Raw genomic sequence first — 72,089 nt, forward strand, 5'->3', positions numbered from 1 at the left:
GCCACATGTAACCCTTCTAGAAGTTCTAGAATCTACCACAACAACCATTCCTTGTCCTCCCTAGAATCTGATTGAAAGTGTCCTTGTTCTTTGGTGATTTGGAGTCCTAATTCCCCTCTTTTTCAACCCAATTTTGTGCCTTCCCTTCTCCCTATAAATACATGATGCCGCAGCACTCATAAGACACCACCCTCTACCACAATTTCACACCACACCATCCACCACACCTCAAAAGCCTAAATTCAGAAAATTCCCTCTAGTGGCACAACTTTGCAAGGAGAAAGGAGAGGAGAACTTTAGCTGTGCCATCACATTCAAGTTTGGATTGCTGGAACGTCCTAGATGTATTCTATCTTTTGCTTTCAATGTTTAATTTATCTTTGTTCAAGTGCGAACATGAGGAGCTAAACTCGTTTTAGCTAGAGATGGATTCAAAGCCATGAATATACATATGTGATATGAATTGATTTCTTCCAGTTATTGTTTCGTAAAACATGAATGCGATTTGCTTATTTGTTTGATTGATAACTTATTCTTGTATGTTGATTAAGGGTGCACACCTAGTTTGCATGCATGAATTTGATGCTAGAATATAAGGGAATTTCACCTAATAGTTATGAACTTATATTTATAAGCAGTGGAGGTTGCTAGTCATAATCGTGTTAAGTAAATCCATGGTAGGAGTATCATGCAGTTCATAGTTACAAATGTCATGTCAATGCTTATGATTTTCACAAAGCTTAATGATCTTTGATTGTATCTCTATTATGCTATTCATGTAGGGAACTTGATAAGAATAATTTGGTTGTCGATGCATATTCCATCCAATTCAATGAATTTAGGAAAATCTGAAAGTTAATTTGTGTTTTTCACGATTAATATAGGGCATTGTCATTCATGGTTTAAAGGAATAATAACTGGAAATCGATTTGTATGCATGTGTCATGTGTGGAGATGAACCCTCTAGCTAGCCATTCACCCATATTTCACCCAATTTCGTCCAAGTTGTTTAGAGTCTTTAAAATCTATTTGTTTTTACCTTAATTTCGTCCAAAATCCAATCCCCCTTTACTTTGTTGTGTCAAATTAGTTAGAATCTGTCCAAACTTGTGTTTTTAAGTGTTTTGAGTCAAGTTAAAAGTAATTTTCGTCCAAATGATCCTTTATTGTCTAGTTTGAGTCTATTTGATTATTTTGTGCTGTTTTGAGTTTGTTTAGTTTGTTTTGAGTCATAAGAGTCTAGTTTTCTATTTTTTAGTCTAGTTTTGTGTTTTAGAGTTTAATTTGAGTAGATTAGCATCCCTTCTAATCCCCGGCCTAGAACGATCCCTACTTACACATACTACAATTATAGGGTTTAATTTGAGTGTTAGAATATATCACACCAAATTTTGGCGCCATTGCCAAGGGATTAGTAAAATTGCTAATCCCTCTGTTTGTTTGTTTATTTTTCTTTTCATATTTGATTTAGTTTTATTTCCTTGATTTCAGGTACTAGAGAAGCAAGACATGGCAATTGTTAATCTTCAAGCTCAAATAGCGAATCTTACTTCTTAGTTGTCACAGTATGCCGATGGGTCCACATTGCAAAGTGTCCCTACATTTGGTACTTCTTATAGGCAAGAATATCAAGCAAATCAACGTCCACAAAGAGGTTGGGAGAACGTCAATTCCTGGGGTTATAAAGATCATAATCAATCAGGGAACAATTTGTTTTCCAACATGTACAATTCAGATTGGAGTGATCATTCGAACTCTATGTGGTGGGAATCTCAACAAGTTCAACACGAAGGATATTGGCAGCTATAGGAAAAGTTCTATTCAAGACTTGTGCAGCCACCACAACCTCATATACAATATGCCCAACCAAACTCAGGTTCGTTATTAGATTGTGATCAAATTCTTGATGAATTAGTTTCTTTGGTGCAAGGCTCGCAAAATCAAGCCAAGGAGGCTCAACAAGGAGAATATTGGCAGCCATATGAGTAGTTCTATACAACGCCTATACAGCCACCACAGTCTGACCTGCAACAATTCTAACCGAATTCAAGTTCGTCAATAGATTGTGCTCAAATTCTTAATGTACTAACTTATTTGACGCAGGAATTACAAAATCAAGCCCAAGTGATGAATGAATTGAAGAATCAAATGGGAAAGATCGCAGAATTCATGGGGCAAATGCAAGAACAAAGTGAACTATCCGACTCAACTGTTGAAATTGCTGAAGCTATCACCTTGGAAAGTGGCATGGAGGTTGGAGATGAACCCAAGACGTCCAAACTAAGCCAAAACATGGATGAACAGCTACTGCGCCACCGCAAGGGAAGAACCACCCTTGTCGCAGCCCCACATACCCTCTATGTTGTCCACTACAACCAAGGTAAGCCCCAATTCAATTTGTCTTGACCCCATTCCACCAAATGTCCCTATTCCTTGCAGGATCATGCAATCCAAGGAAGAAAATCGTGAGAAAGGCATCTTCGAAACCTTTTCAAAGAATTAAGAGCAAGAAGTGGCTGGGGAATGTCTAGAATTTATCAAAGAGGATATACTTGAGAGAACAATTCCCAAAGAAACTGGATTTTATGACACGGGACAAGTCATAACTCTCAAAACACCAAATTTGGCTGAATTTCCTAGTCCTACAACTTTCGAAGGGGTGCTTATTCTTGAGTTCATGTCGGAGCACACAGGTAAGCCACCTCCTCCAATTTCACTTTCGTTTTCTGATAGGAGCATATTCGTGCGACTTAAATGGCTTGTTCTCATACATTTACGTTATGTTTCTTTAGTTATTTTAGTCCTTTATGCTTCTTTTGTGTGTTTTCAGGATAATAAGACGTGTTTGACGAAAGGATGCATTGTGGAGTGTTTTGGAGCACTATTGGGCTAAGGATGGATAGCTTATGCTTGGAGCCCAAGTGTTGGATCAAAGCCTCAATGCAATTACCAAGGAGAAGATGGAATTTACACTCCATAACCAGATTTGCGTCCTTAAACTCTTCTCTTTGTTAGTTACATTCTGCCATGTTTAGTATGTTTAGTTGCTTTTTGTGTGTTTACTTATGTTTTGTGTGAATCTATGCTTAAAACATTGAGGACAATGTTTGATTTAAGTGTGGGGGGGGGGGGGGGTAACTAAGTTTATTTGATGCAAATTCGTGGGATTTTATCACCCATAACTTCAAATGTTGTTTCTTACTGTTTTAAGGTGTTTTTAAGTTGTTTTAGAGTGTTTTAGTATGTTTTGTTTTTATAACTCCGAAAATCACATAAAAATTTGAAAAACATGTTTTGAAAGAGCCTAAAAAAAGTGTTTTGAGTCGTTTTTGTGTGTTTGTTGATAGGAGCATATTCATGCGACTTAAATGGCTTGTTCTCGTGCATTTACGTTATGTTTCTTTAGTTATTTTAGTACTTTAAGCTATTTTCGTGTGTTTGTAGGCCAAAAGGGCTAAAGGAGCAAAAAGATGCATTTTGGAGACGTTTGGAGCACTTTTGGGCTAAGGATGGAAAGCTTATGCTTGGAGCCAAAGTGTTGGACGAAATTGAAAACCTAATTGAAGACCAAAGTGTTGGAACCTTGTTCCCTTTAGTTTTAGGATATTTAAACCTTTCCTATATCCTTAGTCGTGCATAACATTCCAACATTCCACTCCTTCATTTATTACTTATCATATCATTCATTCATCTACATATCAATAACCACTTATCATTCATTTATTACTTATCATATCATTCATTCATCTACATATCAATAACCACTTATCATTCATTTATTACTTATCATATCATTCATTCATCTACATATCAATAACCACTTATCTTATCACTCAACATATCATTCATTTATCACTCAACATATCATTCACTTATCACTTATCTTATCATTCACTTACCACTCAACATATCACTCAACATATCATACACTTATCACTCATCACACTTCATCATTATACCACCATTCATTCTTTAAAACACATGCACATTCACACACACTTCACACAAACAACATTCACATGCAAACACAAGCTTTAACCAACAAACAAAACATACACACACATGCACTTACTCCTTCATCATTACACCACCTTCTCCATCTTTATTCCACATGCATTCATCATAATTCACCCTAGCTACCACCATTCACACACACATGCACTTATTCTTTCATCATTGCACCACCATTCACCATTCACACACACATGCACTTACTCCTTCATCATTACACCACCTTCTCCATCTTTATTCCACATGCATTCATCATAATTCACCCTAGCTACCACCATTCACACACACATGCACTTATTCTTTCATCATTGCACCACCATTCACCATTCACACACACATGCACTTACTCTTTCATCATTGCACCACCATTCACACACACATGCACTTACTCTTTCATCATTGCACCACCAATTCAACACATGCATTCACACACCAACAACCTAGCTCTTTTTCCATCATTATTTCATCCACATGCACTCTCAATCATAACAACCACATTCACTCTTAAACAATCACCCACATATTCTCCCATTCCCCCTATAAAAACCCATGCATTCATACACAAAAATCACATCTCATTTCATACACAACACACCACAAACACTTCCATTCCTTCTCTTTGCCGTGAGTCCCCTTAGAATCCAAAACCATCTTTCCATTTCCATCACTCCTCACTCCATTCCACATTTCCATAATCCCCCAAACCTCACCTTAGACCTTGTGCTACAACAACGAGGAAGAGAAGAGGACCTAAACGTTCATACAATTCAAGTTTGAGTTGTTGGAATGTTTAGGTGATTCTTTGATTTCAATGTTTCATTTTAATTCTCTTTGTTTTGTACGTATAAGGAATGGAAGAGAAGAGTGCCTAAACGTTCATACAATTCAAGTTTGAGTTGTTGGAATGTTTAGGTGTTTCTTTGATTTCAACGTAATGAGGAACTAAAACCCCCTTTAGCTAGGGGGTGATTCGAAATAAATGTTTATGCTTGCATTTTGATTTGATTACTTCTAATTGCGTTTCATAAGTTGTGGTTCAATTTGTTTAACCGTTTGATTGATAACTTATTTATGTATGTTTATTGAGAGTGTACACTTAATTTTCATGCATGAATATGACGCTAGAATGTAAGTGAGTTTCACCTAATAGTTACGAACTTATATTCACAAGTAGTGGAGGTTGCTTATAAACAATCGCGTTAAATGAATTCTTGGCATAAGTTTCATGCGTATTCCATAGTAACGAATGCCTCGTCAACACTTAAAGTTTTCATGATGCTTAATGATTTTTGATTGTATCTTTATTGTGCTTTTCACGTAAAGGACTTTTGGAGAATGTTGTGAATTGCGTTGCGCTAACCCATCCAATTCATTAACTTAAGGAAAACTTGACGGTTAATTTAAGCGGACCTAATTGACCCGGGGCGTTGAGAATTAATGATTTGTTGAAATGCAATTGGAAATCTTTTTATTATGCAAGTGTAACATGTATGGAGATGAACCCCTTAGCTATTCTATCATCCATTCATTCCATTTCATCAATTCCATATTTACATTCTGTTTTAATTTGTTCATTTAATTTAATTTCGTATAAACTTAAATCCCCCTTTACTTTAATGTCAATTTAGTTAGAAATCATTTTAGTTTGTGTTTTTTTTTTAAAGCATTTTGAGTTTTTGGTTTGTCTTAGTGTTTTAAACTTTAATTTTGCATTCTTTGAGTCTAGTTTAGTGTTTTAAACTTTATTTTACGTTTTTGAGTCAGTTTTCAAGAGATTTGCATTCCCTCCTAATCCCCGGTCCAGAACGATCCCTACTTATACATATACTACAATTGATAAAAAGAGGGTTTAATTTGTGTGCGTATAAATCTCGCATCAAATTTTGGCGCCGTTGCCGGGGATTAGCAACTTTGCTAATCCCTTGGTTCTTTTCTTTTTTTTGGTTTAGTTGTTTTCGTTTTAGTTTCTAACTTAGTGTTGTTTTCTTTGTTTGTTGTTACTTTTGATTTTTGATTTAGTTCTCTTTCTTTGATTTTAGGTACTAGAGAAGTAAGATATGGATTTTGCTAGCATTCAAGCTCAATTGGCAAATCTTACTTCTAAATTGTCGCCGTATGCCGAAAGGACCACAATGCAGAGTGTCCCTACATTTGGTGCTTCATATAGGCAAGGATTTCAAGCCAATCAATGTCCACAAAGAGATTGGAGGGATCATTCAAACTCTATATGGTGGGAAGATCAACAAGTTCAACGTGAAGCATATTGGCAACCATATGAGGAGTTCTATTCAAGACCTATGCAGCCACCACAACTTCATATGCAATATGCTCAATTAAATTCAAGTTCGCCAGTAGATTATATTCAAATTCTTAATGAAATAAATTCTTTGGCGCAGGGGTCACAAAATCAAGCCAAGGAGGCTCAACAAGAAGCATATTGGCAACCATATGAGGAGTTCAATACAACACCTATGCAGCCACCACAACCTCCCCCACAACATTTCCAATCAAGTTCAAGTATGTCCATGGATAATGATAAAAATTTTCAATTACTAACCTCTTTGACGCAGGACGAACAAAATCAAGACAAGAAGTTGGGTAAATTGGACGAGCAATTTGGGCAGATTATGGAGTTCATGAAACAAATTCAAGAGCAAAGTGAACTTTCCAACTCAACTATTGAAAACTTGAAGGAAGATTTTGAAATCCATAATGCTATCACTTTGGGAAGTGCTATGGAGGTTGGAGCTGACCTAAAAATGTCCAAACATAGCCTAGAAGTGGATGAAGAGCTGCTAATTGAGGAGGAGGAAGAAGACATGCACACGGCAAGGGTAGAACAACCCTTGCCGCAGCCCCCTAAGCCCTCTAAACCACCCACCACCAGTAAGGACGTCCCAATTCCATGTTATTCTGATGTTATTCCACCCAATGTCCCTTTTCCTAGTAGGTTTTTGATTCCCAACCAAGAAGAGAGTAAAAAGGACATCGTGGAAGCCTTCCCAAAGGTGCAAAATGTTATTCCAATTCTTGGTGCAACACAGCAAGTTTTAGATGGTGTTGAATTCTTCAAAGGACTTTGTACACCAAGAAGAATGATTCAAGAGAAGGTAGTGGCTGGAGAAGATGTAGAAGGCATCAAAGAGGACAAATTTGAAACCACAATTCCCAAGGAAGTTGGATTTTATGACACGGGACAAGTCATAACTTTCGAAGGGGTGTTTATTCTGGAGTTCATTTTGGAGCACACAGGTAAGCCGCCTCCCCGAATTTCAATTTTCTTTTATACTAACATGTGGTTAATGATTCAGGCACCCAATCTGGAATTTAAACTATTACCGGATCATTTCAAGTATCACCGCCCATTCAAAGATAAATTCCATGCCGTTTGATTTTATTTATGTTAATAAAAAAAAATAAAAAATAAAAAAAAATAAAAAATAAAAAAAAAGAAAAAGAAAGAAAGATACTAAACATAGAGAAAAGTTTGATTTACTCTTGGTTTATGCTTAGTTATGGTTATAATGTATGACTTCACATGCAATCATAAAAGAAAAATTCGTTTTTGTAACATGCTTGAAGGAAGGAACTCAAACAAACGCTACAACCCTGTGAGACTCGAGCCATTACCTTCTTTGGAGAGTTATTTTCTGTGATTCTTTGTTTTCTAAAAGTTGTTGCATGATCTCATTATTCCTTGCTTGGCTGCTACTTAGAATGCAATTGTATCATGATAGAACTAAATGCTAGAACTTATATCCATTTCATTCAAAGCATGACATTGAATTGCATAACATATATCAAGATGAAGTTGTGTAGTTGCCACCATAGCCAAATAGCGTTACTTCCCATATTTCGTATATGTTGTAAGTTTTACCCCCGTTGAGCCTTGTTTAGCCTTTATTCTTTGTTTACCCACATTATCCTCACCTAGCCTAGTGTAGGACAGTCCACACCCTTGTTCTTAATTGATAGTGAGCATGACTAAAATGAATTCCTTTTGAGTACATTATGCAAGAAAATGAGTGTGGGGGAGTAAAAGTTTGTTCTTACGTTTATATGTATGTTTTGAGATTCAAAAGAAAAAGAAGAAAAAAAAAAAGAAAAAAAAAAAAAAAGGAGTGAAAATAAGTAAGAATGAACTCACGAGCGTTGATGGTTGAAGAAAGGGTCCAAAAAAGTTGAATATGGCCCTAAGTTTTGTGTGACTTTCCCTTGGGTGTTCAAAGTTGACTTCTGCGTTCTTAAGGGAATTCTAAGTACCTAATTCAATACTTTGCTCACTATTGCTTTAAGAATGTTTGTTTATCCTTCACCTTTCATTGTTAGCCAACACCTTTAGCCCCGTTACACCCCTTTGACTTCTATCTTGATCGTTATGTGTTCAATAATGTGGAGTTTGAAATTGATATGAGCTTATGGAATCACTGGTTCTCATTCTAAGTAGTAGCATTCCATTCATGAGATCATATTCATGTCATTATCGTAAATCCAGAAAATGCTTTCCTTGTTATAACATATGTGAGTGTTCGTCTACATGTTTACATCAATCTTCTCACATATAACTAGTGTAGGGTGTGTAGTCAGAAAATCTGTGTGAAAAACGAGTGCATATCTTGTAAGGATTTGAGCAATTTCTCTAAGGCATGTTACTGCATTCGAAATGTGTTTTAAATGTTTAATTGTGAACTAGTATGTGGTGACTATGATTAAGAATGTACTTAAGTGTAATAATGGCTAAAATCTGTGGGAATAATGATTTTTAACTTGTCATGTGCTTTGGAAATCCCTGAGACGTTTGTTGGAAGGTTTAGGTTGTGTTTTACTTGTTCGTTTTGTTTTGTTTCTGGTTTCTTTTGTTTTGTTTTGCTCGAGGACTAGCAAAAGATAAGTGTGGGGGTATTTGATAGGAGCATATTCATGCGACTTAAATGGCTTGTTCTCGTGCATTTACGTTATGTTTCTTTAGTTATTTTAGTACTTTAAGCTATTTTCGTGTGTTTATAGGCCAAAAGGGCTAAAGGAGCAAAAAGATGCATTTTGGAGACGTTTGGAGCACTTTTGGGCTAAGGATGGAAAGCTTATGCTTGGAGCCAAAGTGTTGGACGAAATTGAAAACCTAATTGAAGACCAAAGTGTTGGAACCTTGTTCCCTTTAGTTTTAGGATATTTAAACCTTTCCTATATCCTTAGTCGTGCATAACATTCCAACATTCCACTCCTTCATTTATTACTTATCATATCATTCATTCATCTACATATCAATAACCACTTATCATTCATTTATTACTTATCATATCATTCATTCATCTACATATCAATAACCACTTATCATTCATTTATTACTTATCATATCATTCATTCATCTACATATCAATAACCACTTATCTTATCACTCAACATATCATTCATTTATCACTCAACATATCATTCACTTATCACTTATCTTATCATTCACTTACCACTCAACATATCACTCAACATATCATACACTTATCACTCATCACACTTCATCATTATACCACCATTCATTCTTTAAAACACATGCACATTCACACACACTTCACACAAACAACATTCACATGCAAACACAAGCTTTAACCAACAAACAAAACATACACACACATGCACTTACTCCTTCATCATTGCACCACCATTCACACACACATGCACTTACTCTTTCATCATTGCACCACCAATTCAACACATGCATTCACACACCAACAACCTAGCTCTTTTTCCATCATTATTTCATCCACATGCACTCTCAATCATAACAACCACATTCACTCTTAAACAATCACCCACATATTCTCCCATTCCCCCTATAAAAACCCATGCATTCATACACAAAAATCACATCTCATTTCATACACAACACACCACAAACACTTCCATTCCTTCTCTTTGCCGTGAGTCCCCTTAGAATCCAAAACCATCTTTCCATTTCCATCACTCCTCACTCCATTCCACATTTCCATAATCCCCCAAACCTCACCTTAGACCTTGTGCTACAACAACGAGGAAGAGAAGAGGACCTAAACGTTCATACAATTCAAGTTTGAGTTGTTGGAATGTTTAGGTGATTCTTTGATTTCAATGTTTCATTTTAATTCTCTTTGTTTTGTACGTATAAGGAATGGAAGAGAAGAGTGCCTAAACGTTCATACAATTCAAGTTTGAGTTGTTGGAATGTTTAGGTGTTTCTTTGATTTCAACGTAATGAGGAACTAAAACCCCCTTTAGCTAGGGGGTGATTCGAAATAAATGTTTATGCTTGCATTTTGATTTGATTACTTCTAATTGCGTTTCATAAGTTGTGGTTCAATTTGTTTAACCGTTTGATTGATAACTTATTTATGTATGTTTATTGAGAGTGTACACTTAATTTTCATGCATGAATATGACGCTAGAATATAAGTGAGTTTCACCTAATAGTTACGAACTTATATTCACAAGTAGTGGAGGTTGCTTATAAACAATCGCGTTAAATGAATTCTTGGCATAAGTTTCATGCGTATTCCATAGTAACGAATGCCTCGTCAACACTTAAAGTTTTCATGATGCTTAATGATTTTTGATTGTATCTTTATTGTGCTTTTCACGTAAAGGACTTTTGGAGAATGTTGTGAATTGCGTTGCGCTAACCCATCCAATTCATTAACTTAAGGAAAACTTGACGGTTAATTTAAGCAGACCTAATTGACCCGGGGCGTTGAGAATTAATGATTTGTTGAAATGCAATTGGAAATCTTTTTATTATGCAAGTGTAACATGTATGGAGATGAACCCCTTAGCTATTCTATCATCCATTCATTCCATTTCATCAATTCCATATTTACATTCTGTTTTAATTTGTTCATTTAATTTAATTTCGTATAAACTTAAATCCCCCTTTACTTTAATGTCAATTTAGTTAGAAATCATTTTAGTTTGTGTTTTTTTTAAAGCATTTTGAGTTTTTGGTTTGTCTTAGTGTTTTAAACTTTAATTTTGCATTCTTTGAGTCTAGTTTAGTGTTTTAAACTTTATTTTACGTTTTTGAGTCAGTTTTCAAGAGATTTGCATTCCCTCCTAATCCCCGGTCCAGAACGATCCCTACTTATACATATACTACAATTGATAAAAAGAGGGTTTAATTTGTGTGCGTATAAATCTCGCATCATTTGTGTCTTAGGGTACTTTCCAACACAATGATAAGGATTTGGTTTGTAATTGCATGACTGTTAAAAAGAGTTATAAACATAGAGAAAAGTTTGATTTACTCTTGGTATATGCTTGGTTATGGTTATAATGTATGACTTCACATACAATCATAAAAGAAAAATTCGTTTTTGTAACATGCTTGAAGGAAGGAACTCAAACAAACGCTACAACCCTGTGAGACTCGAGCCATTACTTTCTTTGGAGAGTTATTTTTCTGTGATTCTTTGTTTTCTAAAGTTGTTGCATGATCTCATTATTCCTTGCTTGGTTGCTACTTAGAATGCAATTGTATCATGATAGAACTAAATGCTAGAACTTATATCCGTTTCATTCAAAGCATGACATTGGAATTGCATAACATATATCAAGATGAAGTTGTGTAGTTGCCACCATAGCCAAATAGCCTTACTTCCCATATTCCGTATTTGTTGTAAGTTTTAACCCCTTTGAGCCTTATTCAGCCTATTTTCTTTGTTAACCACATCACCCCTTACCTAGCTTAGAGTAGGACTTTCCCATACCCTTGTTCTTGAGTATAGTGGAGCATGACTTAGAAGGAATTCTTTTTGAGTGACATTATTGCAGAAAACAAGTGTGGGGGAAGGGATTTTTGTGTGTATGTATGTGCCTAAGTCTTAAAGAAGGCACGGGAAAAAGAAAAAAAAATGTGAGAAAAAGAAGAAGAAAAGAAAGAAAAAGAGTGAAAATAAGTGAGAATGGACTCACAAGTGTGATTGTTGAAGAAAGGGCCCAAAAAGTTTGAATATGGCCCTAAGTTTTGTGTGACTTCCCCTTGGGTGTTCAAAGTTGACTTATGCGTTCTAAGGGAATTCTAAGTGCCTAATTCAATACTTTGCTCACTATTGCTTTAAGAATGTTTGTTTATCCTTCACCTTTCATTGTTAGCCAATACCCTAGCCCCGTTACAACCCTTTGACTTCTATCTTGATTGTTATGTGTTTCAATATGTGGAGTTTAAAGTGGGTTTGAGCTTATGGTATCACTGGTTCTCGCATCTAAGTAGTAGCATTCCATTCATGAGATCATACCTAAACATGCTTATTAACTCCAGAAATTGCTCTCCTTATGATACATATATGTGAGTGTTCGTTTTTATGCTTACAACAATCTTCTCACATATAACTAGATTAGGGTGTGTAGTCAGAAAATCTGAGTGAAAATTGAGTGCATATTTTGTAAGGAATTGAGCAAATTCTCTAAGGCATGTTACTACATTCAAAACATGGTTTTAAATGCTTAATTGTGAACTAATATGTGGTGACTATGATTAAGTATGTACTTAAGTGTCAAGATAAACAAAATCTGTGGGAATGATGATTTTTGACATGTCATGTGCATTGGAAATCCCTGAGGCAAAGTTGGAAGGTTTAAAATTGTCTTTGGTTTGTTTCGTTTCGTTTTGTTTTGTTTTTCTATTTTGCTCGAGGACTAGCAAAAGCTAAGTGTGGGGGTATTTGATAGGAGCATATTCGTGCGACTTAAATGGCTTGTTCTCGTACATTTACGTTATGTTTCTTTAGTTATTTTAGTCCTTTATGCTTCTTTTGTGTGTTTTCAGGATAATAAGACGTGTTTGACGAAAGGATGCATTGTGGAATGTTTTGGAGCACTATTGGGCTAAGGATGGATAGCTTATGCTTGGAGCCCAAGTGTTGGATGAAATTGAAGGCCTTGTATGCACTTGAGGACACAAAACAATGGCCCTAACCCAATTACATAACACCTTGCCATGGGCTTAACACAAACACCATTCATTGCCATGCAAGGGGGAGCAATTTGGGTCCATTTTATGCACTTAAACCCTAGCCCAATTACACACCATTGCAGCCAAATCCATTCTTTGCCATGCACATTCACCACCAATTCAACCACATGCACTTATTCCTTCATCATTACACAACATTGCAGCCATATGCACCAAAATCCATCCATGCCGTGCACTTCCCTTGCCATTTTCAGCCATCACACTTCATCATTGCAGCCACCATTCATCCTAGTTGTCAATCACATACTTTCCCATTGTATAATCCATCCACATGCATCTTTAACCAACAAACAAATCAGCCACAACACACAAAAACAACCCATGCCGTGGCCACCCTTGCAATTCCAGCATTCCACCAAGTTTCCTAGCTGTTTTTCACATACATCCCTTCACTCTTTAATCATTTCCAACCTAGCAACCCCTTTAATCATTCATCCTAGCTGCCATTAACATGTTCTCCCCTCCATTCTCTCCCTATAAAACCATGTAATGCATTCATACAATTCATTCCATTCACAACACTTCACACCAACACAAACACAACCTTTGTGCCGTGCCTTCCCTATTAATCCAAACACCATCCCCCTTCCATTTTCACCACTCCCCAAACCATTCACACCATCAAACTATCCTTAGACCTTGTGCTACAACGAAGAGGAAGATAAGAGGGCCTAAACGTTCATACAATTCAAGTTTGAGTTGTTGGAATGTTTAGGTGTTTCTTTGATTTCAATGTTTAATTTCAATACTCTTTGTTTTGTACGAATGAGGAATGGAAGATAAGAGGGCCTAAACGTTCATACAATTCAAGTTTGAGTTGTTGGAATGTTTAGGTGTTTCTTTGATTCCAATGTTTAAATTCAACTAAACCCCCCTTGGCTAGGGGGGGGATTCGAAATATATGTTTATGCTTGCATTTTGATTTGATTACTTCTAATTGCGTTTCATAAGTTGTGAATTCAATTTGTTGAACTGTTTGATTGATAACTTATTTATGTATGTTTATTGAGAGTGCACGCTTAATTTTCATGCATGAATATGACGCTAGAATATAAGTGAGTTTCACCTAATAGTTACGAACTTATATTCACAAGTAGTGGAGGTTGCTTATAAACAATCGCGTTAAACGAATTCTTGGCATAAGTTTCATGCAATCATAGTAACGAATGGCTCGTCAACACTTATAATTTTCTTAGAGCGTAATGATTCTTGCTTGTATCTCTATTATGCAATCATGTAGAGGACTTGTGGGGAATGTTGTGAATTGCGTTGCGCAAACCCATCCAATTCATTAACTTAAGGAGAACTTGACGGTTAATTTAAGCGGACCTAATTAACTCGGAGTGTTGAGTTTCATGGTTTATTGAAATGCAAATGGAAATCGTTTTATTATGCAAGTGTAACATGTGTGGAGATGAACCCCTTAGCTAGGTTCCCATCCATTAAATTCCATCACATTCATATTTACATTCTGCTTTAATTTAATCTCGTCAAATCAAAACCCCCCTTTACTTTCTTGTTCTTTAGTGCTTAGAATCTGTTTAGTTTATGTTTTAAAATGTTTTGAATCAAGCCATAATCTTAAATTCGTCCAAAATTGGGTTTAAGGTCATAAACTGCCTAGTTAGTGTTTTTAGGCAGTTTTGAGTCTTTTGAACTTGTTTTGAGTCTTTTGGTTTGTCTTAGTGTTTTAAAGTTTAATTTTGCATTTTTTGAGTCTAGTATAGTGTTTTATATTGTGTTTTTACGTTTTTGAGTCGAATCCAAGTGATTAACAATCCCTCCTAATCCCCGGTCCAGAACGATCCCTACTTACATACTTACTACAATTGTCAAAAAGAGGGTTTAATTTGTGTGCGTATAAATCTCGCATCATTTTCTACTAATATATTGTTAATAATTCAAGCACCCACTCTAGAATTAAACCATTACTGGATCATTTCAAGTATCACCTCCCATTCAAAGATCAATTCCAAGCCATGGGACCTAGGGGAGCTTAAAAGGAGGTATCGTCCGGCTGCAAGACGTTAAAGCAAGCGCTTCTTTGGAGGCAACCCATGTATTCGAATAAAGAAGACTTAGGAATCTCTGGCTCCTACAACCAGATTTGCTTTCTTTTACCTACTCTTTATTGCTTTTACTTTGCCATAATTGTCATGTTTATTAGTAGTGTGTTTGATTGTTTGCTTGTGAGTCTATGTTTGAAACACTGAGGACAATGTTTGGTTTAAGTGTTGGGGGGGGGGTGGGGTAAACAAATGATTTTGCATTGATTTTTGATGCTCAAATTAAAACCCTATGATTGTAGTATATGAAAGTAGGGATCGTTTTAGGCCGGGGATTAGAAAGGATGCTAATCTACTCTAAACTGACTTAAAAACACAAAACAAAACTTAAAAACACTTAACTAGACTTATATGAATCAAAACAAATTAAAAAGACTCAAAACACACAAACTAATCAAAAAGACTCAAACTAGACTCTAAAGGTGATTTGGACGAATTTTAGACTATTAAGACTCAAAACACTAAATTGGACTGATTTGAACACGTTTCTAACTACTCTAACACACTTAATTAAAGGGGAGATTGATTTGGACGAAATTAAAGTAAAAACAAACAGATTTCAAGACTTAAACAACTTTGGATGAAATTAGGGAAAAATATGGGTGATAAGCTAGCTAGAGTCCACACATGACACATATGCATGCAAATCGATTTCCAGTTATTATTCCTTTAAACCATGAATGGCAATGCCCCAAGTTAATTGCATTGCACAACCAACCATCAGATTTTCCTTATTTCATTAAATTGAATGAATACGCATTACAACCAAATTATCTTTCTCAAGCTCCCTATATGAAACGCATGATAGAGATACATATAAAAAATCTTTAAATTCTATGAAAATCATATGCATTGACAAGGCATTCATCACTATGAAACGCACGAGACCCCAGCCAAGGATTCACTTAACACAATCATGACTAGTGACTTCCACTACTTGTGAGTATAAGTGAATAACTATTACGTGAAACTCCCTTATATTCTAGCATCAAATTCATGCATGCAAACTAAGTAGGCCTCCTTAATCAACATACAAGAATAAGTTATCAATCAAACAAATAAGTAAATCGCATTCATGATTTATGAAACAATAATTGGATGAAATCAATTCATATCACATATATGTTCATGGCTTTGAATTCACCTCTAACTAAAACGAATTTAGTTCCTCATGTTCGCAAAACAAAGATAATTAAATTTAAACATTGAAAACAAAGATAGAATACACCTAGAAACACTCCAGGTGGCTCCTCCTTCCTTCCTTGCTGCCCACAATAGGGATTTGTGTGAATTTAGGCTCTTAAGGTGTGGTGGATGGTGTGGTGTGAAATTGTGGTAGAGGGTGGTTGAATGTATGAATGAATGAATGAGTGAATGGATGCTTTGAATGGTGCGGCAAACACTTGCATTTATAGGGCTTAAACCTTAGGGAAATCAGATTAGGGTGTGGTATAAATTAGGTGGGAAAAGGTTTGCACAATCCTAGGGTAAAAGGACTAGGATTCCATGGCAAAGACCAAGGAAGAAAGGGAAAAAGATTGCAGATTCTAGAGCTTCTAGAAAAGGGGGAGGCGCCACTTTTGTAGGGTTTCTAGAAACAATGTGTTTTGTGGCAGAAATTGGACTTTTAAAAGGGATAAAGGGTGCGGCACCTATTTAGGAGGAGATAGGGTCTTCTAGAACCATATATTTAGGTGTTCTAATGTCAAATTAAGTCCTTTTTGCAGCAGGAATTAAGGTAGCAAAAGATTAGGATAGGATAAGATGAGATAAGGTTGGATAAGATAAGATTGGATAGGATAAGGTTGGATAATGTTCCTTATTTCTTGCTCGTTCCTTATCCTCTTTGTTTTTGAACTTCTTTCTCCAGATTTGTAACCTTTCCTAGCCTCTCTTGACTTCAATTTCGTCCATCCACTTTGCTCCATAGTTAAGCTATCCAATCCATGCCCAAAACTGCTTTAAATAGCTCCAAAATGCACTTTCTTGCCCCTTTTGCCATTAGGACCTAAAAACATACAAAAATAGCTCAAAAGACTAAAATAAATAGTAATTAACTAACTAAATGCAAGGAAACAACATAACTAAGTAGCATAAATATGCTCCTATCAATTTTCGTGGGATTTTATCACCTATCACTTCTAAAGTTGTTTCTCACTGTTTTTAAGTGTTTTTAGTGTGTTTGGAAGTGTTTTTATATGTCTTAAATGGAAAATCCAAAATTTGAAAAAGAAAAAAAAATCGAAACAAGTGTTTAAAAAAAAGAAAACCAAAAAGAGTCGTTTTTAGCGTCGTTTTTGTTTTTATGTTTGTTTGTGTCTTAGGATACCTTCCAACACAATGATGAGGATTTGGTTTTTAATTGCATGACTATTAACGAAAGTTACAAACATGGATGGAAGTTTGATTTACTCGTTGGTTTATGCATAGTTGTAGTTGTCGTTTACAAATTCACATGTAATCACAAAAGAAAAAAAAAATTCAGTTTTTATAACATGTTTGAAGGATGAAACTCAAACTAACGCTACAACCTTGAAAGACATGAGCCAAAACTTTATTTGGAGAGTTATTAATCTGAGATATTTTTGTTTTCTAAAGTCGTTGCATGATCTCATTATTTCTTTGCTTGGTTGTTACTTAGAATGCGTTTCATCACTATAGTTCCAAATACTAGAACTCATGCCCATTTCATTCAAAGCATCAAATTGAGTGCATAACATAAAACAAGATGAAGTTGTTTAGTTAAAACCAGAGCCAAAAAGCCCTACCCTTTGCATATGTATTGTAGGTTTAACCCTTTGAGCCTTAGTTAACTTATTTTCTTTGTTAGCCATATTATCCTTACCTAGCCTAGAATAGGACTATCCATACCCTTGTTCTTAAAGTAGTGGAGCATGATTTAGAGGGAACCCCTTTTGATCTACAATTTGTAGAAAAACAAGTGTCGGGTAAGATAGGGATAAGAACACACGGCATAGGTGTAGGATATGAACTACAACTCCCAAACTTTAAAGGAATGGTGTCTATGCGGCATACAAAGGGATGAGGCTTTTAGAATCTGAATTATGTGTTTAACTGTACATCTAATCCCTTCTAAATAGCTAGAACTATGGCACAAAATAATTTGGATAATATACGATAAGATAGGATAAGGTTGGTTAAGATAAGGTAAGATAAGGTTGGATAAGGTTCCTTATTTCTTGCTATTTCCTTATCTTCTTTGCATTTGAACTTCTTTCCTTAGATTTGTAGCCTTTCCTAGCCTCTCTTGACTTTAATTTTGTCCATCCACTTTGCCCCATAGTTAAGCTACCCAATCTATGCCCAAAATTGCTCCAAATGGCTCCAAAATGCACTTTCTTGCTCCTTTTGCCATTAGGACCTACAAACATACGAAAATAGCTTAAAAGACTATAATAAGTAGTAATTAACTAACTAAATGCAAGGAAACAACATAACTAAGTAGCATAAATATGCTCCTATCACCTATGAAGCAAATAAAAGAATAGCAAAATAATTAATAAGAATTGTTGATTTTGATTTTACTTTGTTTAGTGATCATTGCTCCAACTGTCTTTGGAATTATAGTGAATCTAGTTATCCCGATAAACACTGTTTAGTAAACGAAAATTTTATAATTTGACAAATCCTTAAATATAAGAAGGCAACTATGTTTTAAATGAATACTACTAGAAAGAATAAATTTGTAGACAAAATTTATAAGCTAAATCATGTGTTACCAATAAGATTAAGGACGTTTATCATCGTCTCAGGAATAATCTGATCATTAACTTGCAGGTCATTTAATTTACGAAATTTTGTCTACAAATTTAGTCTCGTGCTACTCTTTCTGAATTACAAAATGAACCCGATTTCAGTCTTCGCAACCGAAACAGTTCCTTCCAAGACTGTTAATGGACTAAAACGAAAAAGAACACTTCGGGTGCTTTGATCAACTTCACCTGACGAGAAGACAGAATCTTACAACTAAAATACGACTAGATCTGAATCAATGGGCATACAATCAATCATCCACATGTCCTCGGCACCATCTTCCCTAAAGATATTGCAGTTCACTCCTCCAAAAATCAGTGTGTACAAAGAAGGCATAACAAATTGCCCGAACGAGACCACCTCGATCTCTCTTGACAAATATATCAAAAGTAAGCTGCTAAAATCAGCATATCCATGATCAATGTTGACAGAATGCATATTTCAGTCTAAACTAATATGACTTCAAACTTTGCACAGGGGTTGCTTCCAACGTGTCTTCTAAAATCAGCATCCCCATTAAATCTGAAGGTATACAACGCTTGCCTCTGCGTCATGCCAACAGGATATATTCTATATATTTTAAATTCGTCTCCTCCTCTTATGCTTTCAGGTCTTTCTGGTTTCCAAATGGGCACATGTTTCTGGGACTTTAATTTCGCGAGCACCATAGACTCAAAAGCTCCAAGAGTCAAATTGCCAGACCTGTCACAGAAAAAGATATTGGGGGACAAAAATTTATTTAATTTTTCATCATGCAATGACACTACAAGTTTTATTTTTCCCTCTTCTAGAAATATAAAATAAACTTAGACGGAAATCTTCAGCATGATGAAACTCGTAAGGATGTAAACAATGTGCAGAGACAGATCCCATTCCCGGCAGTCTTGGCTGCTAGTGTAGTAATTGGTGTTAGGGAAATGAAATTACCTTAAGAAAATAGATTCCATATTGAACCTCCCTCTTTCTCTTACATATAAATGATAGACGACTCCTTCGCCTCTGGTGCACTTGCAGGGTCTGTTTTTGACCCTTTGGTTCATTTCTTCTTTCTCGCGAATCATTGTTGCCAGGTGAATGCAAAGACGGCATGATGAATGTACTGCTGCCATGTCCACAAGGGCCTTGAAAGAATTCGATGGACCCTCATACTTCCACCTAATCATTAAACATCATTCAATCTTCATACAGAAACAATACTGAAACATAGAAAAAGAAAAGTATTTGACATGTTACAGAAAAGAAGAAAATGAGAAGAAACAAACAACTAATGATTTACCTCAATGACTGATTATATGCTTCAGGATTATCTGCAAGAAATTTCATTCTCTTGGCAACTGATTCAATATCGGTTAGCTCCTTAATATGTAAAATTGAACCAGGAGCAGGAGCATATTCTTCAATATTTGGAGCACCAACAACCACAGGTATAGATCCTGGAACAATAAAATATCAACGTCCATACCCAACATCTTTCTTGAATTTCAGTACATAGATGACAATTTTGCTTTTGGAATCTGAAATGCAATTTTTTCCCTCATGTTGAATGCGAAAATGTAATCCATTAGATCTTATAGATGTTAAAAGGCAAAACACTGCAATTTCAAAGATGAATGCCCACACTTATAGTTTTCCATCCATACTAAATCTCTTAAATTTGTTTATGAACTATTACCAAGATTTTTTACATATATTCAAACAACATTTATCTGGGTTAAAAGAATCCTGGTTGCCCCTAAATTCTGAATTTTTCCTCCACAAGAAGTTTTCATATTATGCATCACAACTACATAATCAACACACCAGGGAGGAGAGGGGGAGGGGGAGAGAGAGAGTAGTTTCATACCAGCAACAAGCGATTGGAAGTATTTCTCGGTAACATAATCCTCCTCGTTGGAATTCTCAAATGCCAAACTGAATTTATAGCGCTTCAGAGTTTCAACTTTGTCAACTGCCAGATTCATTTAAAACAGAAGCAAATTATTAAACAATTACAGGTTATGTATATCTTATAACTATAGAATACAAGCCATAATATATCTTAGTAGTGTATTATATGTGTTTATTTGGTTCAAATACTGGATTTGGTTCAAGATGCCAACTATTTAGCCAATAATGAAACATCCAGTCCCTCTCTGATTGCACAACCAGAAGTCTAGAACTGATAGACATGATCGGAAAAAATAATAATAATTCCAAGCACATGCAGCTTGTTTAAGTGATATCATAATCAACTAAGGTCTGACTTACCTTGCCCATTAGATCAAAAACAATTTCTTACAATTCAAACTTCCAAATTCTATATCCTTATTGTGACATCCCGTCCCGGAAATATCGAAACGTACATTTGAAATTACAATTTTACCCCTAGTTCGTTACATTTACGTGTAGTGTTGTGTTGTGTAGTGTTGTAGGACCACACACACACTCACACACTCTCTTTCTCTCCCGTGATTCCCTCTCCCTCTGTCTCTTTTCTGTCACTTCTCTCTCTCTCTCTCCCAAGCTCCGTTCTTCCTCCTTCTTTCTTCAAAAACGTACGGACAACACACAAATCACCCAAACCTTGATGGATCGAAGAAACTAAGGACACCATCGAACTCGTGAAGCTCGTACGAGTGCAACCATACCATTTTCAGGTGAGAAATCCTTCGTTTTCGTGTCGATTCGAGGTATTCCGATTTCGAGTACTGTTCATGAAAGATTAATCTAGTTAGTTTTTGGACTTTTGAAGCTTGTAGATGTGTTAGTGAGGTCCCAAGGAGCCTCGGAGTACTTCGTTGGAGAAGTTTGGACGTCGGGATCGTCGTGTTCAAAGTTGGCCGGAGCTGTCGGGGCTTTTTCCGGCGAAACCACGGCGAGTTAGGGGTCGAGATAGGTATGGATGTGTTCGTCTCGTCAATACCTTCATTTTGATATATAGTACGTTGAAAATGGTTAAGAAATGAAGAAGTTATGACACTTTGAAATTTACCCAGAAATTCCGGCAAAACACTATTTCCGGCGAAACCAGTCCGGCGACGCGAGGAAGAAGACGCGCGCGTGGGCAGCGCGTGAACAGTGCGCGTGGGGGCGCGTGAGAGCTCCAAATTGAGTTCTGAAAATTGTCACGCGTTCGTGACGTCGTGTAGATCACCGTGGTATATTCATACACCCAAATTGAGTAACGTATGAGAAAGTTATGGACGAATGTTTGGTGTATGCGCGTTAAATAACGTCAATTTGGTTACTTTTTGTATAGGTGAAAATTATACAGAGGAAGAATGTAACCAATCTAGGGGAGGCTCAGGGACCTACGAGACGTCGATGTGATATGTGAGTGGGCAGTTATTTTTCAGTATATATATATATACGTATGCTTGACGTATTTCCCAGAAAACGTATTTTAAAAGAAATACGAATTAATTAACCTGTCATATATGCATCATATTTTAATATGTGCATTACCATAATTATGCATACTGTTGCATGGTGCTGAGGAGGCCCAGGTAAGCTACGATTGAAATACTATCATCACATGCATTAGTAGTGGCATATATTTATATATGTGTATTTGGTGCTGTGGACGCACAGGTAAGTGCCAGGTAAGTGGTATTCATGTTGTTATGCAGTAGTAGTTTGAGATGTTAGAGAGCTCATAATCTGCACCCCGGTGTTAGTGCTCCCGCCCAGGGCCAGGGCACAGTCCTTCACGTGATGTTCACCAGCACCACACGCTCGCCTTGGATCCAAGTAGGTGCAAGCCTTGTCGTACAGACCACATTAGGTGGTTCCGACTCGTAGGTGACCCGCGATTATTCGCACAGTCTTCACGTGATCGTAGCACTAGAGCGTATATATTACACCCAGTCTTGTCGTACAGACCACGTTAGGTGGTTCCGACTCGTGTGCAGATTCAGATATTGAGTTGAGATTGGAGCTCTATCTGCAGCCGTACAGGTCACGTTAGGTGACTCCCGGCTGCCAGATTATATGTTATTGATGTGAATTACGCTTGAGCACTTACATTTGATTATGAGTTTCCGTTGTGGCATATTCTCGAGCATGAATGGCATATTTATGAGCATGAATGATATATCTTTGAGCATGACTGGCATATCTATACATACGTATATATGTTATTTTCTGGGAAACTATACTTGTTTTACAGCGAGGGGTTAGTATATGCAAAAGAGAAAAGAAGGTTTTGAATACGTTCGTTTTGCTGACCCACTCAATTTTGTTTTGCGCCCCTCCAGGTTTAAGGAAATGCAAAGGTGTGGTGACTACGAGGAAATTCAACGGTGTTCTGACAGAATGGCCAAAAATTAGGACTCACCTTTGGGTGTTTCATCTTAGAAATTGTATCTTTAAAGCTTCCGTACTGTGTAAATGGTTACGTCACTCTCACGTGACGGCCAGCATGCCCTCCTTCGGGACGGGGTGTGTCAAGTTGGTATCAGAGCCTAAGTTTCAATCTTGGACATCTTGAGAAGTTCTAGTGAATTCTGTCAGAACTACACCGCCTCGTAGCAAACCACGTAGTTAGAGGAACTTAGTCTCCCTGATTTAGCTGTTGGGGGAAATTATTATTTTGGTGATTCAGTATATTATCAAAAAGGGACATTTTAAGATGGGTTATGAGTTGAATTTGAATCACCTTATGAAATGATGAACCTGAGGGAGCAAAGTGATGGATTAACCAATTGGAAAATATGTTTTAGATTATGCAAGTCAAAGGAATCTTCCTTTTGACAGAAGGGTTGAGACGACTACCTGGTTTGAGTTATGAACTTGTATCCGGGTGGAAACAGGAGTATAATTCGTTGTCACCTGAGGAAACAGCCGATTGAGAATTGTTTAAGGACTTGTTTAAAGAAAAGAATTATTTCCTTTGGCATCTTATGATGGTAGAAAGCAAGAGTTTGCAAATGTGAGACAAGGAAAGCTGACGATCAATGAGTATTATAAAAAGTTCTCAGACTTGCCTTGTCCCATTCGAATATTGCCGCTATTTTGATTGAAGTGTTATATTGTTTTAGGCTGGGTGGCATAAGGCAATGGTATTTTGGGTGACCACTATCCATTGTAATTCTTACCAGGAGTATACAAGATGTTGTTGAGCCTTAAGGACTCTGAGATTATGTTCAGCGAGAGTAAAGAAGAATGATAAAAGAATGGGAATCAAAAGAGGACGATAAAGTTAATGATTCGTCATATCAAGAATATAGAAAGATTCAGAACTTCAAAAGAAGTGAAGCTAATTCTAGTTCTTTTGGCAAAGGTTTTAATGCCATTGACCAGAAGCGAAGTGATAGATGTATTGGTAATCCCAGATCTCAGAGACAAGGTGATTTTGGTAAAGGAAATGTACCTTTGGGCTGTAGGTACAATAATGGACACCTTTAAGAATGTAGGCAAGAAAGCATTGGACGCTTTACAAGTGGATAGATGGGACATAGAACTGCAAATTATGTCCAAAGCCAACAAAAGCCTTAGCAGTCTTCTTTGCCATAACTGGCGCCGATCCAGCAAGTTCCTGGATCTATTAATTATGGTCAGTTAGGCCGTGGTGTACACGAGCAAAGTATTTACACTAATAGAGGTTGTGGGAGACAACAACAAGCCCAGGGATGTGTTAACCACACATCACTGCAAGATACTCAGAATTATTTGGATTTGATTAGGAGTACGATAATTATTCTTAATGACTTAGTTAAAGTCTATTTGTTGTTAATGTAGAAATTTTATGTTATTAATGTTATTGCCTTGAAAGTAGTAAATAAACGCGGTTGAGACGTGTGTATGTATTTCCTAATGAGTGGCAAAATAGTAATATTACACCCTCAAGAGTTGTTGCTTACTTATCGAGACAACGATGATTTATCAGTATTGCGGGCTGCAGACCGTAATATTAATAACTTATTCGTGGATTCGTTAAGCAAGTAAACCGATAGGTTATCCTATGTTAGTATCGTACTTATTCAGAGTGCTCAGTATTAGTAGAGTATGTATTGTTGCTAGCTACTTTTGTTCCATTAGATTGTAGATTTCGATGTTATTCTAGAGCATATTATGTTATATACAGTGATGAGTTATATATGCAGCCGAGGGCTGAGTTAATTAGAATGAAAGAGTATGAGCTATGTATATAGCCGAATGTTAAATTGATTATATGTTATTTTCCATCGGTCTGGATGACTAGAGATTACTTTTGTAAGTATGCAAAGTGAAGTGAGGCAGACCGTTAATTATGCTGTGAGAGCAAAGAGATTATTATCAAAAGGCTGCCAAGGATACTTATCTCATGTAGTGTTAAGAGATGTCACTTCTAGTAGTGTGGGAGAAGTGGGAGTAGTCAAACATTTACCTGACATTTTCCCTGAGAATTTACCTGGATTGCCGCCAGTTAAAGATGTAGAGTTCACTATGGATTTGTCTCCAGGTACAAACCATATATTATAGAATGTTGCCTTTTGAACTAAGAGAATTGGAAATTGGTTGATAAAGGTTTTTATTCAACCTAGTACATTACGTTGGGGGAACACCAGTTTATTGGTGAGAAAGAAAATGGACGTTAAGGCTGTGCTTTGATTATAAGCAGTAGAATCGAGTAACAATTGAAAACCGTTATTCGTAACCTCACATTGATGGTTGTTTGATCAGCTTTTAGGTGGTTGTATATTTTCTAAGTTTGACTTGAGGATGCCCTTATGATAACTTTCAGGACTCGTTAAGGTCATTTCAAGTTTTGGTGATGCCATTCGGAGTGACGAATGCATCTACTACTTTATGAATTTGATGAATGAAGTATTCCAATGATATCTAGACCGATTTGTTGTTGTTGCTATTGAAAAGATTGATAAGACTAGAGCAAAGTATGCTAAACATCTTAAATTGGTATTGTAAAGATCGAGGGAACGTCGATGGTATGCTAAGTTTAGCAAATACTAAAGTTAAATGAATCAATTGGCATTCTAAGATTTGCTATATCTGCTGAAGGTATTCAAGTGAATCCTTAAAAGGCAGCAGGAATTGAGAATTTAGAACAACCACGAATCGTGATTGGGATTCGGAGTTATCCTAGCTTAACAAGCTATCATGGAAGGTTTGTGAAAGATTTTTCAGTCATTGCTTTGTCATTGACGAGATTGTTGAGAAAAGAGGTTATGTATGAGTGGGAAGGAAATTGTGAGCAAATGATTCAACAACTGAAGCATTTCCTCACTCATGCACGTATTTTAGTATTCCCAGAAGATAGTGGTAATCATAAATTTTTAGTGATATTTCTTGAATGGTATTGGATGCATGTTGATGCAAATGTTAGGGTGATTACATACATTTCACGACAAAAGGAACCTCATGAAATGAATTACCCTACTGGTGATTTGGAAGTCATGATTACCATTCTTGCTGTGAAGTTATGAAGACATTATATTTGGTAAGAATGCAAGATTTTTACGAATCCAAAAAGTCTCCAATATCCATTACTTGGAAGGATTTTGATATGAGACAGCGAAGATGGATTGAATTGTTTAATGAACATAATTGTACGACCAGGGTGATCGTAAAATTGTTCTAGCTGATGCACTTGGTGAAAAGACTGTGGTAGGAGTTGATGTCTGGCACGCTTGCCAAGATTATCTTCTTGTGGATTGGAAATCAACTGAAGTAAAGTTGAGAATGGAAGTTTGAGAAGAAGTTGTAATTGCTAATTTTCAAGTTAAGTCTTTTTAGTAAGGTCGTACTCAAGACTCAAATGGTTAACAAAGAAAATTAAGAATTAACCAAGGTAAAGAAAGAAGGGAAAAAGAAAGATTGCTGAATTTGAGAATAGGATGGTTATGATTGAACTTGAAGTGATAATTGATCAATGTACCAAGTTAGTACATTTACTCCAGTGTTGAGTAACAACCACAGTGCAACAGTACTTATATGTTTTATGGAGAAGAGATTTGGGTTACGGAATTGCTGAGTTTCTTAAGTATGTTAGTTGCGCAGTTTCCGAAGTAACGCCATAAGGACCATGAAATGTGTCGATTTTTGTTGATTTGTGGAAGAAATGCTTCTGGATAGAGAAGATTCGATCACGAAAGAGTTTTGGTAGGCCCTGAAACTATGGATGAGTCTTCTCAAAGTATTCAGGTAATTAAGTTTAACCAGAGAGTAGCCAGGAATGGCAAAAGAGATTAATAGTTGAACATGTCACTAATCGAGTGTTTAACGTAGATGATCTTATAATTTTGAAGTTTTCACTTTAGAAAAGTATGATTCGGCTGGGAAAGGAAAGCAAATTAAGTCCTAAGTACATCGGACTTTATGTGATCATCGAAGAGTAAGTGAAGTTGCTTGAATTACTTCCAGAGTTATTGTAAGAGCATGATGTGTTTCATGATTCAACATTTTTAGAAATTTCATCACGAAAAGAAATAGTGAGATTTGGAAAGGAGACAAAATAAGTCTTAAACACATCAGACCATTTTTGACCACTAAAGGAATCGATGAAGTTGCATACAAGTGGTGATGTCTTCAGAATTGGCTAAGGTGCATAATGTATTATATTTCGATGTGTTGTCACTAGGTGGCAGATTCGTCACATGGAGTTCCGGTGCAACTATTGAGAATTAATCCGGATTAGACTGGTTGAGGAACCAAGGACGACCTTGGATTGGAAAAAGAATGTATTGAGAATTAAGACAGTGTAATTGGTAAAGAATTTGTGGAGAAATCAGTCAGTCGAGGAAGCTACATGGGAGACAGAAGATCAGACGAGGAATTTGTATTCTAGATTGTTCTTTGACCACTAGGGGTTGTTGATTGGTTGTTTTGAATTTCGGGACGAAATTCTATTAAGGAGGGTAGGTTGTGACATCCCGTCCCGGAAATATCGAAACGTACATTTGAAATTACAATTTTACCCCTAGTTCGTTACATTTACGTGTAGTGTTGTGTTGTGTAGTGTTGTAGGACCACACACACACTCACACACTCTCTTTCTCTCCCGTGATTCCCTCTCCCTCTGTCTCTTTTCTGTCACTTCTCTCTCTCTCTCTCCCAAGCTCCGTTCTTCCTCCTTCTTTCTTCAAAAACGTACGGACAACACACAAATCACCCAAACCTTGATGGATCGAAGAAACTAAGGACACCATCGAACTCGTGAAGCTCGTACGAGTGCAACCATACCATTTTCAGGTGAGAAATCCTTCGTTTTCGTGTCGATTCGAGGTATTCCGATTTCGAGTACTGTTCATGAAAGATTAATCTAGTTAGTTTTTGGACTTTTGAAGCTTGTAGATGTGTTAGTGAGGTCCCAAGGAGCCTCGGAGTACTTCGTTGGAGAAGTTTGGACGTCGGGATCGTCGTGTTCAAAGTTGGCCGGAGCTGTCGGGGCTTTTTCCGGCGAAACCACGGCGAGTTAGGGGTCGAGATAGGTATGGATGTGTTCGTCTCGTCAATACCTTCATTTTGATATATAGTACGTTGAAAATGGTTAAGAAATGAAGAAGTTATGACACTTTGAAATTTACCCAGAAATTCCGGCAAAACACTATTTCCGGCGAAACCAGTCCGGCGACGCGAGGAAGAAGACGCGCGCGTGGGCAGCGCGTGAACAGTGCGCGTGGGGGCGCGTGAGAGCTCCAAATTGAGTTCTGAAAATTGTCACGCGTTCGTGACGTCGTGTAGATCACCGTGGTATATTCATACACCCAAATTGAGTAACGTATGAGAAAGTTATGGACGAATGTTTGGTGTATGCGCGTTAAATAACGTCAATTTGGTTACTTTTTGTATAGGTGAAAATTATACAGAGGAAGAATGTAACCAATCTAGGGGAGGCTCAGGGACCTACGAGACGTCGATGTGATATGTGAGTGGGCAGTTATTTTTCAGTATATATATATATACGTATGCTTGACGTATTTCCCAGAAAACGTATTTTAAAAGAAATACGAATTAATTAACCTGTCATATATGCATCATATTTTAATATGTGCATTACCATAATTATGCATACTGTTGCATGGTGCTGAGGAGGCCCAGGTAAGCTACGATTGAAATACTATCATCACATGCATTAGTAGTGGCATATATTTATATATGTGTATTTGGTGCTGTGGACGCACAGGTAAGTGCCAGGTAAGTGGTATTCATGTTGTTATGCAGTAGTAGTTTGAGATGTTAGAGAGCTCATAATCTGCACCCCGGTGTTAGTGCTCCCGCCCAGGGCCAGGGCACAGTCCTTCACGTGATGTTCACCAGCACCACACGCTCGCCTTGGATCCAAGTAGGTGCAAGCCTTGTCGTACAGACCACATTAGGTGGTTCCGACTCGTAGGTGACCCGCGATTATTCGCACAGTCTTCACGTGATCGTAGCACTAGAGCGTATATATTACACCCAGTCTTGTCGTACAGACCACGTTAGGTGGTTCCGACTCGTGTGCAGATTCAGATATTGAGTTGAGATTGGAGCTCTATCTGCAGCCGTACAGGTCACGTTAGGTGACTCCCGGCTGCCAGATTATATGTTATTGATGTGAATTACGCTTGAGCACTTACATTTGATTATGAGTTTCCGTTGTGGCATATTCTCGAGCATGAATGGCATATTTATGAGCATGAATGATATATCTTTGAGCATGACTGGCATATCTATACATACGTATATATGTTATTTTCTGGGAAACTATACTTGTTTTACAGCGAGGGGTTAGTATATGCAAAAGAGAAAAGAAGGTTTTGAATACGTTCGTTTTGCTGACCCACTCAATTTTGTTTTGCGCCCCTCCAGGTTTAAGGAAATGCAAAGGTGTGGTGACTACGAGGAAATTCAACGGTGTTCTGACAGAATGGCCAAAAATTAGGACTCACCTTTGGGTGTTTCATCTTAGAAATTGTATCTTTAAAGCTTCCGTACTGTGTAAATGGTTACGTCACTCTCACGTGACGGCCAGCATGCCCTCCTTCGGGACGGGGTGTGTCACTTATAGCCAGGGAAAGTAACTTATAAACGAAAAAATGGCAAGGGAGAAAGAAAAATTTTATGCGCCTGTGAATCTATTTCAGACCAAACAATACAACATTAGGCAAGATTAAACCTACCGTCAAAATCCAACAAATTGAATTACCTACAAGACACTATAGAGCCAACCAGTGTTTTAAAAGGCTCGCCTTGGAGCGCGCCTAGGCGGTCTCGAAGGCTGGGTGAGTAGCTTGCCGCCTCTGTTTTCCAGGTGTGGCGTAAGGCATCGCTGGAGCAAGCCTAGACGGCAAAGGTGCGCCTCAGGGTGTCCAAGCGTTCTTTTTATTCCCATTTTTTGCTTTTTGTTTTTTTGGTAAAAATACCCAAACCAAAGCCGTGCCTAGTGACGAAGCTGAGTTGCAAAACCGTACCAGGGAAGATGAAGAAGACAGATGGCGATGGCTATCTTTTCTCCTGACTTTTCATTTTTCTATATTTTTTTCTCCTTAAAATTTTAATAGTCCCCACATTTATTATTGCACTATCTTTTTTTTATTCACTTTTATTTTTTATATTATTTATTAGATAGATAGATAAGTATCTTTATGTGTTTATTATTTATAGATAAGCATATTTTTATGGATATTCTCGTAACATTCCAACAAAATTCAGCCTTTATTCCCTATAATTGCTCCACTCAACCTTTATTTCCTTTAAATTGCGTATAATTGCAAAATTCAGCCTTTATTTTCATTGAAATTCCCTATAATTGTGGCCACTCAATCTTATTTCTCTTGAAGTTCTCTATAATTGCTTACAGTAAAATAAAATAATTAAAACATTTTAAGACTATGACATAGTTTCTAAGTACAAGTAGACTTAATAATGAAGAAGATGTTATTATATTTGATTTAGTTATAATTATATTTGTTTTACAAAGTATTCTATTTTATAAATATAAATTATATAATAAAATTTTAGGTACCGTGAGGCTTTGCCTCATGCCTCACGCTTGGGCAGGGCTATCCATGGGACGCCTCACCTATGCCATCACCTTTCAATACATTGAAGCCAACACAGAATATTTTCAACCAAAAACAAAATAAAGGCCACAAACTGAACCCCAGTTTGTTGCAAACCTCATACGGCACGCTAAGAAAGCATGCAAGAGAGTCACAACTCCCAATTGTAATGCCTTGAACCAGAAAATTAGCAAAATATCATTATTATTACTTTAAAAAAGCATCTAAATGTCACACCTCTTCCATCACGATTTCTATGGCAACCGCCATAAGAGTCTATCTTGAGGTTAGCACTTTCAAGTGCTTCAAGAGCTTGCAAGCGGAAGTTGCGGGCACCACAGTTGGAAATAAATGCAGCTGCAAGTGCAGTCTCAGTCTTTGGCTGTACGGGCGCCATGATGTCGTACTCAGCCCAAGAAAAATATCCAACAGGAACATCCGATGAGAGACTAGTTGTCATAACAATATCATATCCCCTCCTAGTACAAATGAAAGCAGTTAAAACTATTAGTTATGACAAACAAGTTTTAGAACAGATGAAGTTTGCATTCTGAGGGTTTCCCCCCAAAGGAAAAGAAGAACACCATCCGTCAGGAATGCGATTGAGAAATGATTATATTAAGTAATTCCAATTGACTGCATGAATGATTGGTATGCCCCACCAGAACACTTAGGCTTATAGTTAATAGACACAATTCAAAGTAGTACTATGCAATATGCAGCACAGCATATGAGATATTCTAAACCATGTTAAAAAGATAAAATAATTTGTTTTCAGCTCTTCAAATTTGTGGGTACCATTTTTTCAAGAAAATAAGCCTTAAAAAATCTTAAAACCTTACTCAATACTTGTACGAGATTGCAATTCCTATGATAAAGGGATAACATGTCCACAAACAACATTAAATGAAAAAGAGAAAATCTTCAAAAACTGCAATTAAGCCATCTTCAAAAACTGCAATTAAGCCATATTTGTATGTGCTTACCCACCGTCGTGCATGAGCAAGATTGTTCTCAGCATAGTATTGAGCTGATTCCATGGATCGGAGAACACTGGCTGTCCCAGATTGGTGAGCTAAACCAAAAGCAGCATCAGGTGTTTTTGCAGGATTGTATCCAAACTGGCATCCCACAGAACAAGATTTCCATTCCTATGTGGAAGACAAGACAAAAATAATTATGAACAAATGCAAGACGTGACAAAAGTGAAATGTGTCAGTTATATCCCAAAACTCCATGTTTAAGTCCCTAGAGAGTATCGTAAAAGTAGGGTAAGAAATGGGACTATCCAATTCAAGTTACTTCCAATTACAAATCATTCTTGTTCATTTAACTCAACAAGATTTAGAAGATGGAACTTAAGGGTCCTCCACCGCCGCTAGACTACATTCTACCAAGACTAACATAATGCAGACTAAAATTGAACAATAAAAAACATAATGCAGCCAAAAGCATCAAACTTCCTAACCAGCTTCAGATGTCAAGGATCAATTGCTCAAATAGTGACTAACACAAGGCAGTCGAAAAGCGAATATCAAATTTCACATCCTGCTTTCAAGGACAAGAATCAACAGCTTAAGCAGTGTAAACATCTTACAAAAATTCTCGCTTGCACTATTTTCCTCACTCGTGTCATGACATTATTGTCACGTACAATCACAATTCAATTTTAAACTAAAACCCAATAAAAAAAAAATATATATATATATATATATATATGAGTGTGTGTATTAGAAAACTACACAGTATTAAGAACACAATTGAAACTAATAAAAAGCTGCAAATTACCTTCTCATCACCAGAAACCAAAACCGGTTCTTTGTCAAAATCCCTGGAGTACTCTATAGCATCCTCTCTCTCCAACCACTCCTCGCAACTCAGCAACTCCAAATCACCACTCTCCGCCGCCGGCACCGCCACTTCATGAGTCAACGGCGTCCGGGCGAACAAGTCGGCCCACGAGTCTACTAAACCTGCGTTATTTCCGATGTCGAGCTTACCCAGAAACGCGATCTCTGCTATCACAACAAGGGCAACAAAAAAAGGAATCAGATTGGACCATTTTCTCTTGGGGGCCGCCGCCGAACCCGCCCCAAGAGAGACCGGTAAGCCACCTTCGTGGGTCGCCGCTGGTCTCGAGCCTCTCTGAGTGGAAATCACGCCCATCAAACTAACCAGAATTGGTCGCTCTGTTTTTTCTGGGGATATTCTGACTTTCCCGAGAAAGTGATAGAAAAGTCGGGACTTGTAACAAGGTTTTCAACGGAGGAACATGATGGGGGTTTTGTGCGGGCTTCGATGGGAATCACGAAATGGGTTTAATCATGACGATGGTCTCACCGAGAGGTTGATTTTTCTTTAGTTGCAAGTCAAACAACCACAAAGGGTGAAGAGTCCCGTAACATTTCACGGTTATCTACACATTTATTTATAATTTTTTATATCTTTTTAATTATGACTGTTAGAATGAATTGAAAAAAAAAAAAAATAAAAGGACAGAAATTAATAAAATATGTGTAAAAATAAAAATAAAAATAAAAATGTGAATAACACCACTTATGAAGAATATTCAATTTGTTTTTGGAGTAGCAATCAGGCATACAAAATGCATTGTCTGTCATGCGCAAACACTAAAATCTTGTAGCAAATAAAAGAAGTACAAAATAAATGTTTTGTGTAAATGAGTTTAGGGTTACAATCTCTTTACAACTTTGAATCCTCTGATGATGTATCTCGATGCAAATTTCTGTTGTCTCTAGCTTTGACGAAAATACACCTACAAAACAATCAACATCTTTGATCAAAGACCTAAGCCTCAAGCAGCCACAAGGTTGGGGGAGGGGGGGGTTAGGCCAATGAATCTCCGATGCATAAGTTAGTTTCTCTAAGAAGAGTAAGGTGTTTAGGGCTTTTAGGGGTAGCAAAAGCTTATGAAATTTGGTAGAATATGGGGTATATATAGGAGGGGAGGGCTAGCCATAGTGTTAGGGTTTTACCCTACACATGGCGGCATCCTATCGGCCAATGTTTATGGAGAAATATTCTCAAAATATTAAATAGGAAATAATATCTAGAGATAATGGAGTAATTATCCCTAATTGATTTAAATTGGGATTATTTACTTGATTGAAGTCAATCTTCAATTGGGGAATGTATTAAAGATAGGATTTGGGTAATTAATACTTATCTTTAATGCTTTGACTTTTTCTTGCCAAAGGTTGGTGAGTTATGGGCAGTCGTATTCAACTATTGAGACCTTCAGGGTTGTGAGCTACGCATGGGAGTATCTAAGGAGCCTACCCATTTATTGAGGGCAATCTTGTTTTCTTTTGGCAAAAGTCCACATGTCACCTCTAGAATTTTTGAGATTATTTTAGGCTCCACAAATGCCACCACACCTACCGGGCTGCACGCAGAAAAAAGGCAGTAGGTGTGGAAATCCCAAGCTGCATGGGCTTGTAGAATTATTCCCCAATTTGAACTTGATCTCCTTCTTTGATTTGGAGATAGACTTCTTCAAGGAAAAGGAAACCAATTGCCCCCAATACCTATTTAATTCTGCCGTAAGCAGGGGATTAAATAAATTTGGAGAACAATCATCATTCCAGCAAGGAAAAGAGAAGTTAGAGGAAATTTTTTTCCCTCCCCTAGATTTCTTCTTCTCTTACCCTTGCAAAGAGTTATCTCTCGTTGTTGTTCTTCTTCTCCATGCTACACCAAGGCAAGAAAAAATTTGAATTTTCTTCTTCTTGATTTTTTGGGAATCTTGGGGCTTGAAAAATTGGCTTGGTGGAGGTGGAGGATGTGTGAAACACGTGGCAAAGGTGCCATAGGGACACGGGGGTCGGCTGGCGTGGGCTAGGTGCTTGGCTCGGCTTGGGCTGAGGCGACAGGTGCGCTGGGCGTGGGGAGGCCAGCTTGGGCTAGGTCTCCATGGCTACTGGGCATTGGCCTGTGCATGTGAGAGGAGAGAGAGTAGGAGAGACCAGCATGGGCCAGCTTTTAGGTCCTGATGGCCTGGGCTAAGAGGCATGGGCCTTGCTAGAGCACGCTGGGTACGAATGAGGAGAAAGGAAGGAGGTTAAGGCCTCCTCCCTTTCTGGGCTGCGTGGCAGAGGCCACATGCATAAAGGACCAGAGGCATTTGGGCTGTGCTGCGTGAGAAAGAAAGCTGATCTCTCTAACTACTCCTCCCGGGATGCAAAATCTGATCTTCTGATACTGGATCGAGGTCACCGCTCTAATCTTTGATAGGAGCATATTTATGCGACTTAGTTAGCTTGTTTTCTTGCATTTACATAGCTAATTTCTACTTGTTATAGAGTTTTAAGCTATTTTAGTGTGTTTTCAGGTTCAATTGACAAAGTTGGCAAGAAAGTGCAATTTGGAGCATTTTAGAGCAGTTTTGGGCTTGGAATGGATTGCACATGCATGGAGCAAGGTGGATGGATGAATTTGAAGATCAAGAAAGGCTAGGAATGTGATTAACATCTGGAAGAATTAAATTGAAGACTTGGAAGATAAGGAATCAGCTACAAAGAAGGAATATTATCCAAATTTCCTTATCTTATCCAAACCTTATCCAACCTTATCTTATCTTATCCTATCCTAATCTTTTCCTACCTTAATTCCAGCTTCAAAGAGGACTCCTTTTCACATTAAATCACCTAAATATCAGGTTCTAGAAGCCCTATTTTTGTGTCCTAAGTTTGTGCCACATGTAACCCTTCTAGAAGTTCTAGAATCTGCCACAAGGACCATTCCTTGTCCTCATTGGAATCTGATTGAAAGTGTCATTGTTCTTTGGTGATTTGGAGTCCTAATTCCTCTCCTTTTCAGCCCAATTCCGTGCCTTCCCTTCACCCTATAAATACATGATGCTGCAACACTCATAAACCACCACCCTCTACCATAATTTCACACCACACCATCCACCACACCTCAAGAGCCTAAATTCACACAAATCCCCATTGTGCGCAGCAAGGAAGGAAGGAGGAGCCACCTGGAGTGTTTATAGGTGTATTCTATCTTTGTTTTTAATGTTTAAGTTTAATTATCTTTGTTTTGCGAACATGAGGAGCTAAACTTGTTTTAGCTAGAGGGGACTTTGAAACCATGATTATATTTGCAATATGAATTGATTACTTTCAGTTGTGATTTCATAAATTGTGAATACAATTTACTTAACTGTTTGATTAAGAACTTATTCTTGTGTGTTGATTAAGAGGGCCCGCTTAGTTTGCATGCATGAATTTGATGCTAGAATATAAGGGACTTTCACCTAATCGTTATGAACTTATACTTATAAGTAGTGAAGGTTGCTAGTCACGATCATGTTAAGTAAATTCCTAGCAAGAGTATCATGGTTTTCAATAGTTACGAATGCCTTGTCAATGCTTATGATTTTCACAAAGCTTAATGATCTTTGATTGTATCTCTATTATGCTATTCATGTAGGGAACTATTGAAGAATAATTTGGTTGCTGATGCGTATTCCATCCAATTCAATGACTTACGGAAAATCTAAGGGTTAATTAGTGCTGTTCACGGTTAATCTGGGGTGTTGAGGTTCATGGTTTATTGGAAAAGCAACTAGAAATCAATTTATATGCAAGTGTGTCATGTGTGGAGAAGGACCCTCTAGCTAGCTTATCACCATATTTTTCGCTAATTTCATCCAAAGTTATTTAAGTCTTCAAATCTGTTTGTTTTTACCTTAACTTCGTCCAAAATCCAATCCCCCTTTACTTGGTTGTGTCTTTTAGTTAGAATTTGTCCAAACTTGTATTTTTAAGTGTTTTGGGTCAAGTTAAAAGTAATTTTCGTCCAAATCATCCTTTAGTGTCTAGTTTAAGTCTATTTGATTATTTTGTGCTGTTTTGAGTCTTTTTAGTTTGTTTTGAGTTGTTAGAGTCTAGTTTTCTGTTTTTGAGTCTAGTTTAGTGTTTTAGAGTTTAATTTGAGTAGATTAGCATCCCTTCTAATCCCCGGCCTAAAACAATCCCTACTTTCATATACTACAATCATAGGGTTTTAATTTGAGTGTTAGAATATTTCACATCAAATTTAGGCGCCGTTGTCGGGGACTAGTAAAATTGTTAATCCTTCTGTTTGTTTGTTATTTTTCTTTTGATATTTGATTTAGTTTTATTTATTTGATTTCATGTACTAGAGAAGCAAGACATGGCAATTGCTAATCTTCAAGCTCAAATAGCGAATCTTACTTCTCAGTTGTCACAGTATGCCGAAGGGTCCACAATGCAAAGTGTCCCTACATTTGGTGTTTCTTATAGGCAAGCATATCAAGCAAATCAATGTCCACAAAGAGATTGGAGTGATCATTCAAACTCTATGTGGTGGGAATCTCAACAAGTTCAACACAAAGGATATTGGCAGCCATATAAGGAGTTCTATTCAACACCTATGCAGCCACCATAACATCATATACAATATGCCCAACCAAACTCAGGTTCGTCAATAGATTATGATCAAATTCTTGTTGAATTAATTTCTTTGGTGTAGGGCTCACAAAACTAAGCCAATGAGGCTCAACAAGGAGAATATTGGCAGCCATATGAGGAGTTCTATACAACGCCTATGCAACTACCACAACCTCCCCCACAACAATACTAACCAAATTCAGGCTCGTCATTGGATTATGATAAAATTCTTCCAGTACTAACTTCTTTGGCACAAGAAGTACAAAATCAAACAAAGAAATTCCAAATCAAGCCCAAGTGATGAGCGAATTGAAGAATCAAATGGGAGAGATTGCGGAATTTATGGGGCAAATGCAAGAACAAAGTGAACTATCCGACTGAACTGTTAAAATTGCTGAAGCTATCACCTTGGAAAGTGGCATGGAGGTTAAAGATAAACCCAAGACATCCAAACCAAGCTAAAAGATGGATGAACAGTTGCTGCTTGATGAAGAAGAGGATAACAAGGCCACGGCAAAGGAAGAAACACCCTTGCCGTAGCCACATATGCCTTCTATGCCGTCCACTACAACAAAGGTAAGCCCAAATTCAATTTGTCTTGACCTCGTTCCACCAAATGTCCCTATTCCTTGCAGGATCATGCAATCCAAGGAAGAAGAGGGTGAGAAAGGCATCTTCGAAACCTTCCCAAAGAATCAAGAGCAAGAAGTGGCTAGGGAATGTCTAGAATTCATTAAAAAGGATATACTTGAGACAATAATTCCCAAAGAAGTTGGATTTTATGACACGAGACAAGTGATAACTCTCAAAACACCAAATTTGGTTGAATTTTCTAGTCCTACAACTTTTGAAGGGGTGTTTATTCTTAAGTTCATGTCGGAGCACACAGAATTTAAACTAAGGCTTGTCCATCTTGGAGGTCTCCCCCCTCATAGGTTGCAGCATTTTGAACCAATGTTTGTCCTTAAGTTCGCGAATAATCTAGTTGATCAGGAGTGAGAACTTGGTGTATGTTTTGGGCACCGTGCCTCCTTTTGTCGAGGATCGGTCCCTTTAACTGCTTCCTGGTTTACTTTTGTTATTGAGTGGTTTATCGCCCGCCTTCTTCTGAGTTGGCTTTGCCTTTTTGCACGGCTGCTCAGGCTGCTTCTGGAAGCGTTTAGCCTCATCTCAAAGGGAGTACTTTTCTGCCAAAGCATAAGAATCAGCTAGGGTCAAGTTCTCATCTATGATCAGCTCTTCAAAAAATGGGTGATCTGTTGGGAACCCTTTTCGGAAGGTTGAGCTTACAATGTTGTCATTACATCCAACGATCTTTGCCTTCTCCATCTTGAACCTGTTGATGTATGCACAGAGTGACTCTTTCGGGTCTTTCTTCATGTTGAATAGGTGGTCAAACTTCTTCTTAATTGAGCAGTAGGACAAATATTCCTTAGTGAAGACCAAGGAAAGTTCGATGAAGTTCCAGATCGATCGTGGCAACAAGGTGCGGAACCAGTCTTGCACCTCGTCTTGGAGCGTTGTGGCAAATATTTTGCATATGAAAGCGTCATTGTTAGCGTAAAGGGTCATGGTGTTTTGGTAGTGCATCAGGTGTCTGTCCAGATCTTCATCTCATTTAAACAAGGTGAAATATGGCGGGCTAAACAACCGTGGTGGTTTGATTTGCTCGATCTCGTCTATAAACGATGACCTGCTCATGTTGGCCAGGTCTCTACGAAAGGCATCGTCGGTAGTATCAATGAGCTAGAATCCACGCAACTGCTCTACTATGAGCCTTTGTACTTCCTTCTAGATTTGCGCTTGATGGGGCAACATAGCCTCCGGTTGCCCCTAGTATTGACTTGCTAATCCATATTACTCTTCGGCATGTCTTGCTGGTCTGTGCCATGGTTGCGGTGCACGGGGTTCATTCTATGCAGCTTGCCGTCACGTATGGCACGGGCTGCTAGTGGAACTTGAGCTGGACTGCTTTCGTGCTCTCCTATATTTATCATGTGGCTACCTACTCCGGGCCTCGTGTGGACGCTTCGCCTGGAATGTCTTGAGTGCTCATCAAAATGTGGACCCAACCTCGAATACATACTGACTTTTGAGCACTGAGGTGGGAGAAGATGTTTTTCCGATGGCCCAATGATGTAAAAATTAACTTGACACACAAATTAAACCCTATTTGTGACAATTGTAGTAGATATGTAAGTAGGGATCGTTCTAGACCGGGGATTAACTAGGGATGCTAATCAATACAAATAAGACTCAAAAAACACTAAACTAGACTTTATAGACTTAAAACTAACTTTAGACACTTAAAACATCAACCAACAATAAAAAAAAGACTCAATTTTAGACTTAACAAGTGTTTTGGATGAAAATAGGACTTGACTTGACTCAAAAGACTCAAAGAAAACAGATTTTGACTCAAATAACAAGACTAAATGAAAGGGGGATTGTTTTTGACGAATTCTAAACTTAAAACAAAAACTTTATAGAAAACACTTTGGAAAAACGATTTTAAGTGAAATAAATGGGTGAAAGGCTAGTTAGAGGGTCTTTCTCCACACATGATATATGCATACGAACCAATTTCCAGTTATTATTCCTTTAGACTATGAATGACAATGCCCCAAGTTAGTTGCATCGCACAACTAACCCTTAAGTTTTCCTTATTTCATTGAATTGAATGAAAACGCATTACAACCAAATTATCTTTTTTCAAGTTCTTTATATGAAACGCATAACAAAGATACATATCAAAAGTCATTAAGTTTTGTGAAAACCATAAGTATTGACAAGGCATTCATCACTATGAAACGCATGAGACTTATACCAAGGATTTACTTAACGCGATTATGACTAGCAACCTCCACTACTCGTGAATATAAGTGAATAACTATTATGTGAAACACCTTTATATTCTAGCATCAAATTCATGCATGCAAATTAAGTGTCAACCCCCAACCCACATATATAAACCAGTTTTAATAACTTAGATAAGCAAATCACATTCATGCCTTAAGAAACATTAACCGGATTGCACACTTAGTGAAGGAAAAGGATTGCACAATCCCATGGGAAAAGGGTTAAGTCTAGGCAGAAACTAAAGGGGAATGGTATAGGTAATGCACGGCTAGGTTTAAGGGTCTTCTAGAAAGATAGGTGCAGCACATTTGTAGGGGGGAAGATAAGGTGTTCTAGAAAGAGTGTTTAGGACAGATTCCTAAACCTAAAGGGACAAGGACATATGATGTAGGTGTAGAGGAAGGATTGCAACTCTTAAACCTACAAGGAATGGTCCACATGCGGCAAACAAATGGATAAGGCTTCTAGAAACTAACATAGGTGTTTAAATGTGTAACTAATCCCTCCTAAATAGCTATATTTAAGGCATAACCTGATTTAGATAGGGTAAGATAGGATAATGTTAGAGTTATGAAAGGATAAGGTTGGATAAGATAGGATAAGATAAGGTTGGATAAGGTTCCTTATTTCTTGCTACTTCCTTATCTTCTTTGCATTAGGCCTTCATCCACCAGATTTCTAGCCTTTCCTAGCTCTTCTTGACTTCAATTTCGTCCATCCTCTTTGCTCCATGGTTAAGCTATCCAATCCATGCCCAAAACTGCTCCAAATAGCCTCAAAATGCCCTTTCTTGCTCCTTTTGCCATTAGGACCTAAAAGCATACGAAAATAGCTTAAAAGACTAAAATAAATAGTAATTAACTCACTAAATACAAGGAAATAACATAACTAAGTAGCATAAATATGCTCCTATCACCCATACGAGAATGCACATTACTCGAACGCACAGTTTGTGACGGGATGAGTGGCTCTTTGCCGCGACATGTTAGAATGAGTCACATTCTTCTGCCCTTGTCCTGCTTAGGGACACCTCATCTGGGGCGCGCTGCGTCTCGATGCGCTCAAGAAGCTGATTCAATAAGGTGGTCTAATGTGCAAGGGCACTTGTCAAATTAGTAACCTGCTGGGGCTGGTGGTGCTCACCATTTGGATTGGAAAGTCTAGAGAATGGGCGTCTCCATGTGTGGTAGAAATGTAATGGCTTGTAGGTACAAAGCTTAAGTTAAGAGTGGGCATTCCTGCAGAAAAGTGGGGTGAAAATAACCCTAGGTCAATCGCGATATCGGTGGTCGGAATTTGGATCTTTGTAAGTGGCCTCGGATTGGATTCGATCACGAGTCGGGTCACTCGAGTGGGTTGTGGGGCGGGTGTTGTGTTCCTTTCAAGTGCAAATATAAGGATAGTATAATGGTACAAGTAAAGGTGTCGAACCATAGGGACTGATTAGAACTCTACAAATTACTAGCTTTATGTGAACCCAAACTACACAATGAAAATGAAAACTGAATTTAGATTTTTTTTTTTTTTGAGAAGTAAAGTAACTTAAAATGCAAGAAAATGTAAATATGAATAATAGAATGATTCAGAAACAATGGAAATGGAACTAGGGATACCGATTTCACCATTATAAGCCAATTCCATGAAAATTTAAGTCAAAACACATTCAACTTTCCAATCTGCAACTAGGGTTCGTTTTACTCATTTATGATCATCCATTTGATGTGTGGTTGCTGTCAAGTTCTCCTAATCTACAACCTAGTTGTGATGTTCAACTTAGATTACCAAATAAGAATCCATTAAGAACAAGAAAACTTAAAAGAACCAAAGAAATCACATGGCAGGATGTATGCATAGCAGTTTCTTCATTCATTCACATGTCCATCAAGATTAAGCATGATGTGTACTATAACCTTGATCAAATAATTTGTAAGCAACCTGATGTGTTATAAACTAGCACTCAAATTAAACCCTTTTATTGACAATTGTAGTAAAGATGTAAGTAGGGATCGTTCTAGGCGGGGGATTAGGAGGACTTGCTAATCTTCTCTAAACTGACTTAAAAACGCAAAACTAGGCTTAAAAACACTTAACTAGACTTAAAGAACTCAAAACAAACTAAAAAGACTCAAAACAACACAAAACAATCAAATAGACTCAAACTAGACACTAAAGGGTGATTTGGACAAATTCTAACTTAACTTTGACTCAAAATGCTCAAAAACACAAATTGGACAGATTCTAACTAATTTGACACAACAAAGTAAGGGGGATTGGGTTTTTGAGGAATTTAAAATTTAAACAAACAAATTTGAATAACAAACTAAAGGAATACGAATTTGGTGAATTAATGGGTGACAAGCTAGCTAGAGGGTCCTTCTCCACATATGACACCCTCAGATTTTCCTTAGGTCATTGAATTGGACGGACAACGCATCGGCAACCAAATTATTCTTCCCAAGTTCCCTACATGAACTGCATAATAGAGATACAAGCAAAGCTCATTAAGCTCCGTGAAAATCAAAAGCATTGACAAGGCATTTGTAACTATGACATCATGATACTCATGCCAGGAATTTAACTTAACACGATCATGACCAGCGATCTTCACTACTTGTGAATATAAGTTCGTAACGATTATGTGAAACTCCCTTATATTCTAGCATCAAATTCATGCATGCAAACTAAGCGGGCCCTTTTAATCAACACACAATAATAAGTTCTTAATCAATCAGTTAAGTAAATTGCATTCACGATTTATGAAATCACAACTGGAAGTATTCAATTCATATTGCAAATATAATCATGGTTTCATAGCTAAAACAAGTTTAGCCTCTCATGTTCACAGCAAAACAAGAACTAAGATAGATTACACCTAAGAATGCTCCAACAATCCAATCTTGAATGGAAGGCACGTCCCACGGTCCTTCTTCTTCTTCTTTGCTGCGGCACAAGGTATGGGTGAAGGTTTGAGTGATGAATTGTATGAAAGAATGGCTGCAAGTATGAATATTAGTGAATGGCTCCCCCAAAGGCTACGGCAAGGGCCTTTATTTATAGGTTTAAGAAAAACAAGGCCTAACTTAATTTGGTAAACAGGTTTGATCCCAAATCCACAAGGAAAAGGAGAAATAAATGTCAGAATCCTAGGGATAAAGGGAAAGGATATACGGCAGCTCCTAAAGGGAAAGGGAATGTGCTTCCTTGCAGATTTGGTGCGGCATCCTACTTTGACTGGGATTAACCTTATAGAATCTTGTAATTGAGTGTCCTAATATAATTAGGAATACTCTTGGTAGCTGGAAATTAAGTAGGAAAAGGATTAGGATTGACTATGTCAAAATAAGGTAGTTTGGCTCTTGTTTCCTTCCTTGTAGCTGATTCCTTGTCTTCCAAGTCTTGAATTAATTTCTTCCATCTCTTTAGCACATTCCTAGCGTCTCTTGAACTTCAATTTCATCAATCCACCTTGCTCCATGCATGTGCTATCCATTCCAAGCCCAAAATTACTCCAAAATGCACCAAAATGCACTTTCTTGCCCCCTTTGGACCTACAAACACACAAATATAGCTTAAAATACTAAAATAACTAGGAACTAACAACCTAAATGCAAGGAAATAAGCTAACTAATTTGCATAAATATGCTCCTATCACAACCCTAATGGTGATCAAACATTAAGATTAACAAACAAATTATATTATAAATCAGTGAATGAAACAAGAACACAGATTGGTAATTTGAGTACTTTAACTTGATAACATAAAGTAAGTTTGCAAGGCTGATAGGAGCATATTCATGCGACTTAAATGGCTTGTTCTCGTGCATTTACGTTATGTTTCTCTAGTTATTTTAGTCCTTTATGCTTCTTTTGTGTGTTTTCAGGTTCTAAGGGCAAGGTATGCAAAAGGATGCCTTTTGGAGCCTTTTGGAGCAAATTAGAGATTGGAATGGATATCATATGCTTGGAGCCAAGAGGATGGACGAAATTAAAGACTTGAAGTAGGAAAGTTAAATCCTAAAAGACCTCATGTTTAAGCATCATTGAAGACTCCTACGCATTTTAGAACACAAAAACAACATTCCTTGCAACCTTAGGACATTGTCGTGTGTTTCCTTGTGTCTCCCTTCCTTGCCATGCAAGGAAGGGCTTTGTTCCCTATTTTAAACACTTAAAGCATTCACTTATCATATCATTCACTTATCAAACCATTCACTTATCACTTATCACTTCCATTCACTTATCACTCACCACATATCATTCATTTATCACTTAACATATCATTCATTTATCACTTAACATATCATACACTTATCATAATCATTCACTTATCACTTATCATAATCATTCACTTATCACTTATCTTATTCTTTCATCATTCAACCACCAATTCAACACATGCATTTCAAACCTTTCAACACCCTTTAATCATCTCCCTTTAAGTTATGATTTTATTTCCTAACCCTACATGCATTATTTATTAGCATCTTCACATGCATTCACACACACTTCACACAAACAAACAACTCAAAACCGTGAGCTCCCATTCCCTTATGCCATTTTCAGATTTCCACCCACTAACCTAGTCATCAACACATGCATTCCCTTCACATTCACCCACATGCACTCCCACTCTTTAATCATATGCACTCCCATTATAATTCCACCACCAATTCAGCCACAAAACATTATCATTGCACCACATTCAACCACTCCACATCCCTCACCAAGAAATCATTCAACACATGCATCCATAATCAATTCTCCAACCTTTGCCGTGACCTTCATTCCCATTTCCAACATTTTCACATGCATTTCCAGCTTTCACATGTCTTCACATTCATTTCCAAACAAGCATTCCTTCTTTAATTCACATGCATTCACATTCATTCACCATTAGCTTTATTTCTCATGCAAACACATTTATTTCCAGCACCAAACCCCTTGTTGCCGTGAGTTCCCTACCTTTTCAGCATTCCATTTCATCATTTCACCAACAATTCAGCCACATTCCACATGCATAACCAACCTAGTGTCACTCCCATTCATTCCCTTTAATCATTTAGCCATTATCATACATTTATTCTCCCATAAACAACCCAACAATGCCGTAAGTTCCCACTCCCATTTCCAGCTTTCCATAACTTTTCCTAGTTGTTTTATTACATACATTCCCCCTTCATTATTCCAAACACATGCACCCATAATCATTCATCCCCTCCTAGCTGCAATATTCCCTCTTTTGGTCCCCCCATTTCACCTATAAATAAGCATCCAACACTCCTCAAAATTCATTCACTCCCCATTCCATCTCTCCATCTCATTCACAACACAACACCCCTTAAACACTTCCATTATTTCCTTAGCCGTGAGTCCCCCCTCCCTACTAATCCAAACACCACTCCTTTTCCATTCCACACTTCCATCCCCCAAACCAATTATCCCTAGACCTTATGCTACAATAAAGAGGAAGAGAAGAGGGCCTAAACGTTCATACAATTCAAGTTTGAGTTGTTGGAATGTTTAGGCGTTTCTTTGATTTCAATGTTTAATTTCAATTCTCTTTGTTTTGTATGAGGAACTAAACCCCCCTTTAGCTAGGGGGGGATTCGAAATATATGTTTATGCTTGCATTTTGATTTGATTACTTCTAATTGCGTTTCATAAGTTGTGGATTCAATTTGTTTAACCGTTTGATTGATAACTTATTTATGTATGTTTATTAAGAATGCGCGCTTAATTTTCATGCATGAATATGACGCTAGAATATAAGTGAGTTTCACCTAATCGTTATGAACTTATATTCACAAGTAGTGGAGGTTGCTTATAAACAATCGCGTTAAACGAATTCTTGGCATAAGTTTCATGCAATCATAGTAACGAATGCCTCGTCAACACTTATAGTTTTCATGATGCTTAATGATTCTTGCTTGTTTCTCTATTATGCAATTCATGTAGGGAACTTGTGAGGAATGCTTTGGGTTGTCGTATGCAATCATCCAATTCATTAACTTAAGGAAAACTTGACGGTTAATTTAAGCGGACCTAATTAACCCGGGGTGTTGAGAATTCATGATTTATTGAAATGCAATTGGAAATCATTTTATTATGCAAGTGTAACATGTATGGAGATGAACCCTTTAGCTAACCATACCATCCATTCATTTCCGTCAATTTCATATTTACAATTTGTTTTCTTTACAATCTATCCATTTTAGTTTAAATTCGTCCAAAATCAATCCCCCCATATTTCGTTTAAGTCTTAGTCTTAATCTTTCTTATTTTTAGTTTTGAATTCTTCGAGTTTAGTATAGCATTTTAGTTTGTGTTTTTAAAAGCATTTTGAGTCTTTTGATTTGTTTTAGTGTTTTAAAGTTTAGTTTTACATTCTTTGAGTCTAGTTTAGTGTTTTATATTATGTTTTTACGTTTTTAAGTCAAATCCAAGTGATTAACAATCCCTCCTAATCCCCGGTCCAGAACGATCCCTACTTGCACCTATACTACAATTGATAAAAAGAGGGTTTAATTTGTGTGCGTATAAATCTCGCATCAAAGGCTACATCGAATTCCCCAGCTATGAATTTAATTACCCAACAAGATTACAAAATATATAAAAATCAAGAACAATATGAGTGAAATTAAAGTTCATAGAAGAAACCCCCTTCAAGCAATTCTAATGTTGAACTTCTCCAAGAACAATGTGGTCGCATGGTTTCTTTGGTGGCTGCGGATGGTGAATGGAGAAAGGATTTTCTTCTAGAAGAAAGGTCAAAGAAAGAGAAGAGAGAGAGAGCTATGGGCGTCCCCAAGGGGAAGCTTTTTGTAAAAGTGGCTAAAACTCTAAGTTTTATAAGGTTAAAAAGGCTGTTATAGAATGCCAAGACATCCCAGTAATGGAGCATTTATTTCAGACCTTTTTTTGCTATTATTGGTCTCTTAAAGGGCCATATTCATCACCATATTCAGTTGTACACTTTGAATCTCTCTCTACATCAGAATCCTTATTCAATTCTCCACTTTCAGCACCATTTTCGTTTATTTACCCTCAAATGGCTCTAAAATACAATTAACTGCACATTAACACAAAAGAGAGTAAAACACAACCATTTTAACTCAAAAATGCCACAAAGAGGCTAGGAATGGATGGTATAAATCTGTGAAATATATGAGTTATCAGTGGGCCAACTCAGCTGAGTGGTCGGAGCGTGCATGAGGGTGCATTAAGGTCACACATGGGCTAGTTGACACTAGACTTGCGCTGCGTGCTGGGTCGCGGCTTGCTCATCGCGAGCTTGGGCTCGGCTTGCAATGGGCTGGGCTCGATTGGCAGCGAACCGGACCCGAGTCGCCTGCCTGTGGGCTGCTCCCGCTAGCTGAGCCAGTTCTGCTGAGTTTCAGTGGGCCTACTATGCAGCAAGCTAGGCTTGCTGCTGCAATGGGCCAGGCCTCCTGCCCTAGGCCTACTGTGACAACCGCCAAGCTCTGGCCTCCTACCCGTAGGCCCAAAAGTGGACCTGGGCCTCCTGCCCAAGGTTTTGAGGGTTAGCTAGCTGCAAGGGCAACAATGCTGCTACTTGGGCAATGGCTTGGTGGCCTTACCATGGCTGTTGGGTCGCAGAACTGGTTTACCTAAAATAGACAAGGTATTTACCTTGCACTATTAAGTCGTTATTTAGCATAGATCGAAGCAAGGGTCTTTCCCGCAGAGGATTGTTGTAAATTACTAACTGAATACACTAAAATGTTCAAAAAGAACATCTTAGAATGAAAGAAAATAAAATCAAGATTGCAACGTATAATGAAAGTGTGACAAGGGGGAGTTTTGAATGTTTTGATGAAATTATAAAAAGATGCAACTAAAGACCTGTTATCCACCACCAAACAAATTCAATTACATGCAATATTAAGATTACATTCCTTAGAAACTTGATTGAAATCATCCCAAACTAATTCACAAGCTTGAAGTAGTTTATTACCCTTTTCTTAGTTAGTCGTTAAGCATACACAAGCTCGATACTTAATTTATTTCTAAATATGCAATCAAGACATAAGCTCGCAAGATTTAACAAACCAGAATCAGTGCACACAAAAAAGGGTCTAAGACAATACTATGGTTACAAGTGCTCATGGAATCTTGTTGAACCTAGAGTTTGTTTCAAATGTTAAGACCATTAACAGTTGCTACTTAGTGACAATACTAGGGTTACAAGTACTCACGGAATCTTGCTGAATCTAGAGTTTGTTTCACATGTTAAGACCATTAACAGTTGTTACTTAGTGTACACATGCATAACAATTATTGATTACACATATGATACTAACATTGGAATCCTAGCATGCTTATATAGTTGGCCACCTAAACAAACAAACTGGAAATCATGTTATTAAGCCCAGTGAGACAATACTTCAATCAAGAATCATAAGAAATACAAACTGAATGTTATTACATATAATCTAGCATGTTTGGGGCTTCAAAATAGCCTTTAGTACATAAAATTAGCTAGACATAGCATACATATTGAATTGAAATAAAGAGGAAAAACTACAACACAACAGATTTGTAACTCTATCTATCAGTATCTCTATCTCTATTTTTCTATCCCTGCTAATCACTACTCATTTCATATTGCATCTCCTCTCCTTTTATAAGAGAAATGAAAATCAAGTTGAGTAGAAGTGAGTCAAAAATTATAGCGGCCAAGTCAAACTTTGCAACTTCAATTCAAATATGGGGGCTGCCAGGTGTATGTAGTTGGAGATTTTTCCTTCTTTGCTCTAGCCTTACACCACATGTCATTTCTTCCACAAAGGCTGCAGCTCTCAACTTGTTTTCCGTTCATAACAGTAGTTGGAGGACAGATGCTAAAGGTACTTTAGATAGGTCTTGGTATTTAATCACTTAGACTGCTTCATTAAATAGATTATCCCAAAATTTGGATATGTTAATGTAAACACAATTTGGGGTAACTTTCATGAAGAAGTTGTTTTTCATTTGAGCACTTGATCTTGACATTTTGGACTTTACAACCTAACTGATGATCATAAACTACGAATCTGAATAGCTACCAATGCAAGATGAGTTTCATTTATGTAGCCTATGGACTTCATTTAGACTCCAAAATTCTCATCCCTAGTGTAGTCTACACATGCCATCCAATCCAAATCCAAAATAGCTCCATTATACTCAATTTAATCTTTTTTGGTCAATTTTCGCAACTGCACAGGAAATAACAGCAAAATACCATAAAACACTTAAACAATTGGAAAGTAACTAAGTAAACATAGAGAACTAAGATAAGCAAATCGCATAGATATGCTCCTATCAAATTCCTCAGCACTTAACTTTTGCTAGTCCCCAAGCAAAAGAAAACAACACAAACAATAAAATCTAACTGAACCACTTTCGTTGACAAAATGATTGCACTAGGCATATGCAACAAGCCTTTAAACCTCTAGGTGTCCCTAGTAGGAGGAGTTGCTTCTCCTGAGGGTTTACAGCAATGATGCCCACAAACATTATAGACACTAGTACAAGTATACTATGACTAATAGTTAATGACATCTAACCTTCCAAATTTTGCTTGAAGGAACAATTAATTGCATAAAGATTAGCAAAAGTATTGATGTGATAAATAATAGCACTCAAATTAAACCCTATTTTTGACAATTGTAGTATAGATATAAGTAGGGATTGTTCTAGGCCAGGGATTAGGAGGGATTGCTAATCTAATGAAAACTAACTCAAGGGTACAAAAATATGCTTAAAATCACTTAAACAAACTCAAAGACTCTCAACTAAACTTATATGACTCAAAACAAACTTAAAAGACTCAAAACAACACAAAACAATCAAAAAGACTCAATTTAGACTCTAGGACTTAATTTGGACGAAAATAGAATTGGTTTTGACTCAAAAGACTCAAAAACACACTTTAGAACAGATTTTAAACAAGTAAGTAAAGGGGATTGGGTTTTGGCTAATTTAAGAGAAAAAAACAAGTAACTAAAAGACTTAAAAAGAGATTTGGACGAATTTGGGAAAACCAATGGATGATTAGATAGCTGGAGGATACTTTTCCACACACGATACATTCAAACACAAATTGATTTCCAGTTGCTTTTTCGATAAACCATGAACCTCAACACCCCAGATTAACCGTGACATCACTAATTAACCCTCAGATTTTCCTTAAGTTATTGGATTGGATGACATCATACGACAACCCAAAGCATTCTTCAAAAGTTCCCTACATGACATCATAATAGAGATACAATCAAAGATCATTACGTTCAATGAAAATCATAAGTATTGACAAAGCACTTGTAACTATGACATCATGACACTCATGCTAGGAATTTACTTAACATGATTGTGAAAACAACCTTAACTACTAGTGAATATAAATTTGTGACGATTATGTGAAACTCCCTCATATTCTAGCACCAAATGCAGGCATGCAAATTAAGTAGGCCTCCCTAATCAACATACAAGAATAAGTTATCCATCAAACGGTTAAGTAAATTGCATTCACAATTTATGAAATCACAACAGGACTTAATCAATTCTTATCATAAATATAATCATGGTTTCAAAGCCTCCCCTAGCTAAAACGAGTTTAGCCTCTCATGTTCACAACAAAACAAAGGAAAATTGAATTAAACATTGAAAACAAAAGATAGATTACACCTAAAAACGTCCAACACTCCAACTTCAATGCACAAACGTCCAAGGCTTCTTATTCTCTTCTTCTTCCTTGCAAAGCTGCGGCACAAGTGTCTAGGGGTGATTTTGGATGAATTTCTGGGTTGTGAATGGATTTAGGTTGGTAGGGTGGTGCGGCAAAGGTTGGGGATGGTGTATGAGTGTTTAGGTGAAGGTATGGAAGTAGGAGAATGGTGGAAAGATGGGTTGAAGGCTGCGCCAAAGAGACTTGTTTCTGTGAATGATGGCAGATTGTGTGGGTGAATGATTGAGGTAGAATAAGGGGTGCAGCTTTGGTATTTATTTGAGAGAAAGAATCCTAAGGTTTATTACATAGTTTAGGAAAGGATTGGACCCCCAAATCCCTAAGGAAAAGGAGATATGAAATTAGAAATCAAAGGGAAAAAGGAAAGGTAACTTGCGGCCTCAATTGTATGAAAAGGAATGTGATTGAATGCTGAATTTAGGCAAGGATTTGGGATAGAAAAGGTATGTAAGGTGTGAATGGGATTGGGGTGAAAAGGAATGTGGTTTAATGACATAGAATAGGAAATAAGGACCTCCCTTGCACGGCAAGGAAAGGAAACACTATGGAATGCACGGCAAGGGCAATTGGGTTGCAAGGAAGGCTTGATTTGTGTCCTCAAATGCATAGGAGTCTTCAATGTTGTTGAAACATGAGGTCTTTTAGGATTAGGAGAGGTTAAACCAAAATAGGAAACCTTGGCTTAACTTTCCTGCTTCAAGTAGAAAACCTTCTTTGACTAGGATTCCTCTTTTGATTAGGAATCCTCTTGTGATTAGGAATCCTAACATCTTTAGGTCTTCAATTTCGTCCATTCCTTTTGCTCCAAACATATGCTATCCATTCCAAGTCCAATTTTTGCTCCAAAATGCACCTTTTTGCTTCCTTAGCCATATGAACCTATAAACACACGAAAATAGCTTAAACTACTAAAATAACTATGAATTAACATCATAAATGCACGAAAACAAGCTAACTAAGTCGCCTAAATATGCTCCTATGAAATTCCCCCACACTTAGCTTTTGCTAGTGCTCGAGCAAAACAAAATAAACGAAACAACAAGAACTCAACCACAACAAACTCTAAACCTTCCAACATGTACCTCAGGGATTTCCAACGAACACGACACATTGAAGAACATCATTTTCTTGTGTTTGTAGGTCCAAAGGGTTAAAGTACCAAGAAAGTGTATTTTGGTGCATTTTGGAGCAGTTTTGGGCACTAAGTGGATAGCTTGTATATGGCCCAACATGGATGGACGAATTTGGAGTTCAAAAGGCTAGAAATTTGATAAGAAGATGAAGAAATTAAACTCAAGACAAAGTGGATAAGGAATTAGCTCAAAAGAGGAAACATTATCCAAAAACCTTATCCAACATTATCCAAAACCTTATCTTATCTTCTCCTATCCTAACCTAATCTTGTTCCACCTTAATCCTAGCTGCAAGTGGACCTAAAAACATAATTTCTAGAAGCCTTATCTGACCCTAAAAGGGTGCTGCACCCTTCCCCCTTTTATCTCTTCTAGAAAACCCAAAATCAGCCACAAAACACCTAGTTTCTAGAAGGCCCAATTTTGGACGAATTTCCTAAACCTTTTTCCTTTTGGATTCTGATTTATGGGGCCTCATTCCTTGTGGATTTGGGTTACACAAATCCTTTTATGAAACTAATTGGGCCAAACCCTCTCCTAAGTGGATTTAACTCACTTGTGTCGAACCCTAGGGCCCTAATCCAATAAATCTGCTAAGTGTAACCCTAATCTAATTAACCTAGGACTATATAAACATATTTTCAGCCACAAATTTGGATGACCCCCTTGTGCTATTCAGAAACTCCTTGCCGCAAGCCCTAGCCTCCATTCTCCATCATTCATTCACACCATACACTTCCATATACAACCTGCCGCACTCTACCACTATAATCAGCCATCATTCATCATCCTAAGCAAGAATACATCGTTCATAACCCCTAAAACCATCACCCACATCTTGTGCCGCAGCAAGGAAGAAAAAGGAAAACCCTAGACGTGCATGCCATTCGACTTGGAGTTACTGGAACGTTTTAGGTGTAATCTTTCTTGTGTTTTTCAATGTTTAATTTCAAGAATCTTTGCTTTGTGAGTGTGTGGAACTAATCCCCTTTTGGCTAGGGGGAATTTCGAAACCATGGCTATATTTGCATTATGATTTGATTACTTCCAGTTGTGATTTCATGAATGGTGAATTCAAATTACTTATCTATTTGAATTAAAACTTGTTTATGTATGTGGGTTGAGAGTGCACACTTAATTTGCATGCATAAATCTGATGCTAGGATATAAGGGTCTTCACCTAATCGTTGTGAACTTATATTCATAAGTAGTAAAGGTTGTTAGTCACAATCATGTTAAGTAAATTCTTGGCATAAGTATCATGCGCTTTCATAGTTACGAGTGCCTCGTCAACACTTATGATTTTCATAGAAATTAATGATCTTTGATTGTTTCTCTTTTATGCGCTTTCATGTAGAGAACTTTTGAGGAATAATTTGATTGCAATGCCCTAATTCCATTCAATTCAATGACCTAAGGAAAATCTGAGAGTTAATTTAAGCGTACCTAATTAACTTGGGGTGTTGAGGTTCATGATTCATTGAATAAGCAACTGGAGATTGTTTTGTATGCTAGTATGTCATGTGTGGAGAAAGACCTCCTAGCTAGAAGGGGATTAGTTCCTTATACTCACAAAGCAAAGATTCTTGAAATTAAACATTGAAAAACACAAGAAAGATTACACCTAAAACGTTCCAGCAACTCCAAGTCGAATGGCATGCACATCTAGGGTTTTCCTCCTTCATCCTTGTTGCGGCACAAGATGTGGGTGATGGTTTTGGGGGTTATGAACGATGTATTCTTGCTTGGGATGATGAATGATGGCTGATTATAGTGGTAGAGTGCGGCAGGTTGTATACGGAAGTGTATGGCGTGAATGAATGATGGAGAATGGAGGCTAGGGCTTGCGGCAAGGAGTTTCTGAATAGCATAAAAGGGTCATTCTAGTTTCAACTCTTTTTCTTTCTTTTCACCACTTTTTTATTTTCTTTTTATTTTTCCATGAATTTTTTTTTCTTTATTTTCTTTCTTTGCGATGCCCTATTATCTTCCCCCACACTTGTTTTCTGCAATATGTTGATCAAAAGGAATTCATTCTAAGTCATGCTTCACTATCCTTTAAGAACAAGGGTATGGAAAGTCCTAATCTAGGCTAGGTAAGGATGATGTGGTTAACAAAGGAAATAGGCTTGAAAAGGCTCAAAAAGGGTAATCCTACAATACATATGCAAAAGGTTTAGGCTTTTTGGCTTTGGCTTAACTAAACAATCATGCTTTGAATGAAATGGGCATGAGTTCTAGTATTTGGAACTATAGTGATAAAACGCATTCTAAGTAGCAACCAAGCAAAGAATAATGAGATCATGCAACGACTTTAGAAAACAAAAGCATCAAGATTACTAACTCTCCAAAGAACGTTTAGGCTCAAATCTCTCAGGGTTGTAGCGTTAGTTTGAGTTCCTTCCTTCAAGCATGTTACAAAAACTGATTTTTTTTCTTTGTGATTACATGTGAATTCGTAAACTATAACTATAACCAAGCATAAACCAAAGATTAAATCAAACTTCCATCCATGTTTACAACATTCTAAAATAGTCATGCAATTAAAAACCAAATCCTCATCATTGTGTTGGAAGGTACCCTAAGACACAAACAAACACACCAAAACAACTTTAAAACAACTCTTTTTGGGTTTTCCAAAACTCTTTTGCAAATTTTTTTGTAAATTTTCGTATTTTCTGATCCAAACACATGAAAACACTTCAAAACACACTAAAAACACTTAAAAACAATGAGAAACAACATTAAAAGTGATAGGTGATAAAATCCCACGAAAATCATGCAAAAACAACTTGTTTACCCCCCCCCCCCCAACACTTAAATCAAACATTGTCCTCAATGTTTCAAACAAAGACTCACTTTCAAACACACAACATAAACTAACTAACAAGTTGAAATAAAAACAATAAAGAGATAGAGAGTTAGGAACGCAAATCTGATTTGTTTGAATGAATTGTTGGATTGCCCAAATCCTCTCTAGTTGAATGCATGGGTTGCCTCCCAGGAAGCGCTTTCTTTAACGTCTTGCAGCCGGACGAACGTTCTTTTTAGCATCAATTAGAACCCACGGCATGGAAGGTGACATCCTCCACAATCTGCTTGATGTGAAATATTCTAACACTCAAATTAAAACCCTATGATTGTAGTATATGAAAGTAGGGATTGTTTTAGGCCGGGGATTAGAAGGGATGCTAATCTACTCTAAACTGACTTAAAAACACTTAACTAGACTTATATGACTCAAAACAAACTAAAAAGACCCAAAACACACAAACTATGTTAAATTGACTCGAAACGGACTCTAAGAAGTTATTTGGACGAAATTTAGACTATTAAGACTCAAAACACTAAATTGGACAGATTTGAACACGTTTCTAACTAATCTAACACACTTAATTAAGGGGGAGATTGATTTGGACAAAATTAAAGTAAAAACAAACAGATTTAAAGACTTAAACAACTTGGACGAAATTGGGGAAAAATATGGGTGATAAGCTAGCTAGAGGGTCATTCTGCACACATGACACACTTGCATACAAATTAATTTCCAGTTGCTTTTCCAATAAACCATGAACCTCAACACCCCAGATTAACCGTGAACAACACTAATTAACCCTCAGATTTTCCTTAAGTCATTGAATTGGATGGAATACGCATCGGCAACCAAATTATTCTTCAATAGTTCCCTACATGAACAGCATAATAGAAATACAATAAAAGATCATTAAGCTTTGTGAAAATCATAAGCATTGACAAGACATTCGTAACTATGAACAACATGATACTCCTACCAGGAATTTACTTAACACGATCGTGACAAGCAGCCTCTATTACTTATAAATATAAGTTCATAACGATTAGGTGAAACTCCCTTATATTTTAGCATCAAATTCATGCATGCAAACTAAGCGGGCCCTCTTAATCAACACACAAGAATAAGTTCTTAATCAAGCAGTTAAGTAAATTATATTCACGATTTATGAAATCACAACTGAAAGTAATCAATTCATATTGCAAATATAATCATGGTTTCAAAGTGATAGGAGCATATTCATGCGACTTAAATGGCTTGTTCTCGTGCATTTACGTTATGTTTCTCTCGTTATTTTAGTCCTTTATGCTTCTTTTGTGTGTTTTCAGGTTCTAAGGGCCTAGGGAGCAAGAAAGTGCATTTTGAGGCCATTTGGAGCATTTTTGGGCATGGATTGGATAGCTTATCCATGGAGCCAAGAGGATGGACGAATTTGAAGGCCTTGTATTCACTTTGGACATAAAACAAAGGGCCTAGCCCATTCTCTCTTATTCTCTCCCTTATAGCCATGCAAAGAATCATCCATTCCATAAAAAACAATCCATCAATTCACATGCAAAACCACCATTAACACACATGCACCCAAACAAAGCCAACCTAGCTAACCCTACATGCATTCTTTATTCACTCTTCATCATTGCATTCATTCTCCAAACACTTTCATTAATTAAAACACATTTGCACATCCACTCATATTTTCCCCAAAGCCGTGCCTTTCCCTTCCACTTTCCAACCTTTCCAAAAGCAATTTCATCAAACACATGCATTCCCTTCACTTTCACCCACATGCAAATTTAATCATTCACTCAAGCACCCTTGTGCCTTGTTTCCCCCTTTGTTCCCACCAATCACATGCATCATCATCATTCAACCAAGCCTAACCCGTGCATTCCCCCTAATTCCAGCACCAAAACATGCACTCACATGCATTTTCACCACCATTCACACACACATGCATCCTGAAATTCTTGCCGTGCATTTCATACCCTTTCTAGCCATTTCATTTCATCATTACACCACCATTCACACCCCTTTAATCCACATGCAGCCACATATTCATTCACTTAATCATTAAGCCACACATTCACACACACACACCCAAAACACATCCATGCCGTGGCCTACTCACAATTCCAGCATCTTCACATGTCTTTCTAGCTTTCCCTTTCATTTCCACCACTCATTCTTCATCATTGCAGCCACCTACATGCATTATTCATTAACCTTTCATCATATAGCCAGAAAATAAGCAAGAAAACACTCAATGCCGTGCCTTCACACACCATTTCAGCATATTCCAACACCTTCACATGTAATTCTAGCTTTCACATGTTTTTCTAACTGATTTTCCATCATTAATTAGCCACTTGCATCTTAAACAAACAGCCATATGTTCCCTCTACTACTCCTATAAATACCCTTGCATTCATTCATTCAAGAACATCTCATATTTCCATTCACAACACTTCACACAACACAAACACAACCCTTGTGCCGCAAATCATTTCCATTTCTGTGCAGTTTTTCTCCTCCATTGCAGCCACTATCCAACCACTTCCCATCCCTCCAAAACACTTCACATAATCCCCAAAGCTCACCTTAGACCTTGTGCTACAACAACGAGGAAGAAAAGAGTGCCTAAACGTTCATACAATTCAAGTTTGAGTTGTTGGAATGTTTAGGTGTTTCTTTGATTTCAAAGTTTAAATTTAATTCTCTTTGTTTTGTGATGCGAGATTTATACGCACACAAATTAAACCCTCTTTTCGTCAAATTGTAGTATAAGTGTAAGTAGGGATCGTTCTGGACCGGGGATTAGGAGGGATTGTTAATCACTTGGATTTGACTCAAAAACATAAAAACAAAGTAAAAAACGTTCACCAAGACTCAAAGGACTCAAAACAAGTTCAAAAGACTCAAAACTGCCTAAAAACACTAACTAGGCAGTTTCTGACCTTAAACCCAATGTTGGACGAATTTAAGATTATGGCTTGATTCAAACGTAAAATAACAATATAAAACACTATACTAGACTCAAAGAATGCAAAACTAAACTTTAAAACACTAAAACAAACCAAAAGACTCAAAACAACACAAACACACTCAAATCTGCCTAAAAACCACTTTCTGGGCAGATTTGAGCACAAACACAAATTTGGACGAATTTGTGTAACAAAATGACTCAAAACTCTTATACACACAAACTAAGACACTTTCTAACTAAATTAGACAATAAAGTAAAGGGGGATTTTAATTTGACGAAAATTGAAATAACGAAACAAGTTTAATAAACTAGACATAATGTAAATATGAATGCAATGAAAATGAATGGATGAATGCTAGCTAGAAGGTTCTTCTCCACACATGTTACACTTGCATAATAAAATGATTTCCAATTGCATTTCAATAAACCATTAATTCTCAACACCCCAAGTTAACCGTGATGCACTAATTAACCTTCAAATCTTCCTAACGTTATTGAATTGGATGATGCATGCGACAATTCAAAACATTCCCCACAAGTCCTCAACATGAATGCATAGAAGAGGTACAAGCAAGAATCATTACGCTCTATGAAAATTATAAGTGTTGACGAGGCATTCGTTACTATGATTGCATGAAACTTATGCCAAGAATTCGTTTAACGCGATTGTTTATAAGCAACCTCCACTACTTGTGAATATAAGTTCGTAACTATTAGGTGAAACTCACTTATATTCTAGCGTCATATTCATGCATGAAAATTAAGCGTGCACTCTCAATAAACATACATAAATAAGTTATCAATCAAACGGTTAAACAAATTGAATCACAACTTATGAAACGCAATTAGAAGTAATCAAATCAAAATGTAAGCATAAACATATATTTCGAATTTCCTCATAACTTTGAAATCAAAGAAACACCTAAACATTCCAACAACTCAAACTTGAATTGTATGAACGTTTAGGCACTCTTCTCTTCCATTCTTCATACATACAAAACAAAGAGTATTGAAATTAAACATTGAAATCAAAGAAACACCTAAACATTCCAACAACTCAAACTTGAATTGTATGAACGTTTAGGCACTCTTCTCTTCCTCTTCGTTGTAGCACAAGGTCTAAGGATAGTTTGATGGTGTGAATGGTTTGGGTAGTGGTAGAGGAATGGAAGGATGGTGTTTGGATTTGTAGGGGAGACTCACGGCACAAAGGGGGTGGTTTGATGGTCTACATTTCTGCAATGGATGAGTTTATGGAAGAGTGTTTGGAATGGGTGAATTTCTGGCACAAAGGCCTTATTTCTGTGGTGAATGGATGTATGTTTGGTGCGTGATTTATACGCACACAAATTAAACCCTCTTTTGACAATTGTAGTATAAGTATAAGTAGGGATCGTTCTGGACCGGGGATTAGGAGGGATTGCAAATCTCTTGGAAACTGACTCAAAAACGTAAAATAAAGTTTAAAACACTATACTAGACTCAAAGAATTCAAAAATACTTTAAAACATAAACTAAATAGATTCTAAGCACTAAAGAACAAGAAAGTAAAGGGGGGGTTTGATTTGACGAAATTAACTAAATTGCACAAATTGTAATTAAAGGCAAAACGTAAATATAAATGTGATGAAAATATGGATGATGGAATAGCCAAGGGGTTCTTCTCCACACATATTACACTTGCATACAAGATTGATTCTCAGTTGGTCTTTCGATAAATTATGAAACTCAATACTCCGGGTTAATTAGGTCCGCTTAAATTAACCGTCAAGTTTTCCTTAAGTTAATGAATTGGATGGGAAGCTCACGGCTAGGGAAGGGAGAATGTGTTTGTCATGTGTTGTGTATGAAATGAGATGTCTTGAATGAATGAATGCAAGGGTATTTATAGGAGTAGTGGAGGGAACATATGGCTATGTCATTTGTAGGTGAAGTAGGTGGATGTTGTAGGTGAAGTAGGAGGATGTTGTAGGTGAAGTAGGTGGATGTTGTAGGTGAAGTAGGTGGATGTTGTAGGTGAAGTAGGTGGATGTTGTAGGTGATTATGAGTGATAAGTGATAAGTGTATGATATGTTAAGTGATAAGTGAATGATTATGATAAGTGATAAATGAATGTATGATATGATAAGTGGTGAATGATAAGTGATAAGTGGTGATGATATGTGATAAGTAATGAGTGGTGATGATAAGTATGGAGCATGTGAATTAACTAATGAAGGAAATGCATGTGCAATGACAATGTGTTAGAATGGATGTGTGTTATGCATGGCATGAATGGGATTAGGAAAGGTTTTAAATGTCCTAAAACTAAAGAGAACAAGGTTCCAACACTTTGGTCTTCAATTAGGTCTTCAATTTCGTCCAACACTTTGGCTCCAAGCATAAGCTATCCATCCTTAGCCCAAAAGTGCTCCAAAAGTCTCCAAAATGCATCTTTTTGCTCCTTTAGCCCTTTGGACCTATAAACACACGAAAATAGCTTAAAGTACTAAAATAACTAAAGAAACATAACGTAAATGCACGAGAACAAGCCATTTAAGTCGCATGAATATGCTCCTATCAAATACCCCCACACTTAGCTTTTGCTAGTCCTCGAGCAAAACAAAACAAAAGAAACCAAAAACAAAACAAAACGAACAAAACACAACCTACACCTTCCAACAATCGTCTCAGATTTCCAATGCACATGACAAGTTAAAAATCATTAGTCCCATAGATTTTTAGCCATCTTTACAGTTAAGTACATTCTTAATCATAGTCACCACATACTAGTTCACAATTAAGCATTTAAAACACATTTCGAAAGTAGTAAGATGCCTTTAGAGAATTTCCTCAATTCCTTACTAGAATGCACTCTATTTTCACACAGATTTTCTGACTACACACCCTACACTAGTTATATGTGAGAGATTGATGTAAACATGTAGACGAACACTCACATATGTTATAATAAGGAAAGCATTTTCTGGAGTTAATAAGCATGTTTAGATATGATCTCATGAATGGAATGCTACTACTTAGACGCGAGAACCAGTGACACCATAAGCTCATACCAAGTTCAAACTCCACAATTGAAATACATAACACTCAAGAAAGAAGTCAAGGGTTGTAACGGGGCTAAAGGTGTTTGGCTAACAAAGAAAGGTGAAGGATAAACAAACATTCTTAAAGCAATAGTGAGCAAAGTATTTGAATTAGGCACTTAGAATTCCCTTTAGAACGCAAAAATCAACTTTGAACACCCAAGGGAAAGTTACACAAAACTTAGGGCCATATTCAACTTTTTGGACCCTTTCTTCAACCATCAACGCTCGTGAGTTCATTCTTACTTATTTTCACTCCTTTTTTTTTTTTTTTTTTTTTTTTTTTTTTTTTTTTTTTTTTTTTTTTTCTTTTTCTTTTCTTCTTCTTTTTCTTTTGAATCTCGAAACATCAACACTTAAACATTCTCTCCCCCACACTTATTTTCTTTCATAATGTAACTCAAAAGGAATTCAATTAAGTCATGCTCACTATCTTTTAAGAACAAGGGTGGGGATTGTCCTAAACTAGGCTAGGTGAGGAAAATGTGGGTAAACAAAGAATAAAGGCTAAACAAGGCTCAATGGGGTTAAAACTTACAACATATACGAAGTATGGGAAGTAAGGCTATTTGGCTATGGTGGTGGTCACTACACAACTTCTTCTTGAATATGTGTTATGCAAACCAATAACATGCTTTGAATGAAATGGGCATGAGTTCTAGCATTTGGAACTATATGATGAAACGCCTTCTAAGTAGTAACCAAGCAAAGAATAATTAGATCATGCAACGACTTTAGAAAACAAGAAATCACAGATTAAACTCTCCAAAGAACGTTATGGCTCGAGTCTCACAGGGTTGTAGCGTTTGTTTGAGTTCCTTCTTTCAAGCATGTTACAAAAACGAATTTTTCTTTTATGATTGCATGTGAAGTCATACATTATAACCATAACCAAGCATATACTAAAAGTAAATCAAACTTTTCTCCATGTTAATAACTCTTTTTAACAGTCATGCAATTAGAAACCAAATCTTTATCATTGTGTTGGAAGGTGACCTACGACACAAAAACACAAAAATGACTCAAAACACTCTTTTTAGGTTTTTTAAAACATGTTTTTCAAATTTTTATGTGATTTTCGGAGTTATATATATATAAAAAAAAACATACTAAAACACTTTAAAACAACTTAAAAACACCTTAAAACAGTAAGGAACAACATTTGAAGTTATGGAGAGAAGAGTTTAGGGACGCAAATCTGGTTATGGAGTGTAAATTCCCTCTTCTCCTTGGTGATTGCATTGAGGCTTTGATCTTTGTGATTCCACAGGCTTACTCTTGAACTGGTTTCTGCCCATCGTTGATTTTCCTTTGTGCTACTTCTTGAACTGGGCAGCAGGATGGTTCTTTTGGTTTCCCCCGAAGGTCTGAGCTTCCTCCTGTTATCTGTTTCTTTGTTCAATCTTTGCAGGAGTGGTCCCTTCTCTGGAAGTGTAACAACCGTTGAAGATGACTACTCGAGAGCAACGCTAGGTAAGCAATCAGGAATAGATTCCAGGCAGTTGGCTCCAGATCGGAAGACTGACTCCAAGTGCCGGCTGATTGCTTCTTTTACTTTGCCATGCAAGTAAGAACAAGGACAAAGAAACAGACAGGGAAAGAGCATGATATGAGATACTTTTGCTTTTGACCTTGATGATATGAGATACCTTTGCTTTGAAGAAGCGGTGAATGAATCAGCACATGCTTCAATCCGCCGTTTCCTCCTGGGTCATATGTACTCCAGGCATCTAGTATCATCTTTGGGGAAGAAGAAAGAATTGAGTATTTTGAAAGGCTTTGCTGGGAGTGCGCCCTCAGAGGTGAGGGAGAGTTGGGCATTTTCTTCAGGTTTGCCCTGCCATAAAAGACGAAGGTCGACATATATAGAGATAATATCAAGTGGTGGTACTTTTTACCCTTGTCGACAAACGTTTTGATCCCGCAAATCCGGCTCTTTGAAATAGTGGCGCCTCTTCGATCTTTGAATACGCCTCTTCGATTTCTGAGCAGGCGCCCCTTCGATTTCTGAACGACGCCCCTTCGCTTTCTGAACGACACGTGGTAGTGCAGATGCGGCTCCTTTTGACAAAGCTGCACGCGTCTTCTGAAAAGCAGAGAAAGCGTCGCCGAACTTTGCGCTTGTCGGCTAAAGATGTGTAGATGCGATGATGGCCTCCACGTGTTTTCAGCTTTGTCAGAAATCTTTTGACAAAGTTGAACGCGTTTTCTGAAAAGCCGAGGGAGCGTCGCCTAAATTACGCCGGAAAATCCGGCTCTTTGAATCGGTGGACGCGTCGTCTTGGCTTTTTATAGAGCTATCAATCACCCCAACACACACACTCTGAAGATTTCCCATTCCTGAAACTCGACTCCGGACCTTTGTGAAATTTGAACTCCATCCACCCCTTCTCTTTGAACACTTTTGAAAAAAAATGGCAAACTCATCGAACCTTAGCTTAGATTTGAGCCTTAGCAGTGAGACGGGCGCGCCGCGTCAAGGTAACGTATGGCGCCCTTCTTTCTTTTCTTCTAACGGTCATCTCACAGGTGAAGACTCCGTGATGCAGGACGCCACAACAGCTACAATAGTAGCTAGGAACCTCCTCACTCCAAAAGATAGTAGGCTGCTGTCAGGACGGTCCGATGAGTTGGCCGTTCAAGAGTCCCTCGCACTTAGTGTTCAGTGTGCGAGTTCTGTGTCCAACATGGGCCAACGCCTGCTTGCCCGCTCCCGTCAGGTGGAATCATTGATGGCAGAGGTGGAAAGTCTCAAGCAGGAGATCCAGCAGCTTAAGTATGAGAATAGAAGTTTGCATGTGCTTGCAAATAACTATTCGTCGGGCATGAAGAGGAAGCTTGATGAGCTGCAAGAATCTGAGGGTCGAATTCACAATGACCGTCAAAGGCTTGCGTCTTATCTCCAGAGGCACCTTTTTCCTGGGTCATCCAGCGCTTGGCCAAGTATTGAGGCCTGGAATGCTCTAGCTCCGATGCCTCCCGCTCCGATGGCTTCCGCTCCGATGCCTCCCGCTTCTATGCCTCCCGCTTCTGCGCCTTCCGCTTCTGCGCCTCGTAGTGGGGCTTCACGTAAACAACCTTTGTGAAGCTCCAACTTTCTCCATGTTTAGTATCTTTTTTTTTTTTTTTTTTTTTTTTTTTTTTTTTTTTTTACATAAATAAAATCAAACGGCATGGAATTTATCTTTGAATGGGCGGTGATACTTGAAATGATCCGGTAATAGTTTAAATTCCAGATTGGGTGCCTGAATCATTAACCACATGTTAGTATAAAAGAAAATTGAAATTCGGGGAGGCGGCTTACCTGTGTGCTCCAAAATGAACTCCAGAATAAACACCCCTTCGAAAGTTATGACTTGTCCCGTGTCATAAAATCCAACTTCCTTGGGAATTGTGGTTTCAAATATGTCCTCTTTGATGCCTTCTACATCTTCTCCAGCCACTACCTTCTCTTGAATCATTCTTCTTGGTGTACAAAGTCCTTTGAAGAATTCAACACCATCTAAAACTTGCTGTGTTGCACCAAGAATTTGAATAGCATTTTGCTCCTTTGGGAAGGCTTCCACGATGTCCTTTTTACTCTCTTCTTGGTTGGGAATCAAAAACCTGCTAGGAAAAGGGACATTAGGTGGAATAACATCAGAATAACATGGAATTGGGACGTCCTTACTGGTGGTGGGTGGTTTAGAGGGCTTAGGGGGTTGCGGCAAGGGTTGTTCTACCCTTGCCGTGTGCATGTCTTCTTCCTCCTCCTCAATTAGCAGCTCTTCATCCACTTCTAGGCTCTGTTTGGACATTTTTAGGTCAGCTCCAACCTCTATAGCACTTCCCAAAGTGATAGCATTATGGATTTCAAAATCTTCATTCGAGTTTTCAATAGTTGAGTTGGAAAGTTCACTTTGCTCTTGAATTTGTTTCATGAACTCCATAATCTGCCCAAATTGCTCGTCCAATTTACCCAACTTCTTGTCTTGATTTTGTTCGTCCTGCGTCAAAGAGGTTAGTAATTGAAAATTTTTATCATTATCCATGGACATACTTGAACTTGATTGGAATTGTTGTGGGGGAGGTTGTGGTGGCTGCATAGATGTTGTATTGAACTCCTCATATGGTTGCCAATATGCTTCTTGTTGAGCCTCCTTGGCTTGATTTTGTGACCCCTGCGCCAAAGAATTTATTTCATTAAGAATTTGAATATAATCTATTGGCGAACTTGAATTTAATTGAGCATATTGCATATGAAGTTGTGGTGGCTGCATAGGTCTTGAATAGAACTCCTCATATGGTTGCCAATATGCTTCACGTTGAACTTGTTGATCTTCCCACCATATAGAGTTTGAATGATCCCTCCAATCTCTTTGTGGACATTGATTGGCTTGAAATCCTTGCCTATATGAAGCACCAAATGTAGGGACACTCTGCATTGTGGTCCTTTCGGCATACGGCAACAATTTAGAAGTAAGATTTGCCAATTGAGCTTGAATGCTAGCAAAATCCATATCTTACTTCTCTAGTACCTAAAATCAAAGAAAGAGAACTAAATCAAATATCAAAAGTAACAACAAACAAAGAAAACAACACTAAGTTAGAAACTAAAACGAAAACAACTAAACCAAAAAAAAAAGAAAAGAACCAAGGGATTAGCAAAGTTGCTAATCCCCGGCAACGGCGCCAAAATTTGGTGCGTGATGTATACGCACACAAATTAAACCCTCTTTTGACAATTGTAGTATAAGTATAAGTAGGGATCGTTCTGGACCGGGGATTAGGAGGGATTGCAAATCTCTTGGAAACTGACTCAAAAACGTAAAATAAAGTTTAAAACACTATACTAGACTCAAAGAATTCAAAAATACTTTAAAACATAAACTAAATAGATTCTAAGCACTAAAGAACAAGAAAGTAAAGGGGGGGTTTGATTTGACGAAATTAACTAAATTGCACAAATTGTAATTAAAGGCAAAACGTAAATATAAATGTGATGAAAATATGGATGATGGAATAGCCAAGGGGTTCTTCTCCACACATATTACACTTGCATACAAGATTGATTCTCAGTTGGTCTTTCGATAAATTATGAAACTCAATACTCCGGGTTAATTAGGTCCGCTTAAATTAACCGTCAAGTTTTCCTTAAGTTAATGAATTGGATGGGAAGCTCACGGCTAGGGAAGGGAGAATGTGTTTGTCATGTGTTGTGTATGAAATGAGATGTCTTGAATGAATGAATGCAAGGGTATTTATAGGAGTAGTGGAGGGAACATATGGCTATGTCATTTGTAGGTGAAGTAGGTGGATGTTGTAGGTGAAGTAGGTGGATGTTGTAGGTGAAGTAGGTGGATGTTGTAGGTGAATTAGGTGGATGTTGTAGGTGAAGTAGGTGGATGTTGTAGGTGAAGTAGGTGGATGTTGTAGGTGATTATGAGTGATAAGTGATAAGTGTATGATATGTTAAGTGATAAGTGAATGATTATGATAAGTGATAAATGAATGTATGATATGATAAGTGGTGAATGATAAGTGATAAGTGGTGATGATATGTGATAAGTAATGAGTGGTGATGATAAGTATGGAGCATGTGAATTAACTAATGAAGGAAATGCATGTGCAATGACAATGTGTTAGAATGGATGTGTGTTATGCATGGCATGAATGGGATTAGGAAAGGTTTTAAATGTCCTAAAACTAAAGAGAACAAGGTTCCAACACTTTGGTCTTCAATTAGGTCTTCAATTTCGTCCAACACTTTGGCTCCAAGCATAAGCTATCCATCCTTAGCCCAAAAGTGCTCCAAAAGTCTCCAAAATGCATCTTTTTGCTCCTTTAGCCCTTTGGACCTATAAACACACGAAAATAGCTTAAAGTACTAAAATAACTAAAGAAACATAACGTAAATGCACGAGAACAAGCCATTTAAGTCGCATGAATATGCTCCTATCAATGTTTGAATGGTGCATGTGGGTGAAGGTGTGGCTGCATGGTTTAATTAATGGGAGTGCATGTTTGAATGATTAAAGGGACATGTGGGGTGGCTTGTGCAGCTAGGTTATGATGAGTGGGAAGTGCATGTGGCTGATTTAATGGAGGAACAAGTGCATGTGAAATGTTTGTGGTGAGTGAATGTGCATGTGAATTAAAGCTAGAGTGATGATGATAAGTGATAAGTGATTGAGTGTATGATATGATAAGTGTATGATATGATAAGTGGTGAATGATATGTGATAAGTGATAAGTGATTGAGTGTATGATATGATAAGTGGTGAATGATAAGATAAGTGATGAGTGATAAGTGATAAGTGATAAGTGATAAGTGATAAGTGATATGATAAGTGATGATGATAAGTGATAAGTGATAAGTGATAAGTGATATGATATGTAATGGGAGCATGTGAGAGAATGAATAATGAATGCATGTGTATGGTTTTGGGAGAAAGGTGGAGATGCACGGCATAAGGGAATTGGAAAGGTTTAAATGTCCTAAAACTAAAGGGAACAAGGTTCCAACACTTTGGTCTTCAATTTCGTCCAACATTTTGGCGCCAAGCATAAGCTATCCATCCTTAGCCCAAAAGTGCTCCAAAAGTCTCCAAAATGCATCTTTTTGCTCCTTTAGCCCTTTGGACCTACAAACACACGAAAATAGCTTAAAGTACTAAAATAACTAAAGAAACATAACGTAAATGCACGAGAACAAGCCATTTAAGTCGCATGAATATGCTCCTATCAAATACCCCCACACTTATCTTTTGCTAGTCCTTGAGCAAAACAAAAAGAAAAACAAAACAAAACCAAGCGAAACAAAACAAGTAAAACACAACCTAAACCTTCCAACAACCGTCTTAGGGATTTCCAATGCACATGACACGTTAAAAATCATCATTCCCACAGATTTTAGTCATCTTCACACTTAAGTACATTCTTAATCATAGTCACCATATACTAGTTCACAATTAAGCATTTAAAACCATGTTTTGAATGTAGTAACATGCCTTAGAGAATTTGCTCAATTCCTTACAAGATATGCACTCGATTTTCACTCAGATTTTCTAACTACACACCCTAATCTAGTCATATGTGAGAAGATTGATGTAAACATGAAAACGAACACTCACATATATGTATCACAAAGAACGCAATTTCTGGAGTTAATAAGCATGTTTAGATATGATCTCATGAATGGAATGCTACTACTTAGATGCGAGAACCAGTGACACCATAAGCTCATATCAATTCCAAACTCCACATTATTGAACATATAACGATCAAGATAGAAGTCAAAGGTTGTAACGGGGCTTGGGGAATTGGCTAACAATGAAAGGATAGGGAAAACAAACGTTCTTTAAGCAATAGTGAGCAAAGTATTGAATTAGGCACTTAGAATTCCCTTTAGAACACAGAAGTCAACTTTGAACACCCAAGGGGAAGTCACACAAAACTTAGGGCCATATTCAAACTTTTTGGGCCCTTTCTTCAACAATCACACTTGTGAGTCCATTCTCACTTATTTTCACTCTTTTTCTTTCTTTTCTTCTTCTTTTTCTCACATTTTTTTTTTCTTTTTCCCGTGCCTCCTTTAAGACTTAGGCACATACATACACACAAAAATCCCTTCCCCCACACTTATTTTCTGCAACATATTAATCAAAAGGAATTCTTTTAAGTCATGCTCACTATACTTCAAGAACAATGGTATAGGAAAGTCCTACTCTAGGTTAGGTAAGGGGTGATTTGGTTAGCAAAGAAAATAGGCTAAACGAGGCTCAACGGGGTTAAAACTAATATATACGAAATATGGGAAGTAAGGCTATTTGGCTATGGTGGCAACATCTTCATCTTGATATATATTATGCAATTCAATGTCATGCTTTGAATGAAACGGATATAAGTTCTAGCATTTAGTTCTATCATGATACAATTGCATTCTAAGTAGTAACCAAGCAAGGAATAATGAGATCATGCAACAACTTTAGAAAACAAAGAATCACAGAAAATAACTCTCCAAAGAAAGTAATGGCTCGAGTCTCACAGGGATGTAGCGTTATTATGAGTTTCATCCTTCAAGCATGTTACAAAAACGAATTTTTCTTTTATGATTGCATGTGAAGTCATACATTATAACCATAACCAAGCATATACCAAGAGTAAATCAAACTTTTCTCTATGTTCATAACTCTTTTTAACAGTCATGCAATTATAAACCAAATCCTTATCATTGTTTTGGAAGGTACCCTAAGACACAAACACACAAAAATGACTCAAAACACTCTTTTTAGGCTTTTTAAAACATGTTTTTCAAATTTTTATGTGATTTTCGGAGTTATAAAACAAAACACACTAAAAACACTCTAAAACAACTTAAAAACACCTTAAAACAACAAGGAACAACATTTGAAGTAATGGGTGATAAAATCCCACGAATTTGTATTAAATATACTTAGTTACCCCCCCCACACTTAAATCAAACATTGTCCTCAATGTTTTAAGCATAGAATCATACAAAGCATAAGTAAACACACAAAAAGCATTTAAACATACTAAACATGGCAGAATGTAATTAACAAAGAGAAGAGTTTAGAGACGCAAATCTGGTTATGGAGTGTAAATTCCCTCTTCTCCTTGGTGATTGCATTGAGGCTTGATGTTGTTGATTCCACAGGGGTTCCTCCCATCGTTGATTTTCCTTTGTGCTACTCTTGAAATGGGCAGCAGGATTCTTTTGGTCTCCCCCGAAGGTCTGAGCTTACTCCTTTGGTCTGTTTCTTTGTTCAATCTTTCCAATTCGTATTGAAAAGGGTTGGAGGATAACTCAGCCTATGTTTGTCTCTACATGCTTCAATGTATCATTTTCCTTTGCCTTGCTTGCTCCCCTTTCAGAAGTGGTCCCTTCTCTGGAAGTGTGTCAACCGTTGAAGATGACTACTCGAGAGCAACGCTAGGTAAGCAATCAAGAATGGATTCCAGGCAGTCGGTTCCAGAACAGAAGACTGACTCCAAGTGCCTCTGATTGCTTTCGTTTACTTTGCCATGCGAGTAATAACAAGGACAAAGGAAAGGACAGGGAAAGAGCATGATATGAGATACCTTTGCTTTAGACCTTGATGATATGAGATACCTTTGCTTTTGAAGAAACGGCGAATGAAGCAGCACATGTATTTGTTGTGGTTGCCTCCACATGCTTCGATCGACCGTTTCCTTCTGCCTTATTTGTACTCCAGGTTTCTGGTATCTTCTTTGGGGGAGAAAAAATTGAGTATTTCAAAAGGCGTTACTGGGAGAGCGCCCTCAGAGGTGCGGAAGAGTTGGACATTTTCTTCAGGTTTGCCTTGCCATAAAAGACGAAGGTCGACATATATAGAGATAATATCAAGTGGTGGTACTGTTCTTTTACCCTTGTCGACAAACGTCTCTTCAATTTCTGAGCAAACGGCTCTTCGATTTCTGAACGGACGCCCCTTCGCTTTCTGAACGACACGTGGTAGTGCGGATGCTGCTCTGTCAGAGCTCTTTTGACAAAGTCGCACGCGTTTTCTGAAAAGCAGAGAAAGCGTCGCCGAAATTTACGCTTGTCGGCAAAAGTGTAGCTGCGATGATGACCTCCACGTGAACTTTTGACAAAGTTGAACGTGTCTTCTGAAAAGCCGAGAAAGCGTCGCCTAAATTACGCCGGAAATTCCGGCTTTTTGAATTGGTGGACGCGTCGCCTTGGCTTCTTATAGAGCTATTGATCACCACAACAAACACACTCTGAAGAAATCCCATTCTTGAAAATCGACTCCGGCCCTTTGAAATTTAACTCCATCCCTTCTCTTTGAACACTTTTGAAAAATGGCAAACTCATCGAACCTTAGCTTGGAATTGAGCCTTAGCAGTGATACGGGCGCGCCGCGTCAAGGTAACGTATGGCGCCCTTCTTTTTTATCTTCTAACGGTCTTCTTACAGGTGAAGACTCCGTGATGCAGGATGCCACAACAGCTACAATAGTAGCTAAGAACCTCCTCACTCCAAAAGATAGTAGGCTGCTGTCAGGACGATCCGATGAGTTGGCCGTTCAAGAGTCCCTCACACTTAGTGTTCAGTGTGCGAGTTCTGTGTCCAACATGGGCCAACGCCTGTTTGCTCGGTCCCGTCAGGTGGAATCATTGATGGCAGAGGTGGAAAGACTTAAGCAAGAGATCCAGCAGCTTAAGTACGAGAATAGAAGTTTGCATGTGCTTGCAAATAACTATTCATCGGGGATGAAGAGGAAGCTTGATGAGCTGCAAGAATCTGAGGGTCGAATTTCACCTAATCGTTATGAACTTATATTCACAAGTAGTGGAGGTTGCTTATAAACAATCGCGTTAAACGAATTCTTGGCATAAGTTTCATGCGTATTCCATAGTAACGAATGCCTCGTCGATGTTTATGATTTCCGTTGAACTTAATGATCTTTGTTGAATGTCTCTATCATGCGTATTCCATAGTTAGGGACTTTGATTAAGAATAATTTGGTTGTAATGCGTATTCCATTCAATCCAACGAATCTAGGGAAATCTGAAAGTTAATTTAAGCGGACCTAATTAACTTGGAGCATTGAGTTTCATAATTTATCGAAAGACCAACTGAGAATCAATTTTGTATGCAAGTGTAACATGTGTGGAGAAGAACCCCTTAGCTATTCCATCATCCATATTTTCATCACATTCATCTTTACTATCTGTTTTAAATTATAATCTGTCCGTTTAATTTAATCTCGTCCAACCACAATCACCCCCCCTTATTTTGTTAAGTCTTAATCATTTGATTTGTCTTATTTTATGTTTTTGAGTATTTGGAGTCTTTTAAACTTGTTTTGAGTCTTTTATGTTTGTCTTAGTGTTTTAAAAGTTAGTTTTATTTATTTGAGTCAAGTATTTAGCATCCCTAGTTAATCCCCGGTTAGAACGATCCCTACTTACATCATTACTACAATTGTCACAAATAGGGTTTAGTTTGTGTGCGTATAAAAATTGCATCACAAAGTCTCCTCTAGCTAAAACAAGTTTAGCTACTCATGTTCGCAAAACAATGATAATTAATCTTAAACATTAAAAACAAAGATAGAATACACCTAGAAACACTCCAGGTGGCTCCTCCTTCCTTCCTTGCTGCCAACAATGGGGATTTGTGTGAATTTAGGCTCTTGAGGTGTGGTGGATGGTGGTGTGAATTTGTGGTAGAGGGTGGTGGTTTTTGAGTGTTGTGGCAT

The 72,089-nt window shown here is 37.5% G+C and overlaps 1 protein-coding gene and 2 long non-coding RNA genes across 4 annotated transcripts; 2 read left to right on the forward strand and 1 right to left on the reverse strand.

Moving 5' to 3' along the window:
- Nucleotides 1-19,050: 19,050 nt before the first annotated feature.
- LOC137728857 (glycoprotein 3-alpha-L-fucosyltransferase FUT11) lies at nucleotides 19,051-33,217 on the reverse strand. 2 transcript variants are annotated; one of them, XM_068467642.2, is made up of 7 exons: nucleotides 32,592-33,217; nucleotides 31,794-31,954; nucleotides 31,041-31,282; nucleotides 20,687-20,791; nucleotides 20,120-20,276; nucleotides 19,771-19,998; nucleotides 19,051-19,545 (listed from the first exon to the last, which is right to left on the reverse strand). In XM_068467642.2, exons 1-7 carry the CDS (start codon nucleotides 32,967-32,969, stop codon nucleotides 19,290-19,292), a joined length of 1,527 nt encoding a protein of 508 aa, XP_068323743.1. In that variant the 5' UTR covers nucleotides 32,970-33,217; the 3' UTR covers nucleotides 19,051-19,289. The 2 variants fall into 2 exon arrangements, with proteins under 2 accessions (XP_068323743.1, XP_088534335.1); XM_088678209.1 differs by having other exon boundaries at nucleotides 20,687-20,794; nucleotides 32,592-33,202.
- LOC148693535 (uncharacterized) lies at nucleotides 21,170-23,542 on the forward strand. Its single transcript, XR_015952489.1, has 5 exons — nucleotides 21,170-21,479; nucleotides 21,575-21,718; nucleotides 21,819-21,980; nucleotides 22,082-22,155; nucleotides 23,079-23,542. It is a non-coding gene; the product is annotated as an uncharacterized LOC148693535 (long non-coding RNA).
- On the forward strand, nucleotides 27,318-29,952 carry LOC148693536 (uncharacterized). Its single transcript, XR_015952490.1, has 5 exons — nucleotides 27,318-28,011; nucleotides 28,107-28,250; nucleotides 28,351-28,512; nucleotides 28,614-28,687; nucleotides 29,611-29,952. It is a non-coding gene; the product is annotated as an uncharacterized LOC148693536 (long non-coding RNA).
- Nucleotides 33,218-72,089: the final 38,872 nt, after the last annotated feature.

This window comes from Pyrus communis, chromosome 10 (genome assembly GCF_041283825.1).
Source record: "Pyrus communis isolate YQ-2024b chromosome 10, ASM4128382v1, whole genome shotgun sequence".
Lineage (NCBI taxonomy): Eukaryota > Viridiplantae > Streptophyta > Magnoliopsida > Rosales > Rosaceae > Pyrus > Pyrus communis.

Bases quoted from the DNA above. Each gene is read 5' to 3' on its own strand.
- LOC137728857 (XM_088678209.1), bottom strand. From the start codon at position 32,969: ATGGGCGTGATTTCCACTCAGAGAGGCTCGAGACCAGCGGCGACCCAC. The intron at 31,955-32,591 runs GTAATTTGCAGC...TCTTCCACATAG, and splicing joins TGGTTTCTGGTGATGAGAAG to GAATGGAAATCTTGTTCTGT. The intron at 31,283-31,793 runs GTGGGTAAGCAC...CATTTGTACTAG, and splicing joins AATCTTGCTCATGCACGACG to GAGGGGATATGATATTGTTA.